This window comes from Amblyomma mixtum, chromosome 10 (genome assembly GCF_055824585.1).
Source record: "Amblyomma mixtum isolate Tamu chromosome 10, ASM5582458v1, whole genome shotgun sequence".
Lineage (NCBI taxonomy): Eukaryota > Metazoa > Arthropoda > Arachnida > Ixodida > Ixodidae > Amblyomma > Amblyomma mixtum.
The window spans coordinates 84,707,149-84,779,237 of NC_143021.1; the positions used below are offsets into that span (position 1 = coordinate 84,707,149).

Here is a 72,089-nt window from a genome sequence, read left to right on the forward strand (position 1 = left end):
CCTAAATTGTGCACTGGGTTCAGTCGTTTCAGGTACGATGGCCTTGCTGAACCATATACTGTACTACCATAGTCTAATGAGGATCGTACCACAGCGCGATAAATTTTTAGAAGGCCTGCCCTGTCAGAACCCCAGTGTTTATGTGAAAGGACTTTGAGTATGTTCAGTGATCGGGAAGTTTTCTTTTTTAACGTGTTGATATGAGGCAGGAAAGTGAGTTTTCTGTCAAATGTTATGCCTAGAAATTTATGTTCATTTTCTACAGGTAAATCTATTTCGTTAAGGTGTAGGGTGGGGTCTGCCTGTAAGCCTCGTTTGAGTGAAAACGGAATGGCCACTGTTTTCTGTGGGGAAAATCGGAAACCATTTCTGTCTGCCCATGTTGTCAGTTTATTTATTGTTAGATGTATTTGTCTTTCACATGTTGATATGTTCGAGGATGTGTAAGCTATCTGTAGGTCGTCTACATAAAGTGAATACATAACAGACCTTGGTATTATTTTGTTAAGAGAATTCATTTTTACAATAAAAAGAGTTGTGCTTAAAATACATCCTTGAGGCTGATGATGATGATGAAAACTTTATTTGTAACTAGGGACTTTTGGACACGTCGGTCCTTGGGCCCCCGCACGGCCCCACTGCACTCAAACGTTCATGTCCAGGAGGCTCATGACACTGGCAGCCCGGCCGGTGGCGATGGCTTGCTTGGCCGGGTCCTCGGAGCGCAGTAGGGTCTCCGCTCTCCATTTTCCTGAATAAAATCCCTCGAAAGGGTTGAGCCTAGACGGACATTAAATAAGCGGTTAGATAAAAAGTCTTTAATGGAGTTCAGCATTCTGCCATGGATGCCAAGTTCAGCTAAGTCCTGAAGAATTCCGAACTTCCAGGTAGTATCATATGCTTTTTCTAAATCAAAAAAGACTGCAAGACAGTGTTGTTTGTGTATAAAAGCTTGTCTGACTGTATTTTCGAGACGGACTAGGTGATCTGTAGTTGAGCATCCCTTTTTAAAACCACACTGGTGGATATCGAGAAGTTCACAGGATTGAAGAACAAAGGTTAGTCGTATATTTAGGACACTTTCGAACGATTTGGCGAGGCAACTGGTCAGGGCTATGGGTCTATAACTGCTAGGAGAGGCTGGGGGTTTACTAGGTTTAAGAAGCGGCACAATAATAGCTTTTTTCCAGGTCTCAGGTATTTTTCCCGATATCCAAACTGTGTTAAAGAACCTTAAAAGTGCTTCTACGGCAGGTTGAGAGAGATGGGCCAGCATTTCGTAGTGGATTTGGTCGGGTCCTGGAGCGGTTTTTTTACCAGCAGACAGTACTGTATTTATTTCTTGGAGGGTAATCGCACTGTTATATTTTTGGTTTGCCCCTTCACTAGTAGGAAGTCTTTGTTTTTTGGCTGTGTTTTTGTATTTTAAAAAAGACTGCGCAAAGTGTGATGAACTTGAAACTGCTGCGAAATGTTCCCCCAATATGTCTGCCTGTTCCCCTATGCTTGTTTGTGTGCCAGGTGTCGTGAATAAAGGAATTGTGAATGGTGAAAAGTTTCCATTTAATTTTCGCACATGTTCCCACATTTTTTTAGATGTGATGTGACTGTTTATAGAAGAGACGTAAGTTTGCCATGATTTTTTCTCTGCACTACGACGGACGTACCGAGCTTTAGCTCTTGCTTTTTTAAAATTCATGAGATTCTCATGTGTCGGATACCTGGGAAATTTACCCCAAGCTCTGTTTTGTAGTTTTTTTGCTTCCTTGCACTCTTTTGTCCACCATATTTCATGATTTTGTTGCACCACTCCTGACGACTGTGGAATAGCTGTGAGTGCGGCAGTTATGATACAATTAGTGAACTTTTCATTTATCTGGTCGATGGAGAGATTATCTAAAAGTATATTTTCTAAATTTGCCTTTGCTCTAAAAAGTGACCAGTCGGCGAGGCGAAGCTTCCAGCGCCGTGGCCTTGTGGGGATTATTTCCGGTGGGGATGTTAAAGTGATTAGTATAGGGAGGTGGTCACTGCCATATGGGTTGTCAATGATATCCCATTTAAAATCATTAAAAACAGAAAGTGAGCTAAATGACAAGTCTAAAAAGGGCATTTTCCCCGAGGTAGGGGAGCAGTAGGTGGCTTTTCCTGTATTTAAAGACATACATTGTTTGTGATGATAAAATCTTCGATTATTTGACCCCTAGAGTCACAGCGCTCGCTTCCCCAAAAAGGGGAGTGAGCGTTGAAGTCCCCAACTACTAGATACGGTTTTGGAAGTTCATTGATAAGTTCTTGTAAATCGTGGACTGTTAATGTAAAATGTGGAGGAATATATACAGAACAGATAGAAATTGTTTTATGGCTGACGACACTGACCGCAACGGCTTCAAGGTTTGTTTTGAGTGTGATTTCTCGAGCAGGGACGCCGCTTTGCACGACAATCGCAACGCCTCCAGATGGTCTATTTGCCTGCTCACGATCGCGTCTAAAAGTTTTATAATGTTTCAGGATATTTGTATGTTGTGGACCAAGATTGGTCTCCTGAAGACATAAATCTACGGGCGAGATTGACCCTAGGATATCTTTTATGTCATTGTAGTTCCTCAACATTCCTCTACAGTTCCATTGAACTAGAAAAGCCATATTTATGTTTGGGATAGGAACGACTGGGAGTTTACTTTTTTTCTGGGGCCGTTATGGTGGCCCTGCCTTTTTTCCGCTCAAGAGAGCTGTTCCGCCCCTCTAAAGCAGGCGGACTGTGGGATACGTCCATCACCTCGCGAGAGGTGCTGGACGACCGCGGGGAATCCGCGGCTGTGTGAGTGTCAGGTCTCCCCCGACGGGGAGAAGTCCTGCGGGATGTCGACCCATGGGCCGGCACTCCCTGGCTTGGCGTTGGCAGAGCAGCTTTCGCTGTCCCTGCCTGGGGCGTGGGTGGCCCTGCTACAGGCACAGTGGAACTGGCCTCGGCAGGTGCCGGAGTGCTGTGTGGGGCTACGCCCCTGCGCACCACATCAGCGAAGTTTGGTGTTGCTGAGAAGGAGAATGTATTTGTAAGTGCAAAACGCCTTCTGGTTTCTTTAAATGATATGTTTTCTTTGGTCTTTATGGTAATGATTTCTTTCTCTTTTTTCCAGGACGGACACGCCTTGGAGTACGCAGCATGGTCTCCTTCGCAGTTTGCGCAGCCTAGTGCTGCGTCACATTTCTCAGACTGGTGGTCCTTTGATGCGCATTTCGCGCAGGTTTTGCGGCCGCGGCAGCTCTGTGAGCCATGGCCAAACTTCTGGCAATTGAAACAGCGACGGGGATTGGGTATGCAGTGCCTTACGTTGACTTTCAGGTATCCTACTTCGATTGTTTCGGGTAAGCTGCTGGTGTTAAATGTAAAGACCATGTGTTTAGTCTCTATTTCATTGTTATTCTTGCGGATTTTGATCCTGTGGACGTCAATTACATTTTGGTCGGAGAGTCCTTGAAGCATTTCGGTTTCTGTAAGGTGGATAAAGTCAGCCTCTGAGATCACGCCTTTGACTGTGTTGAGGGATCGGTGGGGAGTTACGGAGACAGATATGTCCCCTATAGAAACAATGTTTGCAAGTTTCGAGCACTGGATGCTCTCGCGTAGTTCAAGGAGTAGGCCGCCGCTGGACATTTTGGATACCTTGTAGCCAGGCCCTAAGGTATCTGTTAGGCATTTGGTAACAAGAAATGGGGATATGATTCGGGCTTGCTTTCCTTCACAGTTACTGTGTATAACATGAAACTTAGTGAATGTCGGTTTCTTTTTCGAAAAAAAGTCTGCTGCTTCGTTCCACCCTCTTTTGAGAGAGCGATCAGGTTTGGAAAGGGGGGGAGCCATAAAAAATTGATGTTTTTCGGTCATGGTGCCAGCCACCCACCATGGAGTCCAACAAGGGGACGCGACAGGAACTTGAAGGCAAGTCCTGCCCACGCCAGCTGTACACCTTAACTATAACCTAATACGCCTCAACTCAGGGTAGTTGGTCACACATGGTTAACCCTCGCCGCCAGGAAAAAAAGGCAAAAATGAAGAAAAGAGGAGGAGACAGGAGAGTTGTAAGAAAGAGATAGGAAAGTGAAAGATAGAGGGGAGGATAATAAAAGGCGACTGCCGATTTCCCCCGGTCGGGTCAGGCCGGAGGTGCCCTGGGGCCAGTGGTGTGTTGCCTCAGCCGAAGGGCCTTAAGGGTCCAAACGCTCGGCATTGGCTCAACCACCAGGATCCCCTTTTCCCCGGACACGGCGATGCCACGCACGGCTAAGCGCGGGTGCTCGGGTCCGTGGTGACGCATTGTGCACCATCATCCCCCTGCGGGGATGTCCCTGCGGATGCTCGGGTTAACCCTGTGGTGTCGCCACTCACCAATGTCTGCATGCTGCAGACGCCTCCCTGCGGGGAAAATCCGATGAAAAAGTTTCAGGGATCATTGGTATAGAAACGTGGGGATGAAAGCTTACCAAAAAAATTCCGCCGAATATCATTAGTACCTACGTCTGGTAAAAAATTTGAAAATATATTATATGACCGTTGTAACAAATTCTTTACAATGTTCCACCTGATTACTGATGCACAGTTCAGAGAATTATTAGAACCGAAGGAATATGTAGTGCAAAATTTTGAAAGAAAACTAATAACTATTCGCCTCTTCACATATATCAGGAAAGCTTTCGATTCTCTGAACCATGATAGCCTAGCTCATAACCTTTCGGTCTATATCATAAGCGGTAAGGCTCTGTTCTTATTAGAATCACATTTAGCTGATAGGCATCAATATGTGTATTTTGCCAACCAACAATCGTCTTCATTACCAGTGTTCACAGGTTTACCGCTCTGAAATGCGGTAGGCCCCTAATCATGCAGCGTGTGCATAAGCAGTATTGTAAGCATTCATATGGCCATAATATTCATTGCATATGCCGATGACTGCGCAGTACTACTCTCCAGCATAGATGTAAGTAAACTAATCATCAAAAACAATCATTCACTTCTTGCCCTTCACCAATGGTGTGGTGCCAAAATACTTAAAATCAATCCTACAAAACCAAAGGTGTTGATATTTCCACCAAAAAACAAGCTACACGGCTGGAATGTGCTATTAGATGTGCTCGTGAAGAAATTGAAATCGTTCACGGACACGCGATACTTGGGGTAATATTTTCCTCAAACATTACTTGGGAATCGCCTGTTCGCAAGTTAACTAATAATATCTCATCATTGACAGGTGCAGTTTCTCGCTGTCGTATCTTCATTCCTTTTGAAAGCAGACTTCAAGTATATAATGTGCTATTTATTAGACGTATCAACTACTGTTCCTTAATTTGGCTCACAAGTACTAAAAGAAACATAGATAATTTTTTTCTGCTTCAAAAGAAAACCATTCTTAATATTGCCAATCTTGATTACTTCGGCAGTAATCGAAAAGCTCTAAAGACGTATATCGCAGCAATGGTTGAAATTATTTAGGAATTTCGAATTTTTTTAAAGCTTCAGACTTACGGAAGATGCTATTATGCTGCTGAAAGAATATACCCGTCCAGTGACGACACACGACACAGATAAATGGCTAGCACCGTTTTCTCGCACATACTAGGGGCTGACACTAAAATGTAATCTTCCCAGAATTTTAAATAAATGCACAGACATGTATAGATCTACTAAATGCATCGGTGTTCTCTAATGTTGTAACCCGATGGTCTTTCTCTCAGCTGCACAGTCCTTTCCTAAATTTCTTCACAGTTCGTTTTACGATTTCTCATTTAAAGCTTTAATAAAGTATGTGTGATTTGCTGTCATTTACCAGTTGATTGTATGCTTATTTCCTGTTAATTCACATGTTGATGTTGTTTTAATACATATGCGTATGCATTCCATTTACTTCAATTAGTTATCCTGTTTTCTTGCGTTTGAAACATGTATCAAATATTTGCTTCTGGATGTGTATTAATATTCTTTTAATGTGTGCTGTTATGCCTTGTAACGGCTGCCTGGGCATCGACAAGCTATTGACTCACAGCTTTTAGCCATGACAGTCGACCACAACCTTCTGGAAAATAAACTGAATTGAATTCAATCAGGATATAGCTGGCAACATAGAGGAATTCTGTAGGATCAATCCGAGGGTGGCAGCTATTGTAATTCGACTTCGTAAGAGGTACGAACTGAAGGAAGTACAAGCTTACACGCCTGCATCTAGCTATGATGACCAGATCGTAGAAAGCTTCTATTACGACGTCTGATCGGCAAAGAGCAAAATAAAACCACAGTACACTGTACTGATGGGCGACTTCAATACCAAGGTAGGAAAAAAGCAAGCTGGAGAGCGGGCAGTAGGCGAGTATAAAATAGGCTCTAGAAATACCAGATGGCAGTTATTAGAAGAGTTCGCAGAGAAAAAATAATTTACGGATCACGAATGCCTTTTCCGCAAACGAGAAAACAGGAAATGGACGTTGAAGAGCCTTAGTGGTGCAAATGAAAATGAAATATCTTTATACTATGCGCCCACCCTGCCATCGTTTAGGATGTGGAGGTCCTCTGAAAAGTGCTTTACAGCGACCACAGGGTTACGGTAGCGCCTCGAATTTGCCTGAAATAAAAGTGACGACGGAAAAATCTAGAGGAGCGGAAGCCCATTAACGAGTTAGCAGTTAGAGGGAAAGTACAGGAAGTCAGGATATCGACGCAGAACAGGTATTCGGCCTTAATTGAAAACGACGACCTTCATGTTCAAGCAAAGTATAACGGCCTTAGGGGCTAGTTCGTGCATAATGAAATGAACGGCGGCGGCGCAACAAGGACACAAACAAGAAAGGGACACCACATGCGCATGTGGTGTCGCTTTCTTGTTTGTGTCCTTGTTGCGCCGCCGTTCATTTCATCAAGCAAAGAACTATATTCTGACAGCTATCATTACGGAATGCGCACTAGCAGTAGGCGGCAAGTTTGTTCCACACGATGCGTGCAAGCTGTATCAGGAAACGAAGGATCGGATTAAGAAAGGACAAAGCTTGAAAGCGTATAACCCCACAGAGACAATACAAATTGCAGAGCTGTCAAAGCTGATAAGCGCAAGTTAGCCGACATAAGGGAATTTATTAAGGAGAGAATCGATCATGCTCTAAAGAGCGCAGGTAGCCTAAATTGGTGAAGAGGACGCCAGGTGTAGGCAAAAACCAGGTGTATTAATTAAGAGACATAGTGGACAATGGCATTTGACAATGGTTTCGTGCCAAAGCTTGTTCGCTGTGGGTGTGACAAATAAGAAGCTAATGGACTCGAAGCTTCAAGCTTGGCACCTTATTGAACAGCGATGGAGAGCTGTCCTAGGCCATCTTCTAACCACCTACTGCAAGAAAAGACCGAACCACCAGTGCATGGCCTTTGGCCTTGCGCTGTTTCAATCATATCACCAAAAGGAGCGTGTGGTCTTCACCGGTGGGGCAAGCGTCAATGAAAGGATTTCACGCGTCCTGGAAAAAGGCCCCAAATTCGGCATTCAACCTGAGGTGCCCGGCCATGAACTCCTCGCCATCAACAGGACTATAGCCTTAAAGGCGATAAACGAAGACCAGGAACGTGGCCTACTGGATGGAGTGGACTGCTTAAAAAGGTATGCTAAACATCCTATGTACTGTAAGACTGGTTCCATTGATGTCTTTTCCGTTGTTAAATTTTTTAAGGACCATGGTTTAAGCTTATTGCAATCTGACAAAGAAGGCATGTTTGTGGTCATGTCGAACGGCCTTTTTAAAGAAAAAGTGCTCCTAACGGTTCACAAAAGTTTTATACCTGTCAAACGAAGCTAAGCCAGGGTGAAAACTAAATCCATTGCTTTTTGTAGCAGCCTACAGTTGTCGTCTCTGGCCACTGCCATCAATGCCAGCTCAAAGAATTCCTTGGATATTTTTTTTCGCGGCAAAAACACACAAACCGGATATGCCATTGAGGACCATTGTTAGCGAGAAGGGTTCATGGCAACACAACGTCAGACGTTTTTTTGCTCAGCAAGCTTAAGCACATTCCTGTTGAAGATAAAGAAGTCACGAGAAGTTGCCGATTTTGTGCCGAATAACGATCGGATGGATTTAGCCTTTTCTATTGACACCCAAGACTTGTTCTATTCTGTTCCACGTGCGGAGCTGTTAGCTTCAGTCAGAGAAAGCATTGAAGGCTCGGGGGCTGTGGCTATTCAGAACTCAGCTGGTATCTCGATAGATAATTTTTTTTAAATTACTAGAATACTACCTGCAGGTAGCTTTTATCACTCATGACAACCAGTTTTTTTCTGCAGCGTAAGGGCATTTCTATCGGCTCATGTGTAGCTCCCATTTTATGTGACATATTTTTCTCTTCAATTGACCGCCTTCTTGCACGGACTTTTCAAGGGGGGCCAGTTTTTAAAGTTTTTAGATTATGTTGATGAATTTTAATTTTCTTAAGGTCAGAAAACTTTCCATCCTTTGTCCATATTGTTTCACTGGTTTTATCCACTTTTTATTAACTGGGGAAAGGTTTAGTTTTTACCCATGAACTACCTGAAAGTGAGACTTTGCGTTTTTAGACCTTAAGCTCATGTTCTGCCGAGACCATACCTGCTGGATGTACTCCCCCCGAGCCAACAAAGAGTTGCTCAGCTATGATTCGGCCGCCGCGGTGGCTCAGTGGTTATGGTGCTCGGCTGCTGACCCAAAAGACGCGGGTTTGATCCCGGCCGCGGCGGCTGGAATTTCTTTGGAGGAGAAATTCTAGAGGCCCGTGCACTGTGCGATGTCAGTGCACGTTAAAGAACCCCAGGTGGTCGAAATTTCCGGAGCCCTCCACTACGGCGTCTCTCATAGCCTCAGTCGCTTTGGGACGTTAAACCCAATAAACCAAACCAAACCATCAGCTATAATTCCGCTCCTTCCAAGGTGGTAAAGCGAGCTATTGCGTCGCTTTGACTGGAATCTGCGCTTCGAAAATCCTGCTCACATAAAATGCTACAGTGTTTGAACGATCAGGTTTCGCGACTTTCAGCAGCAGGTTTCCCTGGCCCAGTCATTTCAGCTGTTGCTGAAACCCTCCTGCAGAAGTATAAAGGCGCCCAGAAAAGATATGCAACCCCTTCTTCTAAGCCGGTGGTGGTCTTTTATGTACATCAACTCTCTCACAACCTCAAAAAAGTGGCTGGCAAGCACCACGTGCCCTTGGTGCTCTCAGCGCCAAACAAGCTGTCCAAGCTATGCCCTCACATCACTGGTTGTGCTGGCAGGGGCTGCCATAAAAAACATGGAATCGCCTACGCCAAATGTTGAATAGTTGTGGTGTATTGCATCCCCCTCTCATGTGGGGCTTCATACGTTGGCCAAACTGGCCGCTGTATTAATGACCGGCTACGGGAGCATGCCAAAAACATAGAAAATAACGACACGATAGTGAATCTTGTGCGGCACTTTGCTTCGTGTAAATGTAGGGCAGGATTAGAGAAGACCAAGATTCTTGGCAAGAGCGGCAATGATAAGGCAAGGCTCGGTTTAGAATCTTATTATATCAGAAAGCTGTCCGAACGTTGTGTCAGTGACACGTCTGTACACATATACTCAGCTGAAATTGCTTTTTTAGATTCGTTTTTTGATTAACTTGTTTGCTTGACGGATATGCATTATCTGTACCTCTCTACGCGCATGCTCTTCATTCCCTTCCTATATATCCCCTGTACTTCAGCATGAATACACAGTTGATAGTTAGCGCTCGTGAACGTCTCTCTATCCCTTACTTTGTCCCTTGTCTGTTTTTTTTTTGCGCTGGAGTCTATTTTAAAAAACATTCACGCAGGCATCGCAGAATCAGGGTTCAGAGGAGCCTGTTCTTAAAATACTGGAAGACATCTATAGCGGGGGCACAGCTACCACAGCCCTCCATAGAGTCGGGAATAAAATATCAATAAAAAGGGTGTCAGACCAAGAGACACGCTCTCGCCAAACCTATTCACCGCCTGTTTACAGAAGGTATTCAGAGGCATGGATTGGAAACTGTTGGGGAAAAGTGTTTATAGAGAATAGAGAATACATTAGTAAATTACAATTCGGTGATGACATTGTCTTGCTAACTAACTCAGAAGATGAACTTCAAAACATGATTAATCAGTTAGACAGGCTCAGCAGTACTGTGGGTCTAAGAATTAATATGCAGAAAGCAAAAGTAACGTGCAACAGTCTCGGAAGGGAACAGGTGTTTACAATTAGTAGAGAGGTGGTGAAAGTGATAACAGAGTACTTCTACTTAGGGCAGGTAGTGACCGCTGATCCGTATTGCAAGAGTGAAATAACAAGAAGAAGAAGAATGGGGTGGAGTGCATTGGGCACGTCCTCGCAGATTTTGAATGGCAGTTTACCGATGTCCCTGAAGAGAAATTTATATGACAGCTGTACCTTACCGGTACTCGCCTATGGAGAAGAAATGTGGAGGCTAACGAAAAGGGTTCGGCTTAAAGACAGCAGAGCGAGCTATTGAAAGAAAAATGATAGGCGTGACGTTAATAGACAGGAAGAGGGCACAGTGGGTCAGGGATCAACCACGGGTCAATAACGTAGTTGAAATCAAGGGGAAGATATGGGCTTGAGCGTGGCATGTAATGTGACAGCAAAATAACGGATGGTCCTTAATGGTAACAGACTAGATTAACAGGGAAAAGAAGCATAGCAGGGGGTGGGGGTGGGGAAGGGGGGGGGGGTGGAATGTTAGGTGGGCTGATGAGATTAAGAAGTTTGAGGGGATCAGCGGCCGCGCTGGCTGAGCGGCCGTGCTGCCTGGGTGCTCGCTCCATGCAGGGACACAGAAGAGGGTGATGAGGAGATTAGGAGGGTGGAGGGGTAATTCTAACAGCAAGGAGTGAATTTTGCGATTGGCGTAATGACTAACCGCTTCTGTCTAGTCAGCGAAAATATACTTAGCGGAGGAGTGTGTGCTTTCTAAGGCAATTTCTGCCTCTTCTGCTTGGAGGCAATCTGTTAAATTTTGGGATGGGCGCACTGACAATGGGATTATGGGAATCCATCTACGGCAGCTAATCCGAAAGCTGCTTGGTTTGAATATTCGGCAACGTGTACGTAAACTGACGGAGTACGAAGATAGTGCTTTTGCAGAGCTTTGACTTTAACTTCCCGTCTCACTCGATTATGCTCCGTGTGGGTGTTTTTGGGAACTAGCCTTTCATTCCAACTGTTGTCCTTGTTACGACACATACGGCTTTCAGCCGGAAGGGTCGGTTACTCGAACCCAGAGCAGCTTATGTTCAGTTCGAAGCGTTGCTGCACGTTCACTGATGGGCTGTGCAACGGCACCGTGCTACCCAGTCAGCCTAGACATGTAAGCACAACAATGCTGCGTTGCAGCGTTGTAGCCCCCCTTTGTCGCTCTGCGCATCTAAGTTCCTTCAGTAGGCTTGCCGCTTGTACGACTCGCTTGTGTTTCGGTATGAAATCAGGTGAATTTTCGGTAAACTATTTAGCGCCTGTTTTTGCCTTTTCGATCTCTTAAATGCACTATTCAGCGCATAGTTTAGGCGCCTCTAACCAAGCCTCTGAGTTGATAAAATACGGGCACTTTCAAAACAAAACGATACACTGCATTTTTCGCAGCTAAACTGCGCTTCTAAAACATATCGTCGACCAACAATAAGATGTCGACTCTACAAGATATGACCTGTAAGAAGGGCATTTGTCGACGCTCGTTAGAATATATCAGAGAGACAGAGACAGGCATGGCGTCGTCCGGTCTTTTACCCTGCAGCTGAACAGGCGGATCAAATTTAGGAACGATGAGAAGCTGAGAAAGGAAAGGCAAGTATGCACATGTGATGGGGGATACACTGAGATACGTCGTCTATTAGCGGTATCTGAGGTCCGTAGGCCTCCTATACTACGGCAGCAGTTGATTTTACCTACGGGCCATGGAACCCTGAAACCGTGGCCTCCATAAAGGCCTCGTAGCCAGCTGGCTTAAGGCAGTTCGCAGGGTGAACCGCGGTGCTTCGAAAACAGGATAGAAGCAGATGGAGGGCGAAAAGTTTTTCTCACACATGTGCAATTGCCTCACGCCAAGCTGCTTGTGATTCAAATCAAATTTAACTGCTGATTTGTAAATCCGACACCCAGGCCCAAGTAGGGCAACAGTTTCTTCGCAGAAGGGTTCCCTGGTGGTAATTCCCGGACTGATTTTACAGGCGCGAGTTCATGAGGCCAAAGATATAGCTCGCCTAAGATCACTAGGACGAGTAGGTGACAGACTAGGAAGCATTTCTTCGGAACTGCCGCATTTGAGCAGTCGTTGCTGCGGCGTGAACCAACCGGTAAGCTTTCTTCGGCAAGGTCACTGCCATCGATACCGCAGTAGACCGGGAGCAATTGCAAAATCATTAAACTGTTTGGTGTTCACCTACCACCTCTGTAATTCCAGCTGCCAGCTGCTCAAGCTTCCTGTTAGGTGGGGCTGGTTTCAGGCTTTGAAGGGCTGCGTGGGAGTCGCAAAACACAGCCCACCTGCAAGGGTACTTCTCGCATAAACGGAAAGTGCTAAGGCCTTTTGGAGGGTCTTGGCATTGTGTTGTAGCCAAAACAGCTCTCTGACGGGGCAGAAAAAAGTACCCTTATCATGCGAGCAGCCGCGACCAAAAAGGACGCGCGAATGATTTAAATATTGCGGATGGTTGTCGACTTACATGAGAGAGGCGGAGATGAAACAACAGTCTGACGTAGCTAAGATGACCCGCATAAGTGTATCGACTTTTTCCGGCGTTCCCACGGCATACGCAGACATTACGAAGCGAGAGCCGAACGTTAGAAAAGAAGAGAGAGGAAAAAAACAGCGTGCACTAAAAAACACTAAAAAACAGTAAAAAAACAGTAAAAAAAAGTTGTTTCAAGGTGTCTATAACTCGTACCCTCTCACCCGGCCCAGATGGCAGTCCTGTGCTTTCAAAAATCTCTTTCACGTGGGGTGTTTCGAGAAAGAACCAGCCCGAAAATAACAAAACCTGACCAAAAGGTGTTCAGGTGAATTACATGCTATTAGCGCCGAGGGATGGGCATTTCAGTGCTTCTTACACCCCTACACCCTTCAGGAAGAATGCATGCAATGGGTTCATACTTTGTTGCCACTTTTATTACTTTACTTAAGTGGTCTTTAAATTTTCCATTATAATGCCTGCATAATGTAATCCGCCTGTATTACTCGAGCTCTTCATAGCAGTAGACAGGCTGTGTGCACCTATGAACAATATTTATTGACACGTAAATGAGAGTGCAGAAATATATAGTTTTTTTTTTTATTATCAGAACAGAGCACGTCCATAAACAAAGCCCAAGAAGCTTCACCAATGAATGCCTTACTGTCATCCAAGGAACACTGAACAAACTCAGATTCCTTGATATGACCCTCAGAATCGCATCATATCACATCTGCTGGAGATACACGCCACGCTCCATGAAGAGCCTCCTGCCCTTTTCGTCAGCGCACTCGAAACTAGTGAAGCACAGCGTCGTCACATTAGCTTTAAGGAACGCACTTCAAAGATCGTGCTATCACTGCGTCCCGACCAGCTTCCAGGCGCAAGTCGGACGGTTGACAGGCGCGGGGTTCCCCATGCCGCTCGTAGCTAGCTTGGCGGAGAAACTACTGCGAGAGCTTCGCCACTGCCGTCGCGCCAGCAGCAGCCCGGATCGGTAAGAACAGCGGTAATTCCCCCCGTAGACGCGGCAAGCCACATACTCAAGAAAATAGCTGGGAAACACGGAATATGCATAGCTTTTTCGGCACAGAACAAACTGGGAGGCCTCTTTAAAAGAGTCACTCAAAAGGATCAGACGAAAAGCGAGTGAAAGATGAAGTACAAGACACCTTATCTAAAACCGTGTGTGACCTCGGCTGTATATGAGATACCGCTGTCGTGTGGTGCTTCCTACATTGGACAAACAGGACGGTGCATCAACGAGCGTCTGATCGAGCACTCGAATTCTCTCAAGTCTGGCACGGGCAGAAACCTGGCCCTTCACTGTAAGGAATGCTCTTCCTTGCCAGTCCTCGACAAGACAAGGATTTTGAAAAAATATTACAGGAAGCACAAACGTGAGATACATGAATCTTACCTAATTCAAGACCGTGGTGACACGTGTGTCAGCAGTCCGTCCATCAACCTACTATCGAAAGAGACTACCTATCTGAAGAGGAGATCCTATCTCTCTTAGACCACTTTTAACTTTTTAACCCTTTTACATAAAGTGCTAGTCACGTTCTTTTTTTACCCAACCGCTTGCCCATTATCCATCCTTCACCTGCATCTTGTTGTTTTCATATTCTCATGTCGCTCTTCCCACAGGCATCGTTCGTTGTAGAAAGTTTTATAGCTTTTAAGATTTTATTGCCCCCCCCCCCTTTTACACCGCTCCTAACGTTGACTAAGCTGACAGCTTGCCTCGGGACTATTTATCGTGTTTGAACCTTTCGAATAAGCTTCAGTTGTAATTCAGCGCATGTGTTGTTCGTTCCTGTGGCCTGCGTTTGCGCTGTTCCCGCTTCACAACGTTGAACCAACTAGCCCACAACAGCACGCTCGTGCAGGGTAACAGGACACAGACAAGAAGGCACAGATACAGCGCTGACTAACAACTGAGGTATTTATTGCTTCGATCGGAATAAATACCGCAAGCGTCACCCAAAATAAAGAGAACGGAAGTCATGAAATTGTCATTTTGTCACATCTGTTGTGATTATTTATCCAGACAGTCAGTTTCTTTTTTCCTTAATGCTAGTGATGATATGCTCACGCAGGTTTAACAATTCTTATGTATAAAGTACGTCTGGTACATCTCGTGCATGACTTGTCGATTATATTTCCTTAAAATTTTACATCGTCGAAAGTCTGGGATGCACTCGCAGTCCGGCTCGTGTCTTGCTAGCTTTCTACCATATATGGTCTAAATGTTGCCGACATGTTGCATTAGACGAATGTTGACACGCCAACCTCATTAATAACATATGATGCTAAGCATGACAGAGGGATCTCGTAAACTAAGTCACTGTCGCATGCCGTGAATTTGTCTCTTTGCTTTGTCTTACACTAGGCTCTGTTTGAAGCACCTTTGCTAGCCGCATTGCAGACTAACTTTACACCAGCCTGCCCCACCACTTTATGTAGCGCGTGGCTGACACCGTGCACATATGCCATGACAGCTAACTTCCGCTCTTCTTTCTAAGCCTCTTTGGGACAGATCGGCAAATTCATTCCATTATCTTGAAGCCAACGCTTCGGATCAGGTCCTCTGGGAAACAAGCATCAGGTAACCGTGTCAGTAGGGCCTCGACGCTTTTCTCCTGACGGTCAGTACATGATCTGTTTAGGGCATTTTTCAGTGCGCCTGTAGCAACGGCCTTCTTTTTCGACCGTGGGACGTAATATCAGTATATGTGGGCCTCTCCGATGTACAGCTGCAACGGAAAAAGAATGGCACACGTGAATCATGACTGGAGCGAAAAAATTGCGACACGCGGCGCTATTGTTGCCGAGTGCGCCGATAGCGAGAGTGCCAGGAGCATTCCATTTCCTAAAGCGGGAGTGGCCGGCAGAAAGCAGCCCACCTAGACATTCGCCCATCAGAAAAGCAACATCTTAAACGAACACCTGTAGATTTCTTATCAGCCAATGTGCTAAGGTGGCTAAGCACATAATCTTGTTTTATTTTTTTTTTGCGCTGGCGTAGCGAGCAGCGGTATTTTTATCACCGTTTTCCTTTAAAATTGTGCTGTGGATGCACTGTCAAAAGTAGTGTGTGCAAGTGCCTACGACACACGATAGCAAAAGTTTAAAACCAAGCGTACTTCGCATGAAATTTGCGACAACGACGTAAGGATGCCGCGAATCGATGAGGCGACAAGAGTCCAAATCTTAACCCTTGGTCAAGCAGGTCAGACAAGAAGGAGCGTTGCTGCGGAAGTTGGGTGCTCGCTTGGAAGCGTTACGCGCATTGTTCGGGCTTTTCTCCAAGAGGCAAGGCTTGGAGACGCGGCTCGAGTTGGGCGGCCAAGACGAACCCCCGAAAAAGAAGATAGGTTGATTGTGGCCCCCGCCTGTTGTGACCCTTTTATAACAGCCGAGTAGATACGACATGAACTTGGCCTTCAGATATTTACTACCACAAGAGAACGCCTTCTTTCAGTGAGGCTCCGCAGTAGGATGTCTTGCTAGAAGCCACTTTGACTCGAAAAAACAAGGAGCCCAGGTTGGAGTTTGCTACTAGACATCTTTTGTGGACAACCGAAGAATGAATGTCTGTAGTGTTCACGGACGAATCTACCTTCAGCAGCAAGTGGGACCATCAGCGCCGTGTTTGGAAGCCAGATTGCGCCCCGTAGGTCATGTGCTTCTGTGTCTAAAAGGACATGAAAGCACCAATTTCTAAGTGTCTTTTTTCTCGAATACGCCCGGAACATAATCGTCGCTTGTTTGTGGCAGCTGCTGCGGTGGTCTTTTCATTTCATTTCATTTCTACACACCTGATAAATTCTTAAACCTGTAGCTAAGAAGTATACTTTTCCTTTAAATCCTGCTATGCGAATGCCCGAAAAGAACTATTGAGCTGCGGCGTAACAAGCAAAACTTCGTTTTTTTTTTGTTACAGGTTTGAACCCGAATATACGCAACACGTCGCTGCTAGCGGTCGGCGGTCTGTCAATGTGTGGGGCGTTATAACACACCAGGGGCTTGGCCCACTCATCCGGATAGATGGGGCCCTGACATCATCAGTCTATGAGGATATACTTGAAATAAACTTAATTCCTTTCATCCTGGATGGCCCGTTTCCGGATGGATGCTTCATTTTTCAGCATGACAGGAGCCCCATCCACACAAGCAGGTATAATTACATCCAACGTAGATGCACATCCCACAAAAGAACTATAACTTTTTTCTGACAGTTTGTAAAATTGTTTGGTTTATTGGGGTTTAACGTCCGAAAGCAACTCAGGCTGAGGGACGCCGTAGTGGAGGGCTCCGGAAATTTCGACCACCTGGGGTGCTTTAACGTGCACTGACATCGCACAGCACACGGGCCTCTAGAATTTCGCCTTCATCGAAATTCAGCCGCCGTGGCCGGGATCGAACCTGCGTCTTTTGGGTCAGCAGCCGAGCGCCGTAACCACTGAGCCACCGCGGCGGGGCACTTTGTAAATTAATGGCATGGATTGATAAGAGTGATTTGAAATGGAGGGCAAAGTTTTTTAAAAAATAATATTCTGAGTTGAGGTTTGGATGCCGCTAGGGTGCTACCGATGCATTTCGCGGCTAATGAACGTCTGATTTTTGTCATTTACCTTTTTTTTTTACTTTCACCCATTTATAACGTTCTTTTCTAGCTGATGCTTGAAAAAATGTTGCCATTATCATTTCTTGCTTGTTTATTAATTGGCACGTCCGAAGGCTGCTTTTTTTGCCAAACGATTGCTTTCGTCCGATATATAAGAAAGTAATACAACGCGATGCTTACACATATAGCCTTAGCTTTCTTTTATTGCATCCTCATAACTCACTTGTTCTGTTCTTTTGCTCGTGCTACCCGAAAAGCTTTCAAATGTTCATGACTTGAAAACGTTCTTTTTTTTTCTTTTTAAGGATAGTGCGCCAGAAGCTTGATGAGCTCTGCATTCAGGAGCTTCCATGGCCTCCAAAAGGAGCGGACTTTAATATTATAGAAAATGTATGGGACCTCATGAAGCAGCAGCTGGCAAGACGGCAACTACACGGAGCGTCACCAGATCATCTTTTGGAGGCTGTGCCAGAAGAATGGACACGACTAAAAGGCCTGCCTGGTTTCGCGGTCACCCTCTATGCCTCACTACCCGCAATGGCACGCAATGTCGTGGAGGCTGGTGGAGAGTTCGCTCGACACTAATCCACTAACTTGGAAGAACTTCTCATTATTTCACAGTTGTCAGTTCATTTTACACCTTTTTTATCTCATATGCTGTGCTAAAATGTCAAGGAAGTTTGTCAATAAAGAGAAAACTGCGAGTTTAAACCGCTGCATTCATTTGTTGCCAAAAAGTAAACTCATGTCTGGAATGTGCAAGTTCATGTATGATGCCATTTATCTTCGCTAGCGCTGAAAGCCATTGACAGTCTATTGTCCAGCAAACAATGACTTTGAGGGAAAAATTCAATAAAGAAAATACCGCTGCTCACAACGCCAGCTAAAAAAATAAAGAAATGGAATCATGTGCGCACCAACGTTGGCGCTTGATTCTACCGATAAGCAGCGCACAAGTTATCATTTAAAATGGAAGCCTTCGAATGGGCTGCTTTCTGTCGGCCACCCCCACTTTGGAAAGTGGAATGTGCCAGGCACTCTCGCTATCTGCGCATACGGCTACAATAGCGCCGCGTCTCGCAATTTTTCCGCTCCGGTCATGGATCACTTGTGCTTATCTTTTTTCCGTTGCAGCTGTACAGCCACAGATCGAGAAACTGAAGCTGTAACTCCAGTGCCATTTCTTTGGTGAGCTCAAAGTTGGCAAGAACTTCGGAGAAGGTCTTAAAGATGCCAACAATGCCCTTGTGTTGACCTTGGGTATGAAGCTTCTGTATTACTAGGTCGTCCACAAACTGGAAGACCGTTACCATATTGGTGCCTTGTAATGCTTCGTTTAGATCACTACCTTGACAGGCTAGCAGATGGTCAGTGAAAATTGGTGCAACTCTGATCCGGTGCATATTCCTTGCTACTCAATGTACAGATGATTAAACTTTACATAGGTTGAACAGAAATAAATTGTTAGCAACTCGAGGAATCTATCCGAATTAATTCCGCATTGGTTCTGGAATCCTACTGCTCCCATAAAATCAATGTTTTCTCTTACGATCTCAAAGAAGACAGTATTTGGCAGTGTGCAATGTAAGTCCTTGATGACAATGGAGAAGACACTCCTATTGAAAACATATTGATTTACTGAATATTCGTGGAACATGTGGATGGGCTGCCTTCTCCGGTAGTACACTGGTTATTGCTGCTGCGCAGGCCCTCCCCACCAGCCAGTGCTGACGGTCATCGCTGAGCAGACTAGCCTCGCACTGCTCCTCTGAGGGTTTTGAATGGGATAAACTATGGGATTAAATTGGTTTGGTTTATTGGGGTTTAACGTCCCAAAGCGACTCAGGCTATGAGGGACTCCGTAGTGGAGGGCTCCGTAAATTTCGACCACTTCTGGTTCTTTAACATGCACTGACATCGAACAGCACACGGGCCTCTAGAATTTCGCTGGAGGCGAAATTCAGCCGCCGCGGCCGGGATCGAACCCGCGTCTTTCGGGCCAGCAGCTGAGCGCCGCAACCACTGAGCCACCGCGGCGGGGTGGGATTAAATTGGTATGACCACACCATGTGGTAGAGGTTAGCTACCTCCACAGTGTGGGCACTGCGGAGAGTATAGTGTAGGGTACCACTGGTGTAACTAAGCTGGCGTCGGGTATGTGTTGGTGTGTTCTCTTCTAACTTATTGCGGGATTTATGTGTGGTTGCGTACTCCTTCCTGGCTGTTCTGTATGGCACGAGATTTTCAGCTTACAGTGCTAAACCTATTGGTCCGCAGCACCCTTCATGGTAATCAGGAGCAGACGCCTGGTGTAGAAGAGCTCGGTCATGCCTGTGAGCAGCTTCGTTTCCTCCTGGTAGCTCTAGGTGACCGGGAAACCAGATGACTGGGGCTTGGCTGGGTGGATGCTTAATCAGCAATGGCAACCCTGACCTGTTAATTAATCCATTATTGAAGTAGCTACAGACGTTCTAGGAATCAGTGACCACAACGGCGTTGGGGTTAGATGCTACGGCTAATGCAATAGCTGCCTCCTCTGCGTGAGTGGGGTTGGATGCTTTCAACGAGGCGCAGTTCACTATCGACCCTGAAGGCGTTGAGACCACAATAGTCATCACTCCATTCTTTGGTCCGGCTGCGTCCACGTAAAGGATGTTGGTTTGCTCGTCCCATTTTTTCTGCAGGGCTTTCCCTCTTGCTTTCCTCCTTTCGATGTCACATGCGGGATGCATATTCCGCGGAATGAGGTATACTTTGATGCATCTCCTCAAATTGTGTGGTAACTCTTCCCTGTGGTCTATCTTACAGGGCAGGATAGGATAGAAAATATTTTTATTGCTTTAGAAAGGTCTATTGCTAGTAGCAGACGAGAAAGAAGAGGTCCATGTTCCTTCTTCTCACAGCGTCGGTGCCCTATTCAAGGGCTTCGCTGAGCTTCGCTGCTCGTTGGGCGTGCTGGAACAGACCTTGTTGGCAACCCAGATCGCAGCTGGAGAGCCGGCTCTCCACTCTTCCGCACTCGGATCTTTACAAAAGCTATCGTTCTTAATGCATTCCCACGTGATGTGGCACAACGATGGTTTGCTACCACACCACGGGCAAGTGTCTCGATATTGCGTCGGGTAAATCTTGCTAAGGATATGCAGGTTTGGGAATGTCCCTGTCTGCAGTCTTCGTGAGTACAGTGCCTCTCGTCGATTTAGGTCACGATGAGGCGGCGGATAGCGGATCCGTACCCCCTTATAGTAGTTGAGAATGTCTGAGCACGTAGGGCCGACTCGGTCGGGTAGATCGCCAGATTGGGAGGAAGCTCGGCTATGCGGCCGAGCCTATGCTGCCGTTCATGTAGTTACGCCACGCTTCTCTCGAGTCTGTAAGGATGGTAAGGGACGTGTTGCTGCGATAACCAGCTACCGCCGCTAGAGCAACGGCCAGCTCCTCCCCTTCGGTTTCCGTGCAATCCCTGACTGAGGCGCTAGCTAATTCCTTTAGGTTGGAATCAATAGCTACCGCCACTGCGCTGTTATGTGAGCTTCCTGTATACGGAGCCGCGTCCGTGTATACCACTGTGGATTTTGTAGCTAGGTTTTGTTGCACGTACTTCGCCCAGGCTGCCCTACGGGCCGCATACAAGTTCGAGCTTTTCGAGCAGTTCTCGGCCGGGTTTTATGAGTGCGAGCCTATTGAGTTGTGAAAGCCGTTGTGCTTCCCAACATCTGTTGGAGGGTATTATGTACTCCTAGAGCCATAAGCCGTTGGCGTGGAGTTTGGTAGCCCCAGTGCCGTCTTGTAGGCTTTCCTGATCAAACTGAAGGCACAGCGTACGAAAGACAGGACTAAGGGAGAGACAAGCACAGCGCTGACTTGCGACTAAAAGGCTTTATTGATCGCACGCAATAAATAGGCGAAAAGGAGCACAATCAACAGATACAACAGCATCTGTTCTAAAAAACTATTTTTCGGAACTAACCATCAATGACCCTTTCCTTGTGCGCCGCGCCCAGCAGCTGTGTCTGAATTTTTTCAGGAGAAACCTTTACAAAATATCAGCGCCTTGTGTGTTGACATCAAGGACATGTTCTATTCCCTCCCTCAATACGCCGTGCACACCGCCGTAGGTCGAACAATTGATTTGTACGGTACCACCAAATTCCAAAACCACTGCGGAATGGACGTTGCCAGCCTCCTTGATCTACTAGATCTATATCTGCGCTCGACGGTCCTGTCATTCAAAGGCAGCTACTTTACCCAGAAGGAGGGCGCCTGTATAGGCTCGGGCATCGCTCCGTTCCTCAGTGACTGTTTACTAGCTTCCTTGGACCAAAAGTTACAACAAGCTTCGTTCGTCAGTGGTACGTGTATTTCGATGCGTTGATGACTTTCTGGTAATTTTCAGATTAAGAAGTGGCCACAGTGTTGCAAAGCAAGCCAATGATATACTCACTTTATTCAGGTCTAATCTAAGACCATTTCAACTAACGATGGAAGTTCCGGATCATGACGGCATTCGCTTTCTGGACCTGCAGATAATGATGTGAGACGAAGGGGTATGCTGGCGTTGCGCACCCCGAGCACCAAAAGGGATTTTATCATACTCATCCTCTCATTCGAAAATAGTAAAACGAGGCGTCGTGACAGCAGCCCTAAAAATTGCCATTTCCAGGTCATGTTCTCATCAAAATGCAATCTAGCTTCAGATGCGAAATCATGAGGCTGAAAAAGGCCGGCTTTCCAGACCACATCCTGCGCGCTGTAGCGGAGAAGATTCTTGCCGAATTCAGGACTAAAACAACGAGTTCGCTTGTTGCAGAAAGCCGAAACTTCGCGGTGATACCTTATGTGCACAAGGTATCACATAGCCTGAAAACAATTGCCGGAAAAGCCGGGGTCAGAGTCCTCTTTTATGACCCAAACAAACTGCAGCGCTTGTGTAAAACCGTCAACCGTGAAAGACCTCCCCTGAAAACAATTGCCGGAAAAGCCGGGGTCAGAGTCCTCTTTTATGACCCAAACAAACTGCAGCGCTTGTGTAAAACCGTCAACCGTGAAAGACCTCCACCTGCTGAATGTGAAAAAAATCACTATTCACCCTATGTGCAGTTCCGTAAAAATGTTGTGTATAAGATCGAGTTATCCTGTGGGCGGTGTGATATTGGTCAAACAGGGCGTTGCCTCAATGATCGCCTAAGTGAACATAAACGCTCCCTAAAACCACCCCCCAAAAGCAATCTGGCTCTACATTGGCTTTCTTGTAAATGCCCCCCTTCTTTCAGCCGTACTTCAATACTGTATAAACATAGGGACCAACGTACGCGGGAAATCGCTGAAGCTCTTTTAATTCACCGGGGCCTTGGCAATTGCGTCAGCAAGTATTCCGTCGCGCTAACACAAAAGAAATTGACTATCTTAACAGTTGAGTACGCTAAGTGTAGGGGGCGATTGTGTTTTTGTTTCTAGTGTGTTTTTTGACATTTATCACTGATGCTGTTGTATATGTTGATTGTGCTCCTTTTCGTCTATTTATTGCGTGCGAGCAATAAAGCCTTTTATTTTATTTATTTATTTTATTTGAACATACTGTTAGTCCCTTCTTGGGACTGTTACAGGAGTGGATTTATAAATAACAAGATGCAAGTTAACAACACAATAAAACAAAAGCCAGCAATCAGGTTTAAAAGAAAGGAAATCAGCATTCATATGCGGAATCACATCAAATGAAAAACAGAAAACGGAAGAAAGCCAAACTCTGGCCTTCAAAACATGTGTTCAAACACGTATCAAAGTATTCATTATACAATCATACATTTGGTACATAATCGAGTGAGCAAAAAAAAAAGCAACATAAAACCAATACAGACTATGGATGATAATCAATTCTGGCTTGATGACAAAACTGATGAGACTGCAAGCTCCATGAATTTTTCTAAGGAATGCTGCGCAGTTATAGATTTATCTAGGGCGTTCCATTCCCTTACTGCTCGGGGAAAGAAAGAAAAATAATATGTGTTGTTAGCACAGAAGTATTCATTAATCGTAAAATCATGCTTGTGACGTGTGCCTCTAGAACGGTTAAAACTAATGTAAGTAGCAGGATCCATGTTGAATGCATTATGAGTTAATTGATATAAAAACTTGAGTCTATGAAGTGTTACGCGACTTGATAATGTGTCGAGGCCTGCGCGGGAAAGCAGCTCCGTGGGAGAGTCAGTACGCCGGTATCTGTGGTAGATAAAGCGAACCGCTTTTCGTTGAACTGATTCGAGCATGTGTACATCTTTTTGCATATACGGAAACCAGACGACGTTTGCATATTCTAAGATTGGGCGGATAAGGACCTTATACGCGAGTAACTTCGTATCTGATGTTGCAAAGCGCAAGGCGCGTTTAAGGAAGTATAAACTACTCATGGCTTTTTTGGTAATATTTTGTACTTGGGCTTTGGAGCTGAGATCGTCAGAAATAATCACACCAAGGTATTTCTTTTCAGTTACTGTTTTAAGAACTTCGTTGCCTGCGCCATAAGGGAAGCTAAGTTTTGTTTTCTTATTTGTGACTGACATCACTACAGTCTTTTCCATGTTGATCACCATTTGCCATGTATTACACCACTGTACGACGTTGCTTAGAGCTGTGTTTAACTTTTCTTGGTCTGCTTGACTGTTTATTTTTTGATATAGCACGCAATCATCAGCAAAGAGACGCATCTTTACATCCACGTGATATGTTATGTCATTTATGTATAAAATAAATAAAAATGGTGCAAGCACAGAGCCCTGCGGCACACCAGAAATAACCGGAACAATGTCAGAGGCATGGTCATTGTATTGCACGTATTGTTGGCGTTCCGATAAGTAGCTGGCTATCCACCTCGTAACGGGACCGTCGCCAAGTATCTTATTTAACTTGAAGTTCAGTTTGGTATGCGTTACACGATCAAAAGCTTTCGAGTAATCAAGGAATATTATGTCGGTTTGGCTTTGGTCGTTGATTCCCTGCGCGAGGTCATGAAAAATTTCTGTGAGCTGGGTAACAGTGGACAAGCCTGCTCTGAAGCCATGCTGGTTATTGTGAATGATGTTCTTGGTCTCGGTGTGTTCTTTAAGAAATTTTAATAAAATATGCTCAAGTATTTTGCAACAGGTACATGTGAGGGATATAGGCCGATAATTAGACAGGGACGTTACGTCTCCTGATTTGTGAATGGGAACTACTTTTGCTATCTTCCATTCAGCTGGCAGACAGCTGTCCTCGAGTGACTGTCCTCGAGTGACAGCTGTCCTCGAGTGACAGCTGTCCTCGAGTGACAGCTCGAGGACAGCTGTCCTCGAGCTGTCCTCGAGTCGATGTCAGCGCTGTGTTTGTCTCTGCCTTAGTCCTGTCTTTGGTGCGCTGTGCCTTCAGTTTGAAAAATGTACCGACTAGCCCAGACAAATACCTTACTGCAATACATTCCTGATCAGTATAGCCAACTTTCAATTTCGGACCTGGAGAGGTTAAGGAATGCCGTCCAGTACATTATCCGATAGATCATGAAAGCTTGCACTTAGTGGATGGTGTCCCTTTCCTGCATGCCATGGTGCTTATTTCGGATACGATATATCATCTTGAGGACTTGCTCGGTGGATGTTGTAAGCTTCTTCATAGTGATGGTGTTCTGTCGTCCTTGCGGGATATACTGCCCTAAGATATTGATGTCCGTGCGTTTCTGTACTGGGTGTTTGTGTATATACACCGTGATGTTCTGCGCTAGGGGTGTCCTCGGGTTCTTCAGGATGAGCAACTCGGACTTTTCCGGCTCACACTGGAGGCCTCTCTCCCTGGCGTACCGGTCCACCGTGTCTGCTGCTACTTGAAGACGTTCCTCGATCTCGGCGTCGCTCCCCGAGTTGCACCACACAGTGATATCATCCGCATACAATGTGTGTTTGATGCCCGGGATTTCGGAGAGGAGGCCTGGTAGATCTTTCATAGCCAAACTGAATAAGAGGGGTGACAGTACCGCCCCTTGCGGAGTTCCTTTCGGGCCTAGAGCGATGGGATCTGATTTTATTCCGCCGAAGTTTATAGTGGCTTGACTGGCTGATAAGAGGTTTTTGATTTAATTGTAGGTTCTGGCGCCACAGCTGGTATCGGCGAGGCTTTGCCAGATATTTTTATGAAGAATGTTATTGAATGCTCCTTTCAAATCAAGTGCCAGGATGGCCCTTGTCTGTGACTTGGGAGGTGTCTCAAGCGCTGTAAGCGTTCGTCAAGAGCGGACGTGCGATACATGGGCTCCGTTGAAAATCTTCGATTGCGGCGGATTAAAATATTGGATCACCGTATATTTACCATCCACGGGTTCCCTTGAATGCCTAACATCGCCTAGTACCACCAGTGAGCCTGTGAGTGCGATATGTTCGACGCTGAAGCCTGTTTGACTTCTCGTCACCACGTGAAGAACGCTAACCATAACGGCCGAGTGGTTGGGGTGCCTCACCGCCGCGGAGACGCAGGTGCGCCCGCGGATGCGCAGCATAGCGTTCGCGCAACGCTGGGTCTAACGACTCTCGCCAGTGAGTGCTCCCACTTCAATCATGACTACTACGGCCACTATGAATTCTGTCGTGTTTTGTCGGGGACAGCAGACGAAGGCCAGGTGGGTGGAAAACCGAACGTGGTTTATTCCATCACAGCTCGTAGTGGAATGCCGGTGGCCGAGCAGCGCGGCTTATCTTATAGCCAGCTCTCGCAATCGTCGCGCCGCCGCTATCGCTCTAGCCGCGACGATTACACAACAAATTCCCTAAGAAGCTACGACCCGACGGAGATCGACTTCAATCACGTACCGACATCCCAGCAGCAGCTGATGCCACCGCAGGATCTCCCGAAGGAAGACAACAGCCATGGCTGGAACATATGGTTCTATCTCGAATTAGGGATCCAAGCGGCCCTGAACACCCCTCTACAAGGAAAGCCAAAGCTGCGCGTTGTTAGCCAGCAGAACATTATAATGGTGTGTACTCACTGTGAGGAAGACGCGCTCCGTCTCGCCAATCTTGTCTGCGCCTCGACGACAAGAGTATAACGGTCACCGCATACGTTGCCTTCCGAGAGGATGTTTGCGGGGGTGTAATACATAATATCAAGCCTGAAGTGAGTGATGACTCTATCTTCCAAGACGTCTCCTCGACCAGCCATACAATCCTGGGAGCGCGCCGACTGGGCAAGACTACGTCGGCAGTCATCGTCTTCCCCGGGGAGAAGGTTCCATTCACGGTCAACTACAGGTGGTCGGAGCGCCGCTGCTACATCTACCGGAGAGCGAGGGCGGCTTGCATCAACTATGGAATGCCAGGTCAACGAGCAGACGTCTCCCCGAAACCCAAGGGGACTGCTTGCCGGAACTGTGGAACGCCGAGTCTAGATGAGACGCACGAGTGAGCACCCGTTTGCGCCCTGTGCAAGGGCCCGCACAAAACTTATGCAAGGGACTGCAAGGAGAAATTTCACAGGCCGCTGAACAAGAACGGTAGTGCCACGTCATCAAACGCGACATCAACAACGGAACTCGAAGAAGGTAGGAGCAGGCCGACGAAGAAGAGGCAGCCTGCACAGCGACGGAGAGAAGCGTCGTTATCAGTCTCCCACTCTCATTCCGCCTCTCGCGGCCGTTCGGGCTCGAAACGCCTGGCAACCGGCTCCAACCAGAACGCCAATCACGTGGAGGCGGGTAAAGAACTACGGAAGGAGAACTTCATCAAGACCACCGGGGCGCTGAAGAAGACGTCCTCGTGTCAGCTTCAAGATTCGAAGGTGAGCTTTGCAGAGTGGCCTCCCTTCCCCTCAAAGCACTCAAAAAAGAGAAAGTGTGAAAAAACAAGTCAGTGCTTTAACAACCCAAAACCAAGAGCTTTAGCGAGCCACTACTAATGCAATAACACCGGTAACTCCTAGCCTGCCTTAGGTGAGGTCTACCAACTAATTATCCAATAACTCAGATCCTTCAAGGAAGAGTTTCCAGCCTTTCCAATTTACTTGAACGCCCAATTGCAAGAAATTCAAGAGCCGATTGCAAACAACAGACGATACACGGAGACGGCAATTTCTGCCCTTCGGAAGGAACATGCGGATAAAACACATAAGTCCAAATTCGCTCGTACAATGCGAGCCCTTTGATACGGCTTCAACATGCCAGACAAACCTAGAGTAAAGATCTGGCAGTCGAACTGCCGGGTATACAGGAGAAAGCAGGCGGCTCTTAATCTCCCCCTATCTCAGGAATCTGACACATTGGCTGCTATCCTATTTCAAGAACCCCACCTAATGCGTATTAAACTCCAAGACTATGTGACTTATCAGCACGACCAATTAACTGCTTGGTTAGTGCACAAATTATACGCTGCTGTACTGCCCGACCCTTTCGAGGCGGATATTGCGCACTGCTACATTACTATTCTTCCTCTCTAAAGAGGACGGACAAGCATGCATGTAATGAATGTCTACAGCCCTCCTAAAGACATGCACGCAAGATTGGGTTCCCTCATAAAGAAACTTCTGAGCGTAGCGGGCCATGCCCCCTGCGTGATTGGGGGTGACTTCAGCGCACTACACCTTTCATGGGGCTACCCGACGGCGACACCAAATGGCAGAAAAATGGAAGACGTAGTGACGCAAGAAGAGTTATCGATCCTCACCGATCCCACTTACCCTACGAGGCTGGAAAACATTGTTAATAGAGACACGTCTCCGGAACTGACTTTCACCAAGAACATAAATAGCGCTATTTGGAAGAATAGCGAACAGCACCTGGGAAGCGATCACTTCATCCTCTCTCTGGAAATAAGTACAAGCGTGTGGAAACGCAAAATAGGTATTGCAAGAATTACGAACTGGGACAGGTGGAGAAAGGCCCAGGCATCTACAGCAAACCCTATTACAAACCTAGAGAAATGTGTTAAGGATGAGGTGCACACTTTGAAAGCCTTTACGGAAGAGATCTGCGCGACAGAAAATTGCACAGTGGTCGATCCGCATCTTCTACATTGATGGGAAGCAAGACGCTCATTGACAAAGATATGGCGAAGACAACAGTTTAAGCGCAAACTCAAGAAAAAAATAGAGGAGATAAACAAAAAGGCAGAATCCTACGCCATATCCTTGGCCATGCAGAAATGGAATTCGCTCTGTGATGGAATTCAGGGGACGCTAGGTGTGTCAAAGACTTGGAAGCTCCTGCGTGTCCTAATCGACCCCGGCAGCAGCAAGTCGGCCACTAAAAACAGGCTCTCGAAGATCGTACACACCACCTACGGGCACAGAGTTGATCGAAAAGCTCAAGACCAAGTCGTGGAACAGCCGGATCTCAAGCTGGACATCTCTCTCACGAAATAAGAAATCAAAACAGAAATCGCGGCCTTGAGAAAAAGTGCAGCTCCAGGTCCAGATCAAATAACAGCGAAGCTCTTATTTAACCTCAGCGATGACACCATTATCTCGCTGGTGGAATGCTTCAACAAGCAGTATTGACCTACAGGAACGTTACCAATGTCATGGAAGACGGCCGAGGTTCGTTTCATTCCGAAGCCGAACAAACCCCTTAAACTGGATAATCTAAGACGGATATCGCTGACCTCCTGTTTGGGGAAGCTCATAGAGACGGTCATCAACACGAGACGGAATAGACACTTAGAAGAGTACAATCTCCTACCTAAAACTCAATTCGGCTTTCGCCCTCACCTATCGATGCAGGACGCTGTCTTGCACCTGTACAAAGAAGACACTCCTTGACAGCTGCTCGTGAGGAATGCGGACACTTCTTCTGGCTTCTTTACCAAGAAAGGGTCTCCTACGGTGAGCAAGGAGAGCGCACTCTTGCAGACACTGCCCTAAAGATTGCTGCCACCATCCTTCTTCAGAGGCAATTGCTGTGAGGGGCCAGTTATCCTTGTGTAAGACAGGCCTTTCAGATACTCGTCGCAAAAAATCCCCAGTCTGTCTCCGACGTGATAAGCTACTGCCAAAGCTGCGATGAACTGCGCAAACAGCGCCTTTCCACCCGCCGAGCCGGCTTTCTAGAGGCAACTATTTCCAGCTTGGCTCTTCCCCGGGACGGTGCTCTGGACCACCAGTCGCTCCTCCAGCACATTCAGCAGTTTTTCCGTGAGGAAATCGCCCGCCAGCTGTGTTTGTCTACCTGCCCACCTACTCCTGCGGCGCCGCTCACTCCCAACATCCAGCGTGTCATACTGGAGCAGGTCGCCGAGGTACTGCCCTCTCCTCCTCCACCTCCTCAGCAGTCACTGATCGCGGCTTCTTTAACGTACGCGGATGCTGTGGCGCGACCGCGGCCTTCGCCTGCAGATCCTGTTTACAGGCCTCCCCATCTCCTGTTAGAACCCCAGCGACCTGCACGAACCACTTATCGTCCGGTTGCCCGCCCACGATCGCGGCCTCAACCTCTCAACCCCTGGCGTACGCAAGACAATCTCCCTATTTGCTACGCCTGTGGAGTCGCTGGCCACGTGGCTCGCTTGTATAACCGCAGTCGCGACCATCGTCCGTACATTTATAGGCGTGAGCCAACTTACGATCTCCCCCCGACCTCCTCGCCTGTTTCACATGAGCCGCCTCCCGATCCCTCTTCTCCTAGCTACAGTTTCCGCTCTCACCGTTCGCCGTCTCCTGGCCGACGTTCCCGCTCTCCGATGCTCCGCCGCCCAGCCGCGCCGCAAGCGGAAAACTAACGGCCGCAGTTCCGGAGGCAAGAACTGCGCCGCCAGCGACTTGCTCAAGACCTGTTTCCGTGCCCGCCAACATTATCACTGTATTCGTTGAGGGAGTCGCCATCGAAGCACTTGTTGACACTGGCGCAGCTGTTTCCGTTAAGTTATACCCTCTGTCGCATACTCAAAAAAGTGACGACGCCTCTTCCTGCCGTTTCTCTCTCCACCGCCAGCGCTCACGACATTCGACCAGTAGCCCCCTGCACCGCACGCCTGCTTATCGAGAACGTCCCCTACACAATAGAGTTCATCGTCCTCGCCCGCTCATCTCACGACGTCATCCTTGGTTGGGACTTCCTTTCCACACATCACGCTGTTATTGTCTGCGCCCGAGCTCAGCTTGAGTTATCGCCCTTCAGTGACGCTCCCTTGGACGTGCCCGACGCTGCTGCCGCTACTGTGATCGTCTCAGAGGACACCGACTTTCCACCTTTTTCTTCAGTGCTCGTGCCTCTTTCTTGTGCTGCTCTCTACGACGCAACTGTCAAATAAACGCCCTCTTTACGATGCGCTGACCAGAAGTCTGTTTTGCTCCCTCTCCGTGTTGACAATTATTCCTGGCTCAAGCGCTATTTATGTTTCCAACCCGTTCTACTGCCTTACTTACCACTTTGCTCCGTGGCTAATCGCTTGGTAGTGTTGCCGTGCTCGATCCCGCCTCAGCATACCCCCTCGTCGATAGCTCGGCCGGCCTTCACGGCAGCGCCATTACGCCTGTTCCCATCACAAATCCGTCTCCTCTCGATGTTTTTCACCGTTCCGTCGACGCCGCCCTGACGCCTACCCAACGGGCCGAACTTGTCGCCGTCCTGCACCATTTTGCAGCTTTGTTTGACTACCAGCAAACTTCACTGGGTCGCGCAACCACCGTTACCCACTGTATTGATACTGGCACACATGCCCCTTTGCGCCAACGCCCGTACCGCGTGTCAGCCGCTGAGCGCCGCATCATTGACGAACAGGTGACCGAGATGCTCAAGCGCCACGTGATAAAGCCGTCGCAAAGCCCCTGGGCATCGCCGGTGGTCCTTGTTAAAATAAAAGACGGTTCCATCCGGTTCTGCGTTGACTACCGTCGTCTGAACAAGAATACACACAAGGACGTTTATCCTCTCCCTCGTATCGACGACGCCCTCGACTGCCTGCAGGGCGCTGAGTACTTCTCTTCCTTGGACTTGCGCCCTGGTTACTGGCAGGCGCCGATGGCAGAGGCTGATCGCCCAAAAACTGCATTCGTCACACCCGACGAGCTCTATGTATTTAATATCATGGCCTTCGGTCTCTGCAATGCCCCCGCCAAATTAGAGCGCATGATGGACAACCTACTCCGCGGACTTAAATGGCACATATGCCTTTGTTACCTAGATGGCGTTATTATCTTTTCACCGGATTTTTTCTCTCACCTCCAGCGCCTTGAGACTGTTCTTCGCTGCATGGCCGACGCTGGCCTCCAACTGAATTTAAAAAGTGCCGCTTCGAAGCTCGGCAGCTCACCATTCTCGGACATGTAGTGTCCAAGGATGGCGTTCTCCCGGACCCGGCAAAGTTTCGAGCTGTAGCAGAATTTCCGAAACCCACTTCTATAAAAGACCTCCGCAGCTTCGTCGGCCTCTGCTCTTACTTCCGCCGCTTTGTCCGCAACTTCGCCACTATCATCGACCCTCCCAGTCAAAAATTCCTTCAGCCTATCGGTCTGAAGGCTGAAGGAACCCGTAATTTGGGCCTGTCACCTGTTGGTTCTAATGGCGTCGGCCTGTTGGCACAGATCCTGCTTGCAGGTATCGGGATAGTGTTAGGCCTAATGAGGGACGCCAGTCCTAATGGCGCACCATAGGTAAGTTTTTTCATCACTCAGAAATGTGTGCTGCACATTGCGCATGATAACATAGCTTCTTCGATGAGTGCATCGCAAGCTGTTGCAAAAAGGCAGCGCCTGCTACTAATAATATTTTCCAATTAAGCTGGCCAAAAGGGTCTGTAATGCCCTACGATATATATACTGACAACCAGATTTAGGGCAAAAGAAAGCTTTATTATAAAATAAAGAAACCTGTAAAGAGGAAGGTGATCAGCAGTCAGAGCAGCAGAACCGAGGCGAGGCGCGAGACGAGAAGACGACGATTGGCAGCTGAAGCAGCAGAGCCGACGCGCGGCGCGAGACGAGAGCGTGAACTGTTCCGGGACCGGACCTGTCCTTGCCCGCTCTAACCGGCCTTCACAACTGTCAATAAAGGCCGTTACATCTTGGTGGAGGTGCGGGGTACCGGAGAGACGTCTTTTCGGGTGATTTTGTTGAGGCGCCGGTAGTCAACGCAAAAGCGGATAGAGCCGTCTTTCTTGGTGACAAGGACGACGGGGGAAGCCCAAGGACTGTGTGATGGTTGTATGACGCCACGCTGCAGCATATCATTGACCTGGGTGTCGATAACCTGGCGTTCGGTGGCCGAGACGCGATATGGGCGTTGGCGCAACGGCGAATGGGCGCCAGTGTCGATCCGATGGGTAACAGCTGAAGTGCGACCAAAACGGTGGTGAGAGAAGTCAAACGATGACCGAAATTTCTAGCAGGGCCGCAAGCTGGGCCTTCTCCGGTGGCGAAAGATTTGCGTCGATTGAGCCCGCAAAGACGGCCTCGGGAGCGGGATCAGGAGACGGGGGGGGGGGGGGGGAGAAGTAAGTGACGATACTTGCAGACGGCAGGAGTCGTCCTCAGAAGGGTCCCAGGCGACGACGGAGGCGAAAGGCTGGACACATCCCAAGCATTCACCGCGAAGAAGAGTGGGGGGGCACAGGAATGGATTCGTCAGGGGCAAGGCGCTGCAGCCGGCTGAGACGGTAAGCACGGCGAATGGCAGGGGTAGACAGTGGCGAGAAGCGAAGGAGTCGGACGGGATGAAGATGACAGGGCCGTTGGATCCAGAGTCGCAATGAACAGAGGCGAGCACAGCAGAGCACGGCGGGATCATGACGTCATCAGCCACAGTCAGCTTGGAGCACAAGTTAGTGGAAGCGTTCACAGAGTCGTCGCCGAAGGGAAGAAGGGCGACTTCGGAACGAGTGCAGTCGATGACAACGTCATGTTGGGAGAGAAAGTCCCAGCCTAAGATGACGTCGTGAGACGGCCATGGGAAGACGATGAATTCAAGAATATACAGAACGTCCTGAATAGTAACTCGAGCTGTACATGCCCCCAAAGGCGCAATAAGTTGCGAATTAGCGGCGCGAAGCATAAAACCATATAGCGGAGTCATCACTTTTCTTAACTGGCGGCACAATTTCTCACTTAGTACAGATACAGCAGCACCGGTGTCAACAAGCGCGAAAGCATCGGTGCCCTCCACAGAAACCGCGATCAAGTTTGTCGGAGAAAGTCGAGGTCTTGAGCTTGGCGACGAGCAAGCAGTTCTTGCCTCCGGAACTGCGGGCACTAGTTTTCCGAAGGGGAAGAGGGACGACAGCGCATCGGGGAAACCGAGCGGCGGCGCGGAGATGGAGAACGGCGGCGAATAGACGGCCTGAGATCGGAGGAAGCAGTGGTCTCAGAAGGCGAAGTGCGGTGAAAAGGCTGGGGAGGGGCGTAGGCGTAACCTCGAGGGTCGGGATCGGCAGCCGGGGACAACAGTTGGCGGCGGCAGTGACGCATCACGGGACCAGGAATGCCGCAGGCATAACAAATGGGTAAGGTGTCCGGTGTCCGCCATGGACGGAAACGTTGCGGTGGTGGCCAGGCAGGACGAAATGGTGTCGACTGCGGTGGATGCTGATACGAAACGAACGTTTCTGGGCGGGGACGCCTGACAGCTTCGGCGTAGGTAAGTGGCAAAATAAATTTATACATCATGACCTCCACTTTTTCGTTGCACGTCCCCCAGCTTCTGTGAGAGGTGCTTGCGCACGGCTTTCAGTCTCTTCTCTGCAAGCTCCTTTGGTATGTCTCCCATGTAGATATGAAACAGAGCTGCACAATAGAACACAAAATAGGCCACATTTGAACACAACTAGATACATGATAAATGCAAAAGTGAGATTCAGAATTACCACTCTCATTGTAAAAATACAGAAACGAATGTTCACCATTCAAGGGGCCATGAAGCCTACTTTCGTGCATACCCTTGTTCTAGCATTTAATTCCCAACACATTAAATTACAATACCCAAAACTTTCAGTTGATTTCGTGCGGCAGATATCTTTAAAACGATTTTCGTTTCCTTTGCGAACTGACTGCTTGTCTGGCAACCTCTGATTGCTGACGACACATGGACCTACCCACTCCGCGTCTGCTGTGTGTTGGATGCATTGAGATGCTTGCATGAAAACCAAAGACAGAGATTACTCGAAACAACGGGCAATGCTATTTATACATTCTGTACAGATATGCCAATTGCACTATCTTTGTCGCAGCAAGATCGGAGAACGCACACAATGACTTGCCACCAGTCGTTGAGAACGCTAATTTCACAACCAAATAGATAAATCAGGTTACTGGCAGAACGGATCTTAGCGAGAGCCACACAAACAGTGTGGAGATCTCTGAAAGTGCTGTGATAGAGCCTGCATGAAGAAACGTATGGGCATAACACACCTTGCAAAAACTAAACGTCACTTTTGCCCGACTTTGCAGTTTTGGCTGCAATAAGAACATTGCAGTTGTTACAAACCTCGGATACAATCAACAGGATCTCCATGACTATCACGCTTTCTGTAAGTGAGCGCGGCTGTATTTGGCTGAAGCAAAGTTCGATTGCCTAGGTGTTACTCAAAGCAAAGAAAAAAAAAGCACTAGCACCTTTCAGAGAAGAGACTTTTTCCGGTGTAAGTGCCGGTTTCGCCTCTGTTCTCCCAACAGACCGGCACTTATTTGAAAGCACGCCAGTCACGCTGCGGCTCTTCAGCTCATCAGGTGTCCAATACACCTGAGTAGCACCGCGGCAGAACATTGAGTCTGTTGGTGCTCTCAGGAGCATCTGCCAGGCACCAGGGTCCATCCAGAGCCCACTGCCTGCATAGACCTGCAGCAAACGTGGAGAATTTCGCATTTGTACACATTAACAGCAATGAATCAAGGGATTTTAAATATTTCATAACTTAAAACAAACAGCTGAAAAACATAAAAATTATGTAGGCATGAATGCACTCTTTTACAGCGAACAGTGTCCAAAATCAGTAGATTTTCTATTTCTAGCCTTATAATTCGAAAAAAAAGAAATTGCTTGCGTGCAACATGAAATATATAGCACAATCTTCTGACAGTTCTAGCTTCTCTTCATTCCGAGTCAAATACCGCCAAAAGTTGAAATAATGTTCTCTGCCCTAATTCAAACAAACTTCAGATATAAGAATAAATTTCACATACCAACAACTAGGCATACCTGACAGGACAAGGCAGCCTCCTCATGATCAAAAATTATTTGTGTACTAAGAATTTCCTCAGGACAAGAATAACTGCAGACCCATTATAGCATCATCAGCTAATGAAGTACAAAAATGACAAATTAGAAATGCTGACCTGTGCCTTACATGGTATTGTCTGAAACCACACATCTATGCTTTGCACACTACCCTTTTCGGCACACTTACTGGGACTAGTATAAGTTTCTACTGTAAGCTAGCATCATCCTCTAAACTGTACCCATTTCACTATGTACCAGCCCCAATTTAATTAAGAATCATTCACTCACTCTACTATGGTATTTGATACACTATATGACTTAAGAACATGCACAATCACCTTTCCATCATCCCTAGCAGAACCTATCACAGTGTCCTGCCCACCAGGCAGCTGGAGCTGGCAGTCCGCGGCGCTCTCCATCTCCTCGGCTGAGCATACTTTTTTGACAAGAAAAGGAAGTACACAAATATCAATGCACCTCAGCAGCACATATAAGCAAAAAGCAAACTGAGTTCAGTTTGACATTGTGGGCTATCAAGTAAATGAAAAAAATTAAGTATTTTGCTCTCAAGGTAACAGTGAAAGCTTTGCACAGTAGAACCTCGCTGCTGAGTTGATGGGTGCTGCATTTTCCTGGCTGCTACACATTGTAGTGGTCTAGATCTGGCATGATGATAATAGGGTTCCATGCATTATAAACCCTGCTGTTCGTTGCATTGTAACTTCGGCCACATTCCTACACAGTAATACTTGTGAAATAACACCCCGTGCCAGCCTAAATGAGAAACGGTGGCGGTCATATGTTTACTTCTAAAGCGGCTTTACTTGGCCTGGCATGTCTAGCACCACTGTGTTAGGCAGACGGCATTCAGACAGGCTGTGCCATCATCATCAACAGTGGTTGCACTTTTTTGAAGCAGTAGCTTCACTGCTACAGGTGCACGGCTGAGATCGCCATGTACGCAACATGACCTTCAGGTCTGCCACAAATAAAATAAACAAACAATAAACCTCACAATCAGCGGGATTCAAACTCAGGTCCATTGGGCGAGAGCCAGGTGTGCTAACCACTAAGCTTCAGACCCACGGCGTGACAATTCAATAAAACTGGAGATATACAGGGTGTCCCAGCTAAAAGTAACCAAGCTTGTTAAAAAGAGGATTATCCCTAGCCGAGTGAGACCAACTGAGGGTTGTTGATAGTCACGTGTCCTAGTCTGCAGTATTTTTTTATTATGCAAACGTGATTAATTAGCAAATACTAATTAGCTAACTTTTTAATTATTGCTTTCAGGAAGAAAGTGTCACTGCAGGAGTTGTAGATCCCATAGAAAAATAATCGTTTGCCTTGTTTGCAGCTAAGTACCACTGATACAACTTTTTATCTGACTTAAAAGAAAGCCCGCGAAATACAAAAAGAACCACGTGACAGGAAAGCAGTTACAGCGCTCCCAAACGAGCGATCAAGCAACGACATCCGCTTATGTTTGCAACGCTGTCGCGAACAGCGTTTGGCGTCTTGAGGAGGTGGCGAGATATGCGCCAGGAACTCCTTATGCGTCATGGAAAGTGAGCGGGTGCTGCTTTGCAAGGAAGTGAAGCGCGGCTCGCATGGAGCGCTTTTTCACGCGTAACCTCGCTTCGAGTGATAGGAATGTGGCCGTGCCGCTAACTTGCACCGTCACTCACTGAAGAAACGGTCGCCCTAGCGCCGATACGAGAGTTGCCGGCGTATATCTCGCAACGATCGCAAAATGCGGAACCCGTTCGGGACAACGTTGCAAAGATAAGCGAATGTCTTTGCTTGGCCGGTCGTCTGGGAGCGCTGAAACTGCTTCCCTATCACGTGGCTCTTTTTGTATTTCGCGGGCTTTAAGTCAAAAGAAGCTGTATCAGTGGTACTTGGCTGCAAACACGGCAAACGGCTATCTTTCCAAGGGATCTAAAACTCCTGCATTGATACTTTCTTCCTGTAGGCAATAATTAAAAAGTTAGTTAATTAGTCTCTGCTAATTAATCATGTTTGCATAATAAAAAATACTACAGACTAGGACACGCGACTGGCAACAACCCTCAGTTGGTCTCACTCGGCTAGGGATCATCCTCTTTTTTACAAGCTTCGTTACTTTTAGCTGGGACACCCTGTATATGTGCTTCTTGTATACTAACTGCTAGGTTACACAGCCGCTCATGCAATATCATGGTAATTTGTGATTCGAGCGATTCATGATTGATCAGTGACAGGCGATTTCGAGAGGAGTTTGAAGAGGAATAACAAGAGGAAGACGAAGAATACAAAGAGGAAGATTAGCGCTCCACACGCAGAAAATCTAACACCACGGGTATAGGAAAAAATCAGCTGTGGTTTAGCTTCGGTTAAACCTGGTGAGAAGCAGTAGTTTCACGTAGCTACGTGCGGCGAAGTCCAAAGAAACAACAATCTTTCAACAAGCCGAGAAACTAGAAACAAACAAAGCTTTGCAAAGCGCAGCCACACGAAGCTACCGCTTCTCGCCATGTTTAATCAGAGCTAAACCACAGCTAATTTTTTCTTCACCTATCCTTGTTTCTTTGTAATTGTGCTGCTAGTGTTAGTGTGGCTGGCGCGATTGATTTTGTCCTTCCGCACCTCATCACATCTTTTTGTGACTTCTGGATGCACACAGCAGTGGCAACAAAGAGGAAGAGGGCTAGCGTCCGCTGGAACCAACCTTTATGTTGGCTGTAGCGGCATTAGACATTCTCAGAAAGTATGTTTGCAACGATCGCAACAGCCACATAGCCCCGTAAATTCTGGAGAAATGAGTAGTCCTCACCGGACGTAAGAAAATGCAGCAGACAATGCTGCATGATTTTATCAAGTGCCAGCACTGCAATAAATGTGTTTAGTTCTTCATTCCTGTCATTTTTTCAGTTTGTCCTACTTCCTGCCTCTAATGTTTCCTCGCTCTTGCATTTTTTTTTGTAGCAAGAGCTATTGGTCGCAAAGTAGCATTTTCACTGCGGCGGTGGTCACGCCGTGGTCACACCGCTTCTTGCGCCGTTGCCTAGCAACCGTTGCCAGATGGAGCCACACCATCTGGTGCAACGTCAGAGGAGGAGGAGAGCCAGAGATAGCAGCAGGCACAGCAAGAGACCTCCCAAGTCTGCGTACGCATTCACTGTACACCCAGACATCACGCACAAGGGACCGGGAACAGGACTGCCCACGAGGCTGCTGGCGCGCAGCTAGAGGAAGACCGTCGGCATTGCCTTAACGTGAGCCGACCAACTCGGACCACCCTTATTGTTCTCCCTTCCCGCTCATAATACCTGACTCTATCATCACACGCCTTTAACAAGAGCAGAGAGGTTTGTCGTGGGACTTTGTCCCAGACATTAATCCATCCATTCCTTCTGGACTTTCTCGCCCGGCCTAAGTTCTCGCTCACAAGGTGCGAGCCGGTGCAGCGTACACCCCGGACATCCCGAGTCGATGGCACCGACCCAGGATCGGCTGCCCCGATTGCCCTGCTGACTCTGTTGATTTGCACCATCTGATCTGGACCTGTCCTGGCACTGCGAGCCTCTGCGCCTGCTACACCTCTGCCTACCACATCCAGACATACGAAGAATGGACGGCCCCCAGTACCGACGCCAAGCGCAAGCTCAGTGCCCTGCTAGACTTCATGTCAGAGACCGACACCCTCACCTTCACCTAACCAACCCACTTCCCCCTTAGGCCTCAGGTCATCATCATCATCATCATTTATTAACCCTTAAGGGTCCCGTGGGGACATTACATAAGGGGGGGGGATACAAGTGTCCGACGGTCATACATAAGAAAAGGCAGAAACAAGAACAAGAAGAGAGAAAAAAAGAATAAAAACTAGAAAGAAAGCTAGACAAAGCAAAACAGTAAACAAATTATGAAGTCAATCAAAGACAATGTGAGAAACAAGCAAAATAGTAAATACATTAATATAGTCAATCAAAAACAATGTGAAAAAAAAAACATACAGAAATACACACCACAGTAAAACAACGCGTCAAATAAAGCGATCATTTTGTAGCACATCGCAGCTGATACATGGAAGGTTTTATTTTTCTTGGAAATGGTCGATGAGTAGCTGTCTAAAGTTGGAAGGATTAGTTTCAACGACAATTTTTTCAGGTAAGTTATTCCAAAATTCGATCGCGCAAGGAAGAAACGATTTGTTGAATGCATTGGTGGAGCCGTGCACGCGCTGAATGCTAAATGAATTATATAAACGGCGAGATGATCGTACCGGAGTGCGCAGAAGGTTTTCACGAAGTGCTGGAAAATTAAAGTACAGTTTGTGGAATAGGCAGAGGATTGAAATTTTTCGGCGAAGCGCTAATGATTTGAGAGACCGAGAGATGATTTCATGAGAGTAACACTGAGCCGAGGTGTGTACTGCGAGGTGATGAAACGTGCTGCCCGGTTCTGGATGGCCTCGAGTGAGTCAATGAGGTAGGCTTGGTGCGGGTTCCATATTGTTGAGGCGTATTCTAGTTTGCTGCGAATATATGTTTCGTATGCTAGTTCTCTGATGGCCGGGGGGGACATGGCAAGTGATCTCCGGATGAATCCAAGTGACCTAGAAGCGCTAGCGCATAATTTTGTTATGTGATCTGCCCATGTTAGACTGGTCGTTATCTCAATGCCGAGGTACCTGTATGAATTAGTTTGAGACAAGGCTATGGAGTTCAGGGTGTATGGGAAATAAAGATTGGAGCGTTTGCGTGAAATGTGCATGAATTTACATTTTGAAACATTGAGCTGCATTAACCAGTCGGAGCACCACTTCTGGATTCTGCTGAGGTCTTCCTGTAATATTGTCTGGTCACTGCTGTTGCTGATGCGGCGATAGATGACGCAATCGTCCGCGAAAAGACGGACGGTTGATGAGATGCCAGAAGGTAGATCATTGATAAATATTAGAAACAGTAACGGAGCAAGAACCGATCCCTGTGGGACCCCGGAGATTACTCGAGTAGTTTCGGAAGTACGACCGGCGATGACTGTGAACTGTTGGCGGTTGGTTAAGAAGCAATGAATCCAGGATAAAGTAAGAGGGTCGAGTGACAGACGGGAGAGCTTGGACAGCAGGCGTTGGTGGGGGACGCGATCGAAGGCTTTGGCAAAATCTAAGTAGATGATATCAGTTTGAAATGAGGAGTCTAAATTTAAGTGAAGATCAGTAGTGAGCTCGAAGAGTTGTGTTTCGCACGAAAAGCCTGCCCTGAAACCATGCTGATTGAGAAAGAAAAAAGAATTCTGATCGAGGTGAGATGCAATTTGTGAGTATAATATGTGCTCGAAGAGTTTACACGAGATACATGTCAATGAAATCGGTCGGTAATTCGAGGGGTCGGTGCGATCTCCAGCTTTGAAAATTGGTACAACTTTGCTTATCTTCCAGTCTTCCGGAAGTTGGCTAGTTTCGAGAGATTGGGCGAAAATCAGTTGTAGGATTTGGCTTGTAATGTATTTTGTTCCTTTGAGGATCTTGGCGGGGATGTTGTCTGGTCCAGGAGAAGTGTGTGGTTTCAGGTTGTCAATGAGATTTAAGATTCCCTCTGACGTGATTACAATAGGTGGCATAGGTGCATAATTAAGGTTAGGCAGGTCAAAGCTGCTACTTTCTGTGGGCTCATGAGTGAAAACAGAAGTGAAATATGTGTTCATTACATCGGAGCGCTCGAGATCTGTAACATCGGAGCCGTCTCGCGCCTTCAAAGAAATATTGTAGGAATGGTTATTATTGGGCATGAGTAGGCTCCAAAATTTTTTCGGGTTCACTCGTAATATGTTCATGAGGTCGTGGCAGTAAAATTTTCTTTTCGAAGATCGCAAAAGGTGTATGTAATCGTGTAGGCAATCGACGTATTTCTGCCACCTCACAGTGCATCCTGATTTCTTGGCACTGCGGAAAAAGCGTTTCTTCTTTCGAGATAATTTTCTGAGCGAATTGGAGTACCAGGGTTTACCGGTGTCCCCTCGGATGCAGATCAGCGGGACATAAGTATCTATAAGAGATAAAAGTTTTTCCTTAAAAAAACACCAGTTTTCATTCACCGATTTCGTGTGTCTGGAGATTCCAAAAGCGCAAAGGAAATCTTCGAGATGGGCGTTAATGCTCGCGAAGTCAGCCTTGGAATAATCTCGGATATATTTAATAGACGGTTGGCGGATGGGAATTTGAATGGAAAGGTTGAAGGATATTATTATTATTATTTTTATTATTTGGTCATACTGTTAACCCTCAAATGAGGGTCGTTACAGAGAGGGAACAGAAACAAATACATAAATGAGCAATCATGAGTCAGAGTTCAAAATTTGTGCACCATTTTTCAAAATATATCAACACCTAGCTCAAATTGTTGCAAGTTCATACTCTCCACAACATCACTTGGCAATTTGTTCCACATTTCAATTACATCAGGGAAGAAAGAATACCGGTACACATCCGTACGTGTGTTAATAGGCTGTAGTACCCTGCTGTGGTTTTTCCGGGCAGTGATCCGGGCAGTGAGTTTTTCCGGGCAGTGATATTAGGCAGTGATCGCTTAGTCCACTAGTACACGAAAGCGATTCGATCAATTGAGGGTTAGAAACGAGGAAGGACTAGGTCGAGAATGTTCGAACCTCGCGTTGGAAGGCACACAGCTTGAGAAAGGCTGAAGGTAAGGACTAGTTCTAAAAAGTCTTTGGATTGCCGAGATGATGCAGTCAGGTTTTCCCAGTCGATGTCAGGGAAATTGAAGTCCCCACAGACTGTAAGATTGGCGTGAGGGAAACGATACTGTAAGTCTTCAAGAACAGAATGAAGGTCATTAATAAACGAGGGATCGCTGTCAGGGGCTCTGTAGCATGCGACTAGTATGTTGGTACCAGAGGGAAAGGAGAATTTAATGCATAATATTTCGCTATGGCTGGTAATACTAACTAGAGTGGAAGAAAAGCTTGATTTCACTAGGGCAAGGATGCCGCCTCCCCTGCGGTCTACTCTGTCTCGCCGGTACACGTTAAATGACTAATTGTCATGAAGTAGTTCGAAATCTTGAATGTCGGGTGTCAGCCATGATTCAGTGAATAATGCGATGTCTGTGCTGAGGTCATCAAGAAGGGCTTCAACTGTTTCTTTTTTAGGCAAGTAGCTTCGAATATTTGTTAGCAAAACCGAGGTTTTCTGATAGGCTGCAATAGGGCGTGGGCACTGAAAAGGACTTGAAAGATGAGATTGCGGGTCGTGCGGTGCTTGCGGTAATCGCTATGGTTTCAGCTCAACTACGGAATCCGTATCTGCTTGATAGACGAAATGCTTTTGCCGATGAGTAGCTTGTCGAAACGAATCTTGAGCGATGCTTTGCTTTGCTGACCGTAAGCGAAAAGTTTCCTTCTAGCTAATCGAACCTTAGCTGAAAAATCCTCGCGAACAGAAAATGCTGTTTCCTTAAGCTTCGGCCCGGCAAGCAATATTCTCGATTTGTCTTTGAAGTGTGCCAGCTTGACAATGATTGGACGGTTCTTGCCTGTCTCGAAGCGACCCAAACGGTGCGCACGTTCAATCTTATTGTTATCAATTGAAATTTCGAGCTTTTCGGAGCAAAAGGAAACAACATGAGCTTCGGACTGTTCCCAAGTTTCACCGAGTTCGTCTGTGATGCCGAAGAATAACAGGTTCGAGCGGCGTAAGCGATTCTCGGCATCGTCGTACTTATCCTTCAAAAGTTTGAAGTCGGATGAAAGCTTAGTGAAGTCAGAGGTGGTTTTAGGAGCAGCGCAACTCTCAGGGTTGACTGCTACGATTTTTTCAAGAATTTCAACGCGTGATGAAAGTCGACGTACGGAGTCCTCAATGCTAGTTTGTGCGGATCTGATCACGGCAAGCTCTGACAGAATGGTGTTCTGGCTCAATTCGATGCGCAGTACTGCTTGGGAGATTGATTCTAAAGACGGAGGGATGTCGTTCTCGGCAAGACCTGGGTTTAGCTCGACATCCCCGGACAAAGCGAGCAAAAGGCAAGTAAGATGAGCATTAAGGCAATAAAAACCAGCAGTACATAAAATCCTTCGACAAAAATCACTGGTGTCTTTGGGGCACGACACCGCCAGCAATAAACGATCACTAGATCGCAGACATTTGGCACCAGGTAAGTAACTAACCTGTAGGAGAAGAAAATGCTTCTGCATGACCGGTTGATCTGCGGCGGCGTGCCCCAAGTGGCTCCAGCAGGGCAGCGGCTTATGTAGTCGTGCAGTTCCGGTGGTGGTACTGGCAATGGGTTGCCAGATGACGGTCCCGTCCATCGCCAGGAATCGCGGGTGAAGGTGAAGCTTGTAGTCATCACTGCTGTTTCCGGTCTCGGCCGGCAGCCAAGTGAAATGGTCGGTGTCGTTCACCGCGAAAGGGAACGAGCAGTCAATGTCGAGCTGTTCATATGCGATGGTCCAGGATAAGATAGCCTGTAGGAGAAGAAAATGCTTCTGCATGACCGGTTGATTTGCGGCGGCGTGCCCCAAGTGGCTCCAGCAGGGCAGCGGCTTATGTAGTCGTGCAGTTCCGGTGGTGGTACTGGCAATGGGTTGCCAGATGACGGTCCCGTCCATCGCCAGGAATCGCGGGTGAAGGTGAAGCTTGTAGTCATCACTGCTGTTTCCGGTCTCGGCCGGCAGCCAAGTGAAATGGTCGGTGTCGTTCACCGCGAAAGGGAACGAGCAGTCAATGTCGAGCTGTTCATATGCGATGGTCCAGGATAAGATAGCCTGTAGGAGAAGAAAATGCTTCTGCATGACCGGTTGATTTGCGGCGGCGTGCCCCCCATCCTTGTGATTAAAGATTTATGAATGAATGAGCAGCAGGCACAAGTAGCGGCCTGTATAAGAGGGCGGTTCGTTGAAGCTGTTGTGGCCAGAGATGGAGAGCGAGTCGGAGAGGCTGAAACAAACCAGGCTTAGCTGTTGGAACGAAACAAGGCGAAGGCGACGAGACCGAGGAAGAACGCGCAAAACGTCTCAATAAGCGACGGCGTGGAGATGCAGCTCGACAAGCTCGCCTAGCTTCTGAAGGTCCATTACCTCTCGCTACGTATGTCTGGCACAGCTGAGCTAAGCCACAGCCAATTTTTTTTAGTCCCGTGAGGAGTACATCAGCCCGGTTATGCTGTATTAAAACTTGTAGAAACATTAATATGAGAAACACATCTCAGTGAAGAGTTGATCGGCTGCTACACTAACACTGATGGCTAAAAAGATAACTGGTGAAATAATGAGGGCTAAGTGACAAGTGACAACCGTGGCCGCAGTGGCTCAGTGGTTATGACGCTTGGCTGCTGACCCAAATGACGCGAGTTCGATCCAGCTGCGGCAATGGAATTTCGATGGAGGCGAAGTTCCAGGGGCCCGTGTGCTGTGCGATGTCAGTGCACGTTAAAGAACCTCAGCTGGTCGAAATTTCCGGTGCCCTCCACTACCACGTCCCTCATGCCCGAGTCGCTTTGGGACGTTGAACCCCCATAAATGAGCCTTAAAGACACAGCAGAACACTGCGGAGCGAGAGCAGTTCAGAAAAATCGCGTATCCTGCCAAAAATGAAAGGGGCAGTACAGCAAGCCTCATAGGCAATGCAAAAAGAAAAAAAAGACGTCAGGTTCAATTAACTGCGCATCTGCTGAAGGACAGCAGGAACACTGTGCCAGAAAACTTTTCAACCTGTACACGGTACAACGCCTAACAACTTTGAATGTACCAGACGACCAGAATAATGCTAATATATTTTGTTAATTCACAAGAAAGGGGATGTCAATCATTTAAAAAGCTTTTAATTATTAGATAACTATGGGAAAGAAACATGAAGCTTAATGAAAAGGCTTGAAATGCAACTGAAGGCAGGACGGCAAGCTATCGAAAGTTATAGATGTAATCACACAGTAGAGTAGGAGAGGGACACAAAGTAGAGATAAAAGTGCAGAAAGAAATGGGGCCTGGTAAGGGTATGTAACCAATTTCAAGAAAAGGTAAATGTAGCACATGCAGTCAAAGTTAGGGGCACAGCAGAGATGGTGGAAGGATGAGACTAGAAGTTTCAGGGGATAAGGTGCCCTCAAGTGACACAGGACAAGGTTAACAGGCGCTCATTGGACAATTCCTTTGTCTTGCAGTGAAGATTTTCTAAGGCCGATTTGATTATGAAAAATAAAAAATGGCATGCATCACAAGAAGGTTCGCTCACCAAACTCGTCTGGCCCACTGCCACTCGCCCCATCGATGGATGTCATTGCTGGGGCCAGTTCTGTGAATTAGGTATAGTTAGAGTTCATGTCCTTACACCAAAATGCACATCAAAGGTATATATTCACACAACGGATGAGGTCGCAAAAAGATCTATAGCATCACCTCAAGTAAAGGCAGTGTCCGCATGCTGAAAGCATTCACACATGAGATGAAAACAGCAGATCTTGTCCTAACAGAAAAAAACGCCCTCCTCTTTCCATCTGCAGACACCAATTGGTTGGCGTCAATTCGTGACGTCAAGCCACATAATGCACAGTTCACCCTCAAGATTTGCAATTCAGTCCACCGTGTGAATTCACCTTAAGATGACTTCCAAGAGCACTTACTTTAAGGTCTGAGATATACTTAAAAAGAAAACATTCGACAGAAGACTGTCTGGTTGGGAAATTTAATGTTAGGAGAAGCCGGGCCCTCTCCTCCTTTAATCCCAAGCCAAAGTTATTCCTCCGTTATGTAGACGACTGCTTTTGTGTGGTGAAAACCTCAGAGATAGAAAACCTCCAGAGTCATCTAAATTCAGTTGAACCGGCCATACAATTTACTGTTGAACATGAACAGCAGGGCAGCCTGCCTTTTCTGGATGTCCTACTTACAAGGCACGACAAAGGCCTGCAGTCCTCGGTGCACAGGAAGCCAACCCACACAGGACGGTACCTACATTTCGATTCGAACCATCCCATCCCGCACAAAGCATCTGTCGTGACGTCATTACTGAAGAGAGCCGACTCCATATGTTCCTCAAGTGAAGATAAAAGGAAGGAGAAGAACCGAGTCATTTCTGACCTCCAAAAGAACGGCTACCCAAGCTCATTCATCCGGCGCATTATCAGGAAACAAGAAAGGCAAAACAAAATCCGGTCTATTATTTCCTCAGACGCATGCCAGAAGCGGAAACGTGTTTGCATCCCCTACGTGAGAGGCGTGAGCGAGACGCTCGGTCGCATTCTCGGAAAAGAAGGGGTGCTGACAACGCACAAACCGACCAGCACTATCGGTCGCCTTCTCCCCCGCCCAAAAAACCGGCAGCCCAGAGAAAAGGCCCAGGGCGTCGTGTACAAAATTCCGTGTTCCGTCTGCCCGGCGTCGTACATAGGGGAAACGAAGAACTTCGCGGAAAGGATGAACCAACACAAAGCGGACGTCCGTCACATGAATCGTCAACGCAGCGCCGTGGCCGAACACTGTGAGGGGTGTGACCACCCAATTGACTTCGACAGCACCATTGTATTGGAAACGGAAGCTAACCCACGCAGGAGGCTTCTACTCGAGTCGTGGCACATACAGCAAACACGAGAGAATGTTAATCGTTCCCTGGGGACTCTCCCCTCATCCTACGTCCATGGGCTGCGGCCATTGACCCGCAGGTCCTCCACACAGGGGCTTAAAAAGCCAAGCTGCGCTCGCCCGTAGTCACACCGTGAAGAAGGGGCCGAGCCGGTCCCGAAACGTCGTGTTTTTCCTGTATTTTACTTGGTTGGCGTCACTTACCTTCTCCTAACAATAAGATATACTTGCATGGTGACACCTACAACATGCAATTTGATGAAGTAGCTTAGCTAAGACAAAAGGGATGAGCAGCACACATGTGAGCTACTCAGGAACAAGAACCAGAGCTAATGTTTTAAACAGTTACTAGGCACATTACCATAGCATGAAAATGCGCACACACCTCTCAACTGGCATGTTATAAATACAAAACACTTCAGTAAACTATTCACACAACAATAGCACACCTTGAAAACATACACCACCTGGACTTTGTATTTCCCAAATATAAGACATTCATTTTGTGCACAAAATTGCAACAAATAAAAAAGTAGCAGTGCCACCTAATTGGCCATTTAGAAACAAGGAGCAGAGGTATTATGAACAGCAGAGTTAGTTGTTGGCCTGGTTAGCATCACTGATTTAAGTTCATAGTTTTCCAGCCCTACGGAACACACACACATACATGAGCCGCCACGGCAGTTCAGTGGTTATGGTGCTCGGCTGCTGGCCTGTTAAGACACGGGTTCTATCCTGGCCGCGGTGGTTGCATTTCGATGGAGGCAAAATGCTACAGGCCCGTAAATGCAAACTGCATGCAGGAGATCTAAAGAATGAGGACAGGTTCCAAACTTGTCAAGCACTGCAGTGATTGTGCAGAGATTTTCAAGTGTGAAGATCCTTAGCAGAAGCAAGCCACTTGTGAAGGGACAGAGACGCATCATATTAAAAAAGCTGGTTCACAATGGGCGAGAAATACTTCAGTTGTATCATATAACACGGAAATGATGTTTCTTTCATAGTTTTTATGATAAAGGTGTGATAAGTTTGTTTTTTTCCTGCTCCGCTGGTCTGAAGGCATTTAAGCAGTGTCTACGCCGTTAAACAACCAGTTGTCAGTGAGTGCTGTGTTTTATCCTTCTTCCCAACTTCAGTAAAACGGCAAGTTGAAGAAAACAGCGCAGCAACAGGCACAAGAAAGAAGATGGGACAGGTGCTGACTAGCAACTGAAGGTTTATTGAAAAGGAACACATAAAATATACTCTCTTCACAACCAAGAGTGTGCATGAGCTGCGCGAACAACACTGATAAGCTATCAACTTCAATCATGGTGGTCAAGATTCAACAGTGCACAGCCATGAACGGCCATCCGTCCTTGTTAATGATTGTGAACTATTGTATCCTGACCACCATGACTGAAGTTGGCAGCTTATCAATGTTGTTTGCGCAGCTCATGCACTCTCTTGGTTGTGAAGAGAGTATATTTTATGCGTTCCTTTTCAATAAACCTTCAGTTGCGAGTCAGCACCTGTCTCATCTTCTCTCTTGTCCCTGTTGCTGCGCTGTTTTCTTCAAGTATCCTTCTTCCCTTCTTTGGTCATGCACCGTTGCACTGGAAAACTACAAATTTAAAGTACTGTCAACAATTGCCTGAACAATTTAGCACGTCTAAAATATGCTTGTCTTCTGGTAGCCTCCAGCTGCTCACGATGATGGTCTCTTCTAATTCATGATGTGACAAGCAAGGCTGCATCCCTGCAAAAAAAAGAAAGAACGAAAAATTTCCTAATATAAGCATCTTGGTGGGCACACGTCTAATAACAAATCTTTTACAATCCTCAATGAACACAGACATTGGGCAGCTCTGTACAAAGAACTTATGTCCAGTCATTTGGCTCAAACCAAAATAGTGAGAAAAAAATCTGCCCTTCCCTGGCAGCGCGAGCATATTTTAACAGCCTGAGCAACAAATTGTTCTGAAAGTGGCTAAAAAATGCATTCATTACATAAAAGACATCGACTATTCATGCCACCTAAAATTCCTCAAAAGCAAGCAAATAATGTACAAACAAAAATTCCTATTCCCGCACCTCACAGCAATGGCCAGTGCTGCTGTCTCGCTTGAATCCTGCCTTACAAGCGGACCTACTGGTGTCAGCCATGGGGACGGCCATTCGATTGCTTAAACCCACAAGGGCGTTTGTAGATGAAGGCGTAGCCGGCTGGAGGTGGTTGCACATCACTCCCTTTGTCTCCCCTCAATTGTACCATGGCGGGTGGCCGACAATGTAAACCGAGCGGAGAGGGCAGGCCTAGCCTATAGTCTTTTTCAGCCTCACTGCTGTGCACAATTTGAAAGGCATAGTTGCTAACGGCCGATTCTTCCTGGGCTACATAAGCTAGATCACAAACTGATGATGGGTGCAGGGGTCAAGTAGATGCAGCTAGCACAGGAAAGGGCTAATTTGGGGAATATGGGAGAGGCTGTCGCCCTGCTGCGAGTATAGTCCGGCTGATGATGATGAAGGATGATTGAATACCAATGAATATTTCACTTTTCTTACCCTTGGTGCAAATCGCTGCACAGTCCCATAAATGTTGGTTATAAGAGTATACATCTGATTAAGAATGAGAGGGCAAAGACTACACTACTGGCATGATGCAGCAGCGTCAGTGTTAAGTGAAAGAATAAATTCTGGTTCCTTGCTTACAATGTCGCTGGATCTATGCTATCTTCCAGTAGAACGCATGAGAACTGGTGTAATGCCCTCGCACAAAGTGCAGACGTTAAGGAACATGCACAACATGTTCTTCCAGAGAACTAAAAATTCCAAAGTAGTGGTAATGACCATCGCTCATCACTGCTGGATCACTATGCCTCTGCGTCTTTAGTAATTTTCTAGAATCCGTGGGTAACTCTGGATGGTATGGCTTCAGCACTTAAGCAGGGAATGCAGGTGAGAAGCAGGCAATTGGATATTAATTGTCCACACGCGCAAGTCGTGCTCTAGACATTGAGTAGCGGAACCAGACTCAGGTGTCATCCTATCTTCATAAACCACCAACTCCTCATTGTCAGAAATCCGCGACAACTCTTACGTTGCACTTTCTATGTCAGGGATGCTGCTAGCGGTGCTAAAATCTGACAAGTGAGAACTGCGGCTTTCAACTGCGTCCTCGACCGGCGCTGATAAAGAGGATAAAATAACATTATGCGATGAAAAGGCATCTTGAAACTGTTCTGCTCCTGTTGCGCACAATCTGCTGCCATGACCATTATCAAGACTGACAACTGCCAAACAGGGTAGCATTTCGTGATGCGTAACCGCCAAAGCCGGCTCTCCCCATCGTGGGTACCCTTGACGAAAACAGTTTTCTAGTTCGTCGTGAACAGCCTCTGCTGTTCTTCGGCGTCGTTGCCGAAAGGACACCTCGATTAGCGAACACTTCATTCTCTTCATGATACAACGAATGTAGCACTTTATCAAACTATCACGAAGGGCATGGGTAACATATATACACTACTGGCTTTATGCTAACCAACACAGGTCACAGCACAACAATGCAAGTCTAGAAATCACTCACCATTGAGGTCATCCTCTGGGCAAGCCTTTGTTGTTCCAGCTGAATTCCAGTGAAACCACAACAAAACACAGCAGCGCGGGCACGACGACCGCCAAAAAACTGTACTAGAAGAACAAAAAACGTGAAAATCTTGCCATGACTGCCGCTGACACGCGGGTTCTCGGACCAGCGCGTGCCGCAGGATTGGCTCTCGGCGCGGCCGCGAGTAGCCGCGGTTTTGGATTTGGATTCGTGATAGTGATCTCCATAACCATTAGACTGCGGGGCGTCAGTGAAACCAGAACTGAATTTCTTCGGCAGTTTTAATTTTGTCTGCCTGTTTAATTAAAATCAAAGTAATTCCAGCTGTGTAAAAATATTTCAGATAGAAATATATCTTTCTACCTTAGTGTCACCATTTGCATACACACCACATGCAAACTTGCACTCGAAGTAAAAATTAATAAACAAATTAATACTCTCACGGTGAGGGGAAGTGATCTGGTACCGGCTTTTCTATTTGGGCTTCAGAAATAGCCAGAGAGGGCAGACAATTAACCTATAGCATGAATGTGATAGCAATGGCATCGTATGTGGTTCAACATTTATTCATCATTTGACAATATTGCTGCAATGTGAAAAGACCACTTTAGAGCAACGTTATCAGCAAGTTGCTTGGTAAGATTGCAGCAACATTATCTAATGTTGAAGAATGTTAGCGCAACGTAGTACAACATTGGCAATGTTGTGGCAACGTTGCAGTAACATACTGTGCTACTAGGGTATTTCTCTCTCTCTCGCTGTCGAGAGAGAGTGCCGGCGGCTTTACGTCTGCCCCTGCGCGGGGTCTCCCGGCCACTGCGCGCAATCACTTACAAAAAGAAGTAAACTGTCGTCCTGTCTCGGACTAATCGCGCGCGCGGCACACTGCACTAGCGGCCGGGGTGCCCACGGAGCGTTCGTGTCACGCGTGCACTACCTGGCGAAGAGCGAGCGGGAAGTCAAGCCCGCCTGCTCGATGAACGGACAGAGGTTCACCATTGTTCTGTCACGGGTGAGCGCACTGCCGCGCGGCCACAGGAGCGCTTCGAGGCTGTCCGGGATGATTCCCGGCGCCCTGCAGGCCGCGAGAATCTCGCGACGCGGCACTGCAGAAGCGGCACAGCGAAGGAGCATGTGCTCCAGTGTCTCCACTGCGCCGCAGTCAGCGCACGCGTCGCTCGGGGACGGTGGCCGCTGCGGCGAGCGAGCAGTCTGCGCTCACCACGGAGCCGTCAGTGAACACAAGCAGATGGTCACGCAGTTGCTCGTACAGCGAGAGAGCGAAAACGAAACCGAAATCCGGCTAAGAGCTACCGCTGCCTTGTCACATGAGGGCAGTAGCCGCCACAAGTTACAGTCGCTAGAGTCGCTAGCGTGACTTCATAGCAGCTACAACATTGTTATTGTACTGATTTTTTACTATTTAGATGCCAGCCAGCATGAATTAAGATGGTGGTTTGTTTTGTTTATATGACGAGGTTAGTAAGGCATGCGGCGGTGTGTGCCTTTTACCCATGCTTTTACCTCGCGAGGACGACAACTACACCGCGCCAGTTGTCACATACCAGTAAAACTCTTGTGCGGGCTAGTTGTTTCATATTGACGATATAAAATACGGCGCAGGTCCTGTCGTTTGTGTGTCTCATTCGTCCTCGACTGTCGCGCCGTATTTTATACCGTCACATACCAACGTCGCTAGCATCGTTAGCGTGACTATAAAGACAAAATGCTCATATCCCTTTTGACGATTTGCATATGATATAGGTTAGAACTCTGCTGGTGATACATTCGCAATTCACCTGTTACTCACTGTTCCGCAGATTGCAAGGATACTCAAACCAAAACCGTCCTGGTAACATTGGCCAGGCTGGCATGCCGAAGCCAGCGAAGCGGTGACAGCGCGGTCGTTTCCTGATTTTTACTTCAGTTATCTCTACATGTGGACCGCAGCCCCTGTTCCTCATCACCGCCGCTCTTGTCTGCCTTTCTCAGAGCTCATACCTATATGTGCAAATGTGGTTCAAGGTTTCTAAGACATGAATACCAGCATTTTCCTACTCAGCTACAGATGCTAGCTGAAGGCGGCCGCGCCTGCAGAACTTGTACATATATTGGAGGGTGTGATCGTGATAAGAGAGTCCGCCCGCCAGCACACCGCAATGCAATACCGTATTTGGCGAAAAAGCTCTTCAACTCAAATGAACACGTATATGCACCAAGCAAGGGGACCGGATGCAACATTTGAGGGATTTAAGGGGCCATCTTCACTTCTCAAACTGAAAGGCCTTGACCTTGTGTGGGGCCTACCACCCGACTATATGCATTGTGTCCTTGAGGGTGTGACAAAGCAGCTGGTTGAACTGTGACTGTCAGCTACCGGCTCAGCCTTCTACATTGGACGGCATGTCAGGCTTTTGGACTCTCGACTGTGCACTATTAGGCCTCCCATCACTTTTTCAAGGACTGCACGACCCGTTTCAGAACGTGCTTATTGGAAGGCAACAGGATGGCGGTACTGGCTTTTGTTCTACTGTATTCCATGCTTGTCAGATCTGCTTCCTCGGCCATATATGGTACACTTTGTGCTCCTTGTAAAGGCAGTGTTTTTGTTGCTGCAAGATACTGTAAGTGAGGGTGACATATGTGCAGCTGAAATGTTATTGCTGTCTTTTGTACAGCAAGCAGCGAGGCTGTATGGTGAGGCAGCTATGACATATAATGTTGACCAGCTGCTGCACCTTTCTAAGGCTACGCGCATGTTTGGCCCATTATGGGGTGTGTCCACGTTTCCTTTTGAAGATGGAATTGGCCCTGCACTGCGGCTTGTGTCAGCAGCCAAGCTGGTGCCTATGCAGGTCGCTGAACGGCGCATAATGCAGCAGTGCTATCGAAGCTTAGAAAGAAATTTGGAGCTCCCAGCTCATTTGGTTTTGCCAAGAAAAATATTGGCGCTCAGCACACAAACAGCTACCAGACATGTGCTCTAGGTGTGCCACACCCTGTTCCTTCATTTCCCGAGCAGCTAAAAATGATTTTCAATTCATACTTTGGCTGCATTCCTCAGATGTTTAGGTACTTTCGAGCACAAATTGGCAGCATTATTATACACAGTTCGGATTATTGGACTCCAAAAAAGACCTGCTCTTGTTATGTTAAAATGGTAGACGGCTCATATTGTTATGTACTTGGAATTTATGAGATTGCAGGCTGTATATATTTTCACTCCCAAAGGCTTCTTGTTTCACCACTTGTATTTGATGTCCTACATATCATGCAGTGTCAGCACCCACCGGCTGATCAGAATAATTGTTTGCACTCCCTTGATGATGTGTCTCTGCAATGTGTTTTCTTTAGTATTAATAATGTTTCATACTTGTGTGAAGTGCCCAACCAGAAGGAGAGAGATTGATCTGGTAGTGATGTATGATGTGCAGTTCATGAAGGTAGTTTCAGTGTATTTTTATTTTTGTATTCCTTTAAGGTAGCTCTTCAGTGTGTTTAACTTTTTTAAAACTTGTGCACATGAAATTCTTTGCAGTTAGCAGCAATTACACCAATCTTCAGATTGTGACGAGAGATTGCTCCATATTGTCACATTGTCAAAAGTTCGTCGTCAGTTATAAATTCAGCACGGCCACAAGCGGCAGGCATTGTCTTCGACGACCGCCAAGCACGCTTGTTGCTACACCGCTGCCAAGTCGTTCAGTTCTTTGTGGGTGGGAAACAGCCCAACAGTGTTTTTTTGGAAGCCGTTTTGCTGTCTACCTGACTGCCAAACTGCAGCCATCACGACTACGTGACAATATTACACTAATCTCAAAGTTTCTTTTATTCTTGGAACATTTATGCTTCAAAGTATTTAGTGCAAATAATGCAAGAGAGAACACATTGCCATGTATGCTGACAAAGTCTGTTGATGGGATTTATATGACATAAGTAGAGGCCGGATTTTTAGGCACCAAGAAGGCATGTTTTAGGTGCCAAAAATAGGTGGTTAAAATTTGATTTTAGGCACCTAAAAAGAAAAATAGGCACGATAAACTGCATCAAAATTGCACTTATCAGATCCGAACATCAGCATGCAATATCTGCCATAAAGTAAAAACAGCCGGAATGATTTGAGATCTTAACCATTGTGTGCGAACCTTAGAAGCACTCTTTTAAAGCTGTCCTGAAGCTTTTCGTACAACACGCATGCTTCAGCAGAGCAAAAGAGATGGTTACAAAGCCTTTTAAAATGCGTTGGCATACCTGGAAACAAACAATTTGCTTGTCGTGCACAATAGTAAAACAAGAGGCCATGCATTTAGCAATTGACGCAAATGTGAATTTAAAGCATCCGACATGTGTTCAGAGTCATCCTCATAGGAATTAAACTTATCTATTGCAGGCATGCACGGTGCTTTAACATGAATAAATGTGTCGCCATTTGTGTAAACTGCGTTTTATAGTTAGTGGCTCCAAGTGTCGGAAGTCACGCGTACTTAAAATGGTGCTTGCTATTAGAAGGGTCTGGAAACCATAAGTACGAGATGCTAAAAATGTAGCCGCTTAGTGCTGTTGATGCTTTATATGCCGAAAATAATTATATAGTTCAGCACGGGCCTACGTACATCCACTGGGGATTCATAATAAATAAACACGGTTCATATAGTAATCACTGCTAAAGTCATGAAAGCAGTAGCACACAAGCAACGTCTCCATGTTGGTGGGCTCAAAATTGTGCCTCTTCTCACTGAGAACAAGCTCGTAAGCTGAAAAGGAACGCTCCACACCAACAGATGTTACAGGAGTGTGCTTGTAGGAAACCATTTCGATCGAAGGGTTGAGATAATATGACATAGGAGTGACGCCAAGAGAGTGATATTCATACAAGCATCAAACATTGTTTGAGTGCATGAATGTGTTCCGTATGCACGCACGACTGGCACGGCTCTCAGCTGTCCAGTGCTGCCTGCTCCAAGAAAACTGCCGCCAAAGGCTATTTGATTAGGATGACATGCAGATGAGGCACAAGGAATGATCATAAGGCAGATTACCAATATGGCAAATTTTATCCAGTTAAACTTTATCCAGCCAGCTTATGGAACAATTTGCAGTTGGTTTCAACTCGAACCCACTGGGAATTATGTGGACGAAACTTACGTACTTCATGTACTTTCCAAAATGTAGCACCATCTGGTCAACTACCATTTTAACGGCCAGAGTTTACAAGCTGTAACTACAAAACGGCAGAAACAAGAAAAAGGTTATTTCAATATTTTTGGCTGATGTGGTTGACATTGTCTACACAGTCGGCGTTGGAGCAGTGTTCACCACACCCAAGTGACGAAGTCATTTAATGTTGCCATGTGTGGGTTCAACTCGAAACCGAAATGGATTCGAAAACAAAGAGAATCTGAAAACAAAACCACAACGTATATCAGGGCCATTTTCTTCAAAATAGGGCATTTTTAGGCACCAACGTTGGAAATCGGCATTTATAGGCGCTGACGCCCAAAATAGGCATTTATAGGCACCATCAAATGCGTATTAAACATGTCGTGAACACCTAATTCATGCTCATATGTAAAAATGGTGTGCCTATGATGCCTTGGAAAAAAGAGGCATTTGCCTAAAATCTGGTCTCTAGACATAAGGATATACCTGGCCTTGCAGCCTGATAGTATGATGCTTTGTCACCCTTGTTTTTTCATGTGTTTAAAATGTTTGCTGCTTTTAAGTGTAAAGAATATTGCACGTTCCTGTCCAACTTTTATTACTCCCTCTGCTTTGTTGTTGTGGCCTAGTGTGTGTAATAAATCATGTTTGTAGATCACATCACTTTATTTTCCTTAAAGACCCTTTTCCAGGGTGTTAAATAAGGGGTGGGGTTTACAAAATGCAGGAATCAACAGTGCGTGAAAATGATGATGAACATGTTATGGCAGCAATATTATGGGGAAGGCCGTTCCAGTCAGCTGCTGCACGAGAAAAAAATGAGTTGGCAAAAACAGTGGTACGGCCACGTGGACGCAAAACTTGAAGAGAATGACCGATGCAGTGGGACATGCGTTGTGGAAGTGCGCAAATGTATGGTTCTTGTTTTAGTGGTGAATAAAAGAACTTGTGAAACAGGACAAGACTGGCTATGCGACGGCGACTAGAAAGATTAGCTAGACCTGACTACGATTTGAGGGATGATATGCTTACGTCGTACTAGTATGAGGAGTGCATGAATCTGATAGCCCTGGTTTGAACAGATTCGATAGCGTGTGTTAAATATTCTTGATAAGGGCTCCAGATGGGTGATGCGTATTCAAGTTTAGTTCTAATGAATGAGATGTACGCTTGTAGTCTTACGTGTTGTGGGGCTTCCCGTAGGTGACGTTTTAAGAAACCTAGTGTTTTATTAGCAGATGATATCAGGTTAGTCACGTGCAAACGCCAAGATAAATCATTAGAAATGGTGACTCCTAGGTATTTATATGACTGGACGAGGTCAACTGGAGAATTGCAGACTGTGTATTTGAAAACAAGAGGATTTCGACGGTGGTGAAAGGACATGCACTTGCATTTGTTAGAGTTGAGCATCATAATCCACTGGGAGCACCAGTCTTGCACATGGCGCAGGTCTGCCTGAAGGGATTCTTGGTCAGAATGGTTAGTCACTGAGCGATAAATGACGCAATCATTGGCGAATAAGCGGATGTGACAAGAGACATGCTGGGGTAAATCATTAATGTATATGAGGAATAACAAAGGACCGAGAACAGAACCCTGTGGGACGCCAGAGGTTACTGGAAGCGGGTTGGAAAGTTGGTTATTAATGACGACAGACTGAGAGCGATGGGTGAGGAAAGCTTTAATCCATGCAATTATGTTCGGATGTAGGTTCAACTGGTAGAGTTTAAGAAGCAAGCGTTGATGAGGTACTTTGTCGAATGCCTTAGCGAAATCTAGGAAAATGGAGTCAGTTTGCAGGTTAGTATCAAGGTTGGCGTGAATATCATGTAGAAAAATGGCTAGTTGAGTTTCGCAGGAGAACCCCTTGCGAAATCCATGCTGTGATGGATGGAAGAAATTATTTGAATCCAAAAATTGCATGATTTGAGAGTAAATGACATCTTCCATGATTTTGCACGGTACACTTGTTAATGAAATGGGGCGATAATTAAGAGGTGAATCAGTACTACCTGATTTGTGGACGGGAACGACCTTCCCCACTTCCCAGTCGTCTGGAATGGTACCTTCGGAGAGTGATTGCGAGAACAATCCTCAAAACCTCAAAGCCTCAAAACTGGCTGCACTTATTTTTGATGCAGCGTTACATGTTCCATGGGTGTGTTCCGGGAACCAAAATTCTGTTACTGCTGTCAATTAAGTTGCCCTATACCCTACAGTGATACGAAGAATTTTTACGCAAATGCTTTTCAAAGAAGGTCCTCCAGCCAGTGGAGCTTGCCAGTTGGCGTGATGTGATGGTTAATCCCCATTCACTTAGTGTGACATATAACAGGGGGCTGGGAATTAACTGCATAGAGATCATGAATCCAGCGTCAAGGAATATGTTCACTTGACATCGCGGTGCTAGGTGGGCGAGTTTAATGTTTTCAACGATACACATCGCCAGAGAGAGAGAGACTCTTTAATGAAATACAGAGAATTTAGCCGGCGTTTCAATATCGCTGGCATGCTACTCTGCGTAGGGAGGGAAATTTTGGGGGATAAAGACTGAAGGAGAGCCGCACATGAGTTGTGCGGCTTTTCATGACAACACAGATGCCTCGAGGGGACTTCAGTGTACTCACTGCGCTTGGCTTCAGCAGTCAATGCAAGTGCAGGGCGCTTTCCTGCGTGGTGAAAATTATTTAAATAGAAACGTCGCGCCGTGGCCTATATAGAGCTATGGAAAAGAAAAATATTTGCGCTGTCGTTCAGCGCGAGCAATTCGCTGCACGTCTTTGCCGCGCTTATAGCGCTGTGCGCTGCATTCAGTCACCTTAATCCCCGACTGAAAGGTGCGCTGGCGTGTGAATTCCTCGTGACTACGAAAATCGGTGCGGGCACGCGCCCCCGCGTAGAATATGGGCACTGGTTTCGTTGCCCGATCGAGGAAGCTCTGGACGATCGAGCATGCATGCAGCTTCTCCACCTTGCTGAAAGGATGACCGAGGATCGAGGGAAGGCTATGCGTAGTAGAAAAAGTTAATTCCGACTGGCGCAGTTCCTGGCCGGTGTATGCCGCACACAAACATGCGTACGTGTACTGGCTATCAGATAGGCAAATCTGGCCTGGTAGCGGGCGGGTTCACTGCACGCGGTGCGAAGCATATGCATAGCGGAAAGGTCGAACATAATCAGTTTTGAGCTATGAAGTATGATCGACGTGCGTATACCGATACCACATTTGCTCTACTTTTTGCGCGCAACGCGCACAAACGCGTTAAGCTAGAATTAATTGTGCAGCACCTTTTAAAAATTCATTCGCCTCAATTGATGGTTCTCCCTAGATTAAAATTAACTACGCAGCTAACACACATTTTTTTTCACTTGGCCGTAGTTTATGCCGTGCGCCTGGAATCGTCTGCGCCGAGGACGAGGGAAGAAAAGTCAGCAAAGCCGAATAGCGGCCGGCCGTCTTTGCATGCTTCGCACGAAACGCAGAAGTACTTCAGTTATGCGAACCGCTTGGTTGGTACGCATCAGTTGTCAAGTTCACTACGAGACAACGTTTACCGTCCAATATTGATATATGATATGTGTACAGTTTTGCCGAAAATGAGCCAGGATCGAGTGAAGCCGGCCGGATGATCCTTGAAAGCTGAGCATATGATCGAGAGCGCGAGCTCTACAGCGATTCATGGCCTCCGTGCAAAGAATTTTCAGGCACTATCAGAAGGGCGCGCAGCTCACATATACTTAATGCGTGCTTGCAAGAATCATGCAATTTGCACGAATATTTTATGTGTTTGAGCATACGTACGTGTGTTTCAGCTATGTCGTCGCTAATTTCGTAAGCTGCTTTCTGGCTAAATAAATCTCCACCGGTGAGCGGTTGTGCTGGTACTACAAGATGTGTGCTACACAAACCGATTAAAACGTACAATTAAGCTTCTTGCCAGTATTATAACTTTCCCGAAGCGATTCGCAGCTATGCCGACCGGTGACGGTCGAAGCTAACGTCGCCCGCAGGCAGAGCAGCTGCATGCAGATTTCTGCACGACCGTCAGAGTCACGCCGGTAAGCAGAGCTGCTAATGGAGATACTTTCAGCACCTTCAAAGTCGTGTCGGTACAAACAGAGGTGCTAACGGAGATCCCTTCAGCACCTTCAGAGACGCGCCGGTGCATACAGAGCTGCTAACGGAGATGCCTTCAGCACCGTCAGAGTCACGCCGGTACAAACAGAGGTGCTGACGGAGATCCCTTCAGCAACTTCAGAGTCGCGCCGGTACAACCACAGCTGCTAATGGAGATGCCTTCAGCCCCGTCAGAGTCGCGCCATTGCAAACAGAGCATCCATGCAGATTCCTTCAGGACCATCAGGTGCATGTAGAGGTGACAGTCAAGAATCCTGTTGGCTCCCTGAAGGAACTTTGAAGGATTTTTTGACCGGGAGCTCTGACCAAACTCATTTCTGGCCCCGACCTTTCCGCCTGTTCGCCAGCCTGTGATGAAGCCTTTACGACACTCCGTCGCCCCCTGACTACTCCACCAATTCTGCGTCATTTCGACCCTCGTTCTCCGACGGAACTCCACACCGATGCCAGCGGCGTCGGCCTCAGCGCAGTCCTCGCGCAGTGCAAACCTGGCTTTGACAAATACGTCGTCGCTTACGCCAGTCGGACATTAACACAAGCTGAAGCCAACTACTCTGTCATCGAGAAGGAGTGTTTGGCCATCCTGTGGGCAATCGCCAGATTCCGCCCTCACTTGTACGGGCGCCCTTTTGACGTTGTCACCGATCACCACGCCCTCTGCTGGTTGTCCTCTCTGAAAGATCCCTCTGGTCGACTGGCGCGCTGGGCTCTGCGACTTGAAGAGTACGACATCCGCGTTGTCTATCGTTCCGGCCGTAAACATGCCGATGCTGATGCCCTCTCACGTTGCCCTCTGCAGTCTGAGACAGTTCCTTCTATATCCACCCTGCATTCTTTGACGCTTGATTCCGCTGATATGGCTTCCGAGCAACGCAGATACCCGTGGATCGCTTGCCTCTTGGATTTCTTATCTGGCCAATCGTTTCGACCTCCTTCCCGTGCTCTGCGTCGTCAGTCCCACCATTTCGCCATCAGAGACTAGCTTCTTTACTGCCGGAACTACCTTCCGGATGGTCGCAAGTGGCTGCTTGTCATTCCGACCCATCTGCGCTCCTTCATTTGCTCTTCCTACCACGATGATCCCAAGTGTGCCCATGCCGGCTTCATGAAGACCTTCACCCGCCTACGACATCGGTACTACTGGCGTGGGATGTACCGTTATGTGCGCAAGTTCGTTCAGTCCTGCACCCCATGCCAGCGCCGAAAAAACCCACATCGCCGACCTGCCGCTCCTTTGCAACCGCTGCCTTGCCCAGCGCAGCCCTTCGAGCGTGTTGGCATTGACCTTATGGCCCTCTTCCCAGCACATCAGCTGGCAACCGCTGGATCATCGTTGCCATCAATCAACTTACCCGCTACGCAGAAACGTCGCCTTTACCATCTGGTACAGCCCACGACATTGCATCCTTCATCCTCCATCGCATCATTCTTCGCCATGGAGCTCCCAAAGAGTTGCTGAGTGATAGAGGTCCGGCCTTTCTATCTGAAGTTATAGAAGCTCTCCTTCAGGAATGCAACATCGTTCACCGCAGCACCTCCGCCTACCATCCGCATCCGCAGACAAATGGCCTGGTTGAGCGTTTTAACCGCACTCTTGGCGGCATGCTGGCCATGTATATAGCTTCCGACCACTGCAAATGGGACCGCGTTCTACCTTTCGTCACCTATGCTTATAACACCGCTGCTCAAGCCACCACCGGATTCTCTCCATACTTTCTCCCCTACCGCCGTGAGCCTTCTTGCACACTGGACACCATTCTCCCTTACCGCCCGGATGCTTCTGAATTTACGACTCTTTCTCAAGCTGCCACTTATGCCGAATAATGTCGCCAACTTGCCCGGTCTTTCACTTCACACGCCCAGCAGCAGCACAAAAGCCCCCGTGATTTCTGAACTTCTCCCCACTTATCTTCCTGACTCTTTGGTCTGGCTGTGGGTTCCTTCCTCAAGTCCCGGCCTTTCTTCCAAACTTCTCAGCAAGTACCAGGGCCCCTACCGCATTCTTATGCAGACATCCGCCGTCAATTATCTCATCGAACCCCTTCCACCGTCTACTGATCATCGTCGCCGAGGCCGTGAAATTGCCCACACCGACCGCCTCAAACCAAACCACGACCCCGCCGTCGTCACATCACACTAGGCCGCCAGGATGGCGCCTTTTCGACCGGGGGCAGTTGCAAGACAGGCCTTCGGCTCCCGAACCCTCGGCGGCTGGCTTCAGGAAGAAGAGGACGAAGAGAACGGCGCCCATGATCGTGTGTGTGCTCTGATCGCTGCCGCTGGGACTGATCGCTGCCTCTGGACTGAACCGAGACTGTAACGCTAGCCGTTCGCGACGTAGCGTCTTCGAAGACGTCCTACACTACAGTTGTATGTTTCTGCCATAAAGAAGGCATTCAGAAGGCCTTCACTTTTCTTCACAGCCAGCCCTAGTTTGGTTTGGTCTAGTAGGTTTTGCGGAAGTGTTTGGGCTTCGTTCGTCGCGTTTGGCGCGTGATCTTCTTTTGCAGCTTGCGGAAGTTCTTTGCGGTGGCTTCATTTGGTTTTTCGCAGAAAGTACCTGATTATTATGCAGCGCGCCCAGCAAAGGTGCTTCACAGACAGCGCGGCGTAAGACGAACCACAGGCACAAATTCACAGCATGCGACAGAGGCTTAGTTTAAAAGATCCCTATGTCAGGCGGAGCGTAATATGTTGGGTAATAAGGTCTGCGTGTCAGCATTCCTCTAATAGAATATGTCGGCAACACAGAGAGGATATGGCCGCAAGCTAGCAAAACACGTGTCGGACTATGAGTGCATTACACACTTGCGACGATGTTAAATGCTGAGGAAATATAATCTACAGTTCAGGTGTGAGATATACGAGACGTGCATCATACATAAGAATTGTTCAACCTACGTAAGGACAATATTGTCAGGTATCATTGTAGTGTAAGTTCGTTCGCCCTCAAGCGCAGTCGTGGCCTAGTGGTCTGGGCGTCCGCTTCGGCTGCGGGAGGTGCTTGGTTCGAAACCAACCGCCGGACACCCGCCGGTAAAAATGGGTACAAGCCACCCCCGGCCCGGCGCCCGGCTTCTTAAGGAGTGTGCGCTTGGAGGAGGCTCCGCAAACCCCGCTGCGCCCTTTCGGGGGCAACCTAGTTTCGAGCAGTCAGCCTGAAAGGTGGTTCGTGTTTCACTGCAAAGTGAAGTATTCGACTCAAAACTCGCACGCTCTAACCAGCGTGTCTCAAGACGTACAGGTTCAAACTACTGTAAGCGATCCTTTGTTCCGAAGAGAAAACCTCAGAGTATCACAGCTGACTAGACATTCCGGTTATTCCGGCTGTCTGACTTGCGAGAAAAAAAAGGGCCGCTAATTGGGCTATACCGCACAAGGCGGATTTAGGGTTGGTTGACGGCGGAACTTATCTCTGATCCGTCAAGGCAACTGTGGTCGAAGACCCTTTTCCCAAGCATCTCACCCTAGAAGAGCCGAGCACCAGGCCAGGGGAAATCTTGTATCCATGAAAGAAACCGTTGGGTACCCGGTGGCACTGGGGATCGAACCCAGCACCTCCCGAATGCGAGGCGCATGCTCTACCACAAGGCCACCGCTATTGTTGGCCTGAACATCACCTATGAAGAGGGTTGACATATGACACTTGCACGGCAGAGAGACAACCACGAGACGGCACGGTAACATATATCGAGCCACATTTTCAGCTGGATGTTCGAAACAGAATACGTCCCCGAAGGGCTTAGTGGGATCTACAGAGCCTCTCCCAGGACTACACCCCCTGAACAAACCGGTCGCCAGGTCGGGGGACGCCTGTACCCGTACGGTGGGTATCCGACGGTGAGTTTCGAGACTGCCACCTGCCGCAGCCGAGGCGGACGACCAAACCACTAGGCCACGACTGCGGTCATGGCCACGACTAAGGCCACAGCTATGAAGAGCTGCACCTACGTTCTCCCAGATTACTGTAGATGATCTTGACCTGTTATCTCGAAGTTTGCTTGCCGGCTTAAAATTGACCGATGCCGCGAGCGGCGGGCATTCGTAGTTCGACGACTGACGAGCACGTATGTTGCTTACGCCGTCGCCGAGTGATTCAGTTCTTTTGCGGGCGCAAGTCAGCCCAAATAAAGAGCTTGGTTTGCAAGTCTTGTTACTCTCTTCCTGATCGCTGGACTGACGTCACTACAACGTGACATCTGGTGGAGGTGCTGGGTAGCACTCCATCTACCGGCTAACATACCAGTCGTGACGCCAGCCCTCTGAGTCGTTCACCGGAGGACCTGAGTCCAGTCCACCGCGCAAGCCGATCTCTGCTAGGGGATGCGCCTGAGTTCGGGACTCTGCCGGAGCCTACCCGGAAGCGGAAGCAAGCAGCAACGTCCGCCATGAGCTTGCCCCAGGCGTCCACTCCAATCATTCTGCAGCAGCCTCGGGTGCCACCAACCTTCGACGGTTCGCCTGGCGCCGACCATGAAGAATGGCTGGAACATTTCGACCGTGTGGCTGTCTTCAACAACTGGGACGGTGCCACGAAATTCAGGTACGTCTTCTTCGCCTTGGAGGGACCAGCAAGAATCTGGTTTGAGAATGAGGAAGATAGCCTTACGAACTGGGAAACCTTCAAGGAGCAGCTTAAGACTTTCACAAACGCTGTGCGAAAGGAGAGATCCCAGCAGCTCCTTCAGACTCGTATGCAACACCCAAACGAGACCGTTGTAGTGTACAGTGAGGAGATGAAGCGTCTATTCCGGCGTGCCAACGCAAGCATGAAGAAAGAAGAAAAGGTAAGCCTGCTTATGCGAGGAGTTAAAGCACAACTCTTTGCCGGCCTCGTCCGCAACCCACTGAAAACCGTCGCGGAAATCGTAGAAGAGGCATCCACCATGGAAAAAACTCTTTTTGCCAGAGCCCTCCAGTATAACCGCCAGCAGCGCGTTTTCTCAGCAAGCTTGCCGGACACCGCTAACAACGATGACCTGCGGGAGGTTATACGTCAAGTCGTGCGAGAAGAGCTCCGGCAATTACTGCCAACGGGAACGCAGCCGCAGCTTACATCACTAACTGATGTCATCCGGGACTAAGCTCAACAGGACTTGGGTGTGACGTCGATAACCACGCATCCTTTGGAGCATCCAGCCATGACCTACGCCGCGGCAGTGTGCCGTCATGCTCCTCGACGACGGGACCCAAGCCCCTATCGCCCTCAGCCAGCTACGCTGGACCGCCGCCTTCTTGCCCCAACCGACCCGTCCAACGAGCGTCGCACACAGCATGGAAATGCTAGGAGTGGAGAACTCCCGACCAGCGCCGCCCACTATGCTTTCACTGCGGCGAAGCCGGTTACATCCTCCGGCACTGCCCATACAGAAGAATGGGCATCCAAGGGTTCTCTTACAACGCTCCACCACCACGACCCGGCCAGCGACCAGCCGAAATCGAGTTTTTGCGTCGGGAAGAATGTTCATCGCCAAGCCGCCTATAACGTCGCTCATCGCCATCGTCACCGCGCTTTGTATCTCCTAGCCGAAGCTATGCCGTGCGTGGACGCTCCCCCTGCCCACGAAGGTTAAAGTGAATAAAGCAGCCTCTGGGCGTTAGGTTGCTTCTGAGCGCAAGAACAAAGATCCTCCAACGACGAAAACGCACGACCATGCCTCAACTACGACGACAACACCGACGACGACGACGACGATGCGGCCAGACTTGAGGCTTTTACCACCGCCCAGAGAAGTAACGTCGAAGTACGCCCATCGCATCCTCACCACTCGACGTAGCCGAGATCGTACACCGAAGACAACGTGCAATACGAAAACGCGAACAAGTTCCCTTGAAGTTACGGTCGACGGTCACACGGTTACTGCCTTGGTCGACACGGGAGTCATGAGCGGGCCACTCGCTGTCTGACTCAGGAAAGTAACAACAACTTGGGATGGGCCGCTGATCCGCACCGCCGGTAGTAACATTATTACGCCGTGAGGACGCTGCACAGCGAGTTACAGTAAATGGGCGAACCTATGCTACAACCTTCCTGGTCCTACAGCAATGCTCGCGAGACGTGATTTTGGGAATGGACTTCCTGAATGAATATCGGGCGATCATCGACCTTCGGTATAAGTCGATCAAGCTCTCCACGGACAAAGGCATACCTGCTGCGACGAGCGCGACTCATCAAGTTGCTGTAAACATCCTCGACGAAGTATCGGGGGTGCCGCCCCGATCGAGTGTCGTCACCTGCATAGGTACTGGAGTCATCGAAAATGCCGATGGCGTCGTCGAAGGGAACACCCAGTTTCTCCTAGATCGAGGACTAGGCGCCGCAAGGCGAGTCGCCCAAATTCGAAATGGCCAAGCCCAGGTGCTGCTAACCAACTTCACCGAAGAATACCGGCATCTAAACAAAGGTACGACGATTGCTTTTCTCGACGAGCTGGCAGACATCTGAGACGTATTTGCCCTACCCGACAATCCCGTAGAACAATCTGACCAAGGCCATCAACCCACGTTTGATATCAACCCAGCATTACCCAGGAGCAGACAAGACTAAATACGCAATCTCCTTCAAAGGTAAAGTGATTGCTTCTCATCAGCATCAAATATGCAACGAACCCGGCTTTCCAAGCGCCGCATTGTCCCAGACAAACACGCCCAACCACTGCGTCAGAGCCCCTACCGCGTACCGCCGCCAGAACGCGAAGCTATCCGCAAGCAACTTGAGGAAATGCTTCGTGGCGACGTCATCCAGCCATCAAGGAGCCCCTGGCCAGCACCAGTTGTCCTAGTGAAAAAGAAAGACGCCATCCTTCGCTTTTGCGTAGATTACTGCCGCCTGAACAGCATTACGAAGAAAGATGTCTACCCCCTCCCACGCATCGACGACACATTGGATTGGCTGTGCAACACTAAGTACTTCTCATCGATGGACCTGAAGAGCGGCTACTGGCAAATTGAAGTCGACAGAAGAGATCGTGAGTAGACTGCGTTCATCCGTACTGACTCGGTTACAAAGATGATGCAGCAGTGTGAATTGGAAACGCTGAAAATTAGAAGAATAAAACATAGACTCAAACTTTTTTTCCAGATAATGCAAGGGACATTAAAAATAAATAAAGAACATTATGTGAAAGCGCCTCTAAAACGTGGTTCCCGGAAAAACCACAGCAGGGTACTACAGCCTATTAACACACGTACGGATGTGTACCGGTATTCTTTCTTCCCTGATGTAATTGAAATGTGGAACAAATTGCCAAGTGATGTTGTGGAGAGTATGAACGTGCAACAATTTGAGCTAGGTGTTGATATTTTTTTGAGAAATGGTGTACAAATTTTGAACTCTGACTCATGATTGCTCATTTATGTATTTGTTTTTGTTCCCTCCCTGTAACGACCCTCATTTGAGGGTTAACAGTATGACCAAATAAATAAATAAATAAATAAATCACGCCAGACGGGCTCTACGATAAGGTGATGCCATTCGGCCTCTGCTCTGCCCCAGCGACATTCCAGCGAGTAATGGATACCGTGCTCGCAGGCTTGAAGTGGCAAATTTGTCTAGTCTACTTAGGTGACGTTGTGTTCTTCTCCCCAAGCTTTGAAGACCATCTAGGAAAGCTTCCGATAGTGCTGGAAACAATCAAGTCTTCAGGCCTAAAACTGAAACCTGAGAAGTGCCACTCCGCCTGCGAGGAGCTGCTGTTCCTTGGTCACTCCGTAAGCAAGGATAGAGTTCGCCCAGACCCTCAGAAGACGGCTTCGATCGCATAGTTTCCACAGCCTAATGACAAGAAAGCTATACGCAAATTCCTTGGATTGTGCGCTTATTACCGACGATTCGTCAAGGACTTTTCGCGCATCGCTGAACCTTTGACCCAACTTACCAAGGCTGATGTGCCTTCTAAAGCGGAAAGGCCACAAGTGGAAGCTTCCAAAGAGCTGAAGCGCCGCTTAGAATCCCCTCCTGTGCTCGGGCACTTTGATGAAAACCCCGAGACCGAAATTCACACCGATGCAAGCAGTGTGGGCTTAGGTGCGGTCCTCATTCAGAAAAAAATGGTAGACAGGAGAAAGCTATCGCGTACGCTAGCCGTTCCCTGTCAAAAGCCGAGGCCAGCTATTCGACCACCGAGAAAGAATGTCTGGCCATTATTTGGGCCACGTCGAAATTTCGCCTCTACCTGTACGGACGACCATTCAAGGTTGTGAGCGATCACCATGCTCTGTGCTGGCTGGCCAATTTGAAAGATCCCTCCGGCCGCCTTGCTCGTTGGAGCCTGCGTCTTCAAGAATTCGACATAACTGTAGTCTACAAATCTGGCCGCAAGCATTCCGATGCAGACTGCTTATCGCGAGTCCCCGTAGACGCAGCACCGGAAGAGGAAGATGACGACGCTTTCTTAGGAACGCTAAGGGGCAGCAGTTTCGCGCAGCAGCAGCGCTCGGATCCTGAGTTGCAAAGCCTAGTTGATTATTTGAAAGGCAAGACCGCATCGCCTCCCCGAGGGTTCCAGCGCCAACTGTCGTCCTTCGTCCTTCACAATAACGTCCTCCTGAAGAAGAACTTCGCGCCCAACAGGAGAGTGCATCTTCTTGTCGTGCCCAAAAATCTCAGGCAAGAAATTATGCAGGTATGTCATGACGAGCCGACTGCAGGGCATTTCGTGATTGCTCGCACGTTGCACCGCATTAAGGAGAAGCACTATTGGCCGCGGCTAGCTGCCGACGTTTCCCATTATGTGAAAACGTGCCTTGAGTGTCAGCGACGCAAAACGCCTCCGATTAGACCAGCCGGACTCCTGAACCACGTACCACCTCCAACTAAGCCCCTTCAGCAAATAGGGATGGACCTCCTCGGCCCCTTTCCGACTTCATCATCAGGTAACAAGTGGATATCTTGGCCACCGTCTACATGACCCGCTACTCCGAAGCAAAAGCGTTGCCTAGTGTTACCGCAACAGAAGTCGCAAAATTTTTTGTCGAACGAATTCTCCTGCGACACGGCGCCCCCGAAGTGCTGATCACAGACAGAGGAACGGAGTTTACACCAGAGCTCAAGCAAGCTATTTTAAACTACAGTCAGGCAAGCCATCGGAGGAGAACTGCCTATCATCCGGAAACAAACGGACTCATAAAGCGCCTGCACAAAACTATCGCAGACATGCTCTCCATATACATCGACGCCGAACACAAGACGTGGGACACCATTCTGCCCTACGTCATCTTGGCCTAAAACACTGCCATCCAGGAGACAACCAGGTTTACCCCATTCCAGCTGGTATACGGCACGGAGCCCACGACAACACTCGACGCCAGGCTGCCGCACGTTTCAGACGAAGACAACCTAGAAGTCGCCGCCTGCCTTCATCTCGCCGAGGAAGCCCGAAGACTTGCGCGGCTTCGCATTAAAGACCAGCAGCAAACCGACGCCCGCCGCTACAATCTGTGCGGACGATACACGCGTTGCCAGCCGGGTGATCGTGTTTGGATATGGACACCAATTCGCCGCCGTGGATTGAGTGAAAAGTTGTTGCGACGCTACGCGGTTCTCCGTCGCATCGGTGGCCTCGATTATGAAGTCATCCCCGACGGCACGACAGCACCTCAGCGACGACGCACACGCCCCGAAGTCGTACATGTCGTACGCCTTAAACCATATTGTCACGTGCTTCCACAGAACCTCGACGGAAGAAGCAGAAGATGGACTGACGAGAAAGGAAGAGAAAGAGCTGGAGGACGCTGGTAGGCTTCCTGCTTCCATCCTGCTCCGACCGATCCCCTCTGTGAATAAACCCCCGTGCGTGCTAAGCACGTAACAGTTTGGTGGAGGTGCGGGGTATCGACCACGGAGCATTCCATCTACCGAAGCAGCCGTAGACTCGCAGGCTTCCCACCACTGCCATCGGACATGCCTGGAGACGACAATGCCGAGCAACCCGGGATATCCACAGAGAACAACTGGCCACATTATCGAGAGCCCCGCACATTTTTTGGAAAACCTGAAGAGGACGTTGACGAGTGGCTGAAACACTACGAGCGGGTGAGCAAATACAATCGCTGGAACGCTGCTACTAAACTGGCTAACGTGGTGTTCTTCCTTGCCGCCACTGCCCTTGACTGGTTCGACAATCATGAGGATACACTGAATTCATGGGCTACCTTTACAACCGAGATAAAGAAAAATTTTGGGGATGAATCGGCAAAGAAGAAGCGTGCGGAACAGACATTGCTTCACCGCGCGCAAGTACCAGGTGAAAACTTGCACGGCATACATCGAAACCATCTTAAAGTTATGCAAGCTAGTTAACTCCAGTATGCTTGAAGAAGACAAAGTCGGCCACCTTCTAAAAGGAATTGCGGAAGATGTTTACAATTTCCTGATTAGCAAAGAGAGCCTGAGCACCACCGCTGACGTTATAAAACATTGCAGAACATTTGAAGCTCTTAAGCAGCGTCGAATCACCCCTAAATTCGGAAGATTGGCCAATGTCACCTCTATAGCCAGTGTTGAAGCCTGTCCTCCAAATTCTATGGCTGATATGATTCGAGAGATTGTGCACGAGGAATTGTCCAGATCCCGGGACACCTTCTGCCGCACAGAAAATCTGCGGCACAGTTCTGCACCAGAGGAAGATGTTGCCGCCCTGTCGACTCCGTGGGCTCAACCTAACGGCACTTTGCCCATGGACGATCGGAACATTGCCCAACGTTATGGCCACCAGCCGACGGAAAGGAGGCCCACCTACCCAGAAGACGTGGTTCGTCAGCAGCGAGATCCTGGCTCCAGCCAACGTCGCGACTTTGTTCGCCAGGACTTTTATGGCGGTCGCTGGCGCTCTCAACCTTTGTGCTACCGGTGTGGCATTGCAGGGCATATAGCTAGATATTGCCGCCGTCGTTTCCCGACTTCTCAAGACTGCCAACCCCCGGCGCCTACTTACGGACAACTGCACACCGCTCAGCAGCGACCCCCAACGTCCGCTTGGGACCCGTACCGTCCGAGCAATTTGCGGAGTTCATCACCTGCATCTGACCGCAGTGTGACGCCGCCACCTCAGCGCCAACGGCGGTCACCTTCTCCTCGACGTCGTGCATCCCCTCCGCCTCCGGGAAACTAGGAGGCGCGGCCGATGGAGGTGAGGCCGCCGGCGAGTCGATGACGTCCAATATACCTCTGCCCGTGTTTATGTTGAAGAACAAACTGGAAGTGTTTATTGATGGTGTGAAAACAATGGCTCTTGTGGACACTGGTGCTACCGTATCCGTTATGAGTTTGAGGTTTAAGAACCGTTTAGGTAGGAAAGTGATGTTTAGTGTTGACCGTGCAGCGTTATTCCGTGGTGTCGGTGGTGAACCTTTGGTTCCACTTGGTGTGTGTGCTTCGGATGTTGTTATTGGTGGTCTAACGTTTAGAACAGAATTCGCAGTGCTACCACGGTCAACGCATGATGTGATTCTTGGGATTGATTTTCTGCAAGAGTGTGGTGCAACTTTAGATTGTCGTACGGGAGAAATTGCTTTGAATTCTTCACTGCTTTCAGCTCTTGTGGATAACTCGACACCGGATTTTGGAGCATTTGCGGTGGAAGAACACACTATTGTACCAGCTTTCTCCGCCGCATTCGTGCGGGTTTCCTCTATTCACAATCAGTGCGAATCTTTTGAAGCTGTGGTAGAGCCTACGACACTCGCCTGCTCTAAGAAGAGTATCGTCGTGCCTCGTTGCGTCGTTCCCGTGGTGAGAGGCCGTACCGAGCTATGGACAGTGAACCACTCTGAAGAGCCAGCTGTGTTGCCCCGGGGCCTCAAACTCGCCCGTTTCGAGGAAGGTGTGTCAGGTTCAGTCGCGACGTTAACCAACTCCGTCAGTGAGCAGCACGTGAAGAGATATGGAGACCCAAGTTAAGGCTATGATTAATCAGGCTCTTCCCACAACCGAGCGTCGCATTCTAGTGGAACTCCTTCTGAAGCACGTGTTTGTGTTCGACTTTGCCAAAGACGATTCAACACCACCGCCTACCAGTCGTATTCATCACACGATCAACACCGGCTCCGCACCTCCTATACGCCTGAAGCCCTATCGAGTCTCAGCCACTGAACGTAAG

General features: G+C 47.9%; 1 protein-coding gene across 1 annotated transcript; it reads right to left on the minus strand.

Moving 5' to 3' along the window:
• Window positions 1-26,683: 26,683 nt before the first annotated feature.
• Window positions 26,684-45,870, minus strand: LOC149326335 (uncharacterized). The gene is made up of 4 exons (XM_089564541.1): window positions 45,756-45,870; window positions 35,857-35,954; window positions 35,053-35,137; window positions 26,684-26,802 (listed from the first exon to the last, which is right to left on the minus strand). The coding sequence occupies exons 1-4, from the start codon at window positions 45,799-45,801 to the stop codon at window positions 26,684-26,686; spliced, it is 348 nt and encodes a 115-aa protein (XP_089420667.1). The 5' UTR covers window positions 45,802-45,870.
• Between the last annotated feature and the right edge of the window lie 26,219 nt (window positions 45,871-72,089).

Excerpts from the sequence above, each read along its gene's own strand:
- LOC149326335 (XM_089564541.1), bottom strand. The coding sequence starts at position 45,801 with ATGACATCCATCGATGGGGCGAGTGGCAGTGGGCCAGACGAGTTTG. Across the intron at positions 35,955-45,755 it reads CAGTGGGCCAGACGAGTTTG|TATGCTCAGCCGAGGAGATG; the intron begins GTGAGCGAACCT and ends TTGTCAAAAAAG. Across the intron at positions 35,138-35,856 it reads CTGCTAGGGATGATGGAAAG|GTCTATGCAGGCAGTGGGCT; the intron begins GTGATTGTGCAT and ends CGTTTGCTGCAG.